General features: G+C 42.2%; 7 protein-coding genes across 13 annotated transcripts in view; 4 read left to right on the forward strand and 3 right to left on the reverse strand.

The window, feature by feature from the left end:
• The window catches only part of LOC114440072 (double C2-like domain-containing protein alpha), a 33,756-nt gene extending 13,638 nt beyond the window's left edge, over nucleotides 1-20,118 (reverse strand). Inside the window, exons 1-5 of the mRNA XM_028412347.1 lie at nucleotides 20,059-20,118; nucleotides 11,831-12,184; nucleotides 8,377-8,456; nucleotides 3,121-3,195; nucleotides 1,682-1,791 (exon numbers count right to left, since the gene is read on the reverse strand). Of these exons, the coding sequence (XP_028268148.1) occupies nucleotides 1,682-1,791; nucleotides 3,121-3,195; nucleotides 8,377-8,456; nucleotides 11,831-12,179 (614 nt within the window). The 5' untranslated portion in view covers nucleotides 12,180-12,184; nucleotides 20,059-20,118. The remainder of the gene's footprint in view (nucleotides 1-1,681; nucleotides 1,792-3,120; nucleotides 3,196-8,376; nucleotides 8,457-11,830; nucleotides 12,185-20,058) is intronic.
• A 5,767-nt stretch (nucleotides 20,119-25,885) lies between these two features.
• Nucleotides 25,886-27,106, reverse strand: nupr1b (nuclear protein 1b). Its single transcript, XM_028412425.1, has 3 exons — nucleotides 26,896-27,106; nucleotides 26,675-26,810; nucleotides 25,886-26,185 (listed from the first exon to the last, which is right to left on the reverse strand). The coding sequence occupies exons 1-2, from the start codon at nucleotides 26,990-26,992 to the stop codon at nucleotides 26,683-26,685; spliced, it is 225 nt and encodes a 74-aa protein (XP_028268226.1). The 5' UTR covers nucleotides 26,993-27,106; the 3' UTR covers nucleotides 25,886-26,185; nucleotides 26,675-26,682.
• A 2,107-nt stretch (nucleotides 27,107-29,213) lies between these two features.
• On the forward strand, nucleotides 29,214-32,814 carry sgf29 (SAGA complex associated factor 29). 2 transcript variants are annotated; one of them, XM_028412382.1, is made up of 11 exons: nucleotides 29,214-29,343; nucleotides 29,737-29,812; nucleotides 29,911-29,986; nucleotides 30,107-30,179; nucleotides 30,308-30,372; nucleotides 30,475-30,604; nucleotides 30,724-30,870; nucleotides 31,058-31,093; nucleotides 31,399-31,561; nucleotides 32,211-32,372; nucleotides 32,520-32,814. In XM_028412382.1, the coding sequence occupies exons 2-10, from the start codon at nucleotides 29,747-29,749 to the stop codon at nucleotides 32,325-32,327; spliced, it is 873 nt and encodes a 290-aa protein (XP_028268183.1). In that variant the 5' UTR covers nucleotides 29,214-29,343; nucleotides 29,737-29,746; the 3' UTR covers nucleotides 32,328-32,372; nucleotides 32,520-32,814. The 2 variants fall into 2 exon arrangements, with proteins under 2 accessions (XP_028268183.1, XP_028268184.1); XM_028412383.1 differs by having other exon boundaries at nucleotides 29,274-29,343; nucleotides 29,738-29,812; nucleotides 32,211-32,814.
• Nucleotides 32,815-33,678: 864 nt separating this feature from the next.
• On the forward strand, nucleotides 33,679-36,511 carry nfatc2ip (nuclear factor of activated T cells 2 interacting protein). Its single transcript, XM_028412374.1, has 9 exons — nucleotides 33,679-33,722; nucleotides 34,370-34,468; nucleotides 34,550-34,610; nucleotides 34,692-34,815; nucleotides 34,897-34,977; nucleotides 35,109-35,349; nucleotides 35,632-35,776; nucleotides 35,931-36,052; nucleotides 36,152-36,511. The coding sequence occupies exons 1-9, from the start codon at nucleotides 33,711-33,713 to the stop codon at nucleotides 36,311-36,313; spliced, it is 1,047 nt and encodes a 348-aa protein (XP_028268175.1). The 5' UTR covers nucleotides 33,679-33,710; the 3' UTR covers nucleotides 36,314-36,511.
• Nucleotides 36,512-39,224: 2,713 nt separating this feature from the next.
• On the forward strand, nucleotides 39,225-44,539 carry spns1 (SPNS lysolipid transporter 1, lysophospholipid). Its single transcript, XM_028412327.1, has 13 exons — nucleotides 39,225-39,479; nucleotides 40,817-41,032; nucleotides 41,128-41,193; nucleotides 41,338-41,474; nucleotides 41,653-41,804; nucleotides 41,889-41,955; nucleotides 42,051-42,193; nucleotides 42,314-42,466; nucleotides 42,560-42,749; nucleotides 43,410-43,475; nucleotides 43,576-43,674; nucleotides 43,883-44,051; nucleotides 44,160-44,539. The coding sequence occupies exons 2-13, from the start codon at nucleotides 40,825-40,827 to the stop codon at nucleotides 44,228-44,230; spliced, it is 1,521 nt and encodes a 506-aa protein (XP_028268128.1). The 5' UTR covers nucleotides 39,225-39,479; nucleotides 40,817-40,824; the 3' UTR covers nucleotides 44,231-44,539.
• Nucleotides 44,540-45,767: 1,228 nt separating this feature from the next.
• LOC114440105 (uncharacterized) lies at nucleotides 45,768-51,322 on the forward strand. 4 transcript variants are annotated; one of them, XM_028412395.1, is made up of 13 exons: nucleotides 45,768-46,355; nucleotides 48,274-48,383; nucleotides 48,501-48,534; nucleotides 48,619-48,647; nucleotides 48,803-48,860; nucleotides 48,948-49,006; nucleotides 49,106-49,138; nucleotides 49,504-49,549; nucleotides 49,630-49,694; nucleotides 49,915-50,007; nucleotides 50,219-50,251; nucleotides 50,347-50,455; nucleotides 50,527-51,322. In XM_028412395.1, the coding sequence occupies exons 2-13, from the start codon at nucleotides 48,281-48,283 to the stop codon at nucleotides 50,567-50,569; spliced, it is 705 nt and encodes a 234-aa protein (XP_028268196.1). In that variant the 5' UTR covers nucleotides 45,768-46,355; nucleotides 48,274-48,280; the 3' UTR covers nucleotides 50,570-51,322. The 4 variants fall into 4 exon arrangements, with proteins under 4 accessions (XP_028268196.1, XP_028268193.1, XP_028268197.1 ...); XM_028412392.1 differs by having other exon boundaries at nucleotides 50,347-50,451; XM_028412396.1 differs by having other exon boundaries at nucleotides 49,507-49,549; nucleotides 50,347-50,451.
• Nucleotides 51,323-51,750: 428 nt separating this feature from the next.
• On the reverse strand, nucleotides 51,751-59,573 carry atxn2l (ataxin 2-like). 3 transcript variants are annotated; one of them, XM_028412272.1, is made up of 24 exons: nucleotides 59,478-59,573; nucleotides 59,220-59,305; nucleotides 58,807-58,852; nucleotides 58,367-58,423; nucleotides 58,213-58,284; nucleotides 57,840-58,026; nucleotides 57,545-57,663; nucleotides 57,272-57,363; nucleotides 56,804-57,007; nucleotides 56,363-56,673; nucleotides 56,125-56,208; nucleotides 55,781-55,921; nucleotides 55,487-55,564; nucleotides 55,330-55,403; nucleotides 54,845-55,155; nucleotides 54,660-54,729; nucleotides 54,409-54,570; nucleotides 54,267-54,330; nucleotides 53,639-53,805; nucleotides 53,342-53,471; nucleotides 52,941-53,053; nucleotides 52,528-52,710; nucleotides 52,206-52,371; nucleotides 51,751-52,120 (listed from the first exon to the last, which is right to left on the reverse strand). In XM_028412272.1, exons 2-24 carry the CDS (start codon nucleotides 59,234-59,236, stop codon nucleotides 52,062-52,064), a joined length of 2,907 nt encoding a protein of 968 aa, XP_028268073.1. In that variant the 5' UTR covers nucleotides 59,237-59,305; nucleotides 59,478-59,573; the 3' UTR covers nucleotides 51,751-52,061. The 3 variants fall into 3 exon arrangements, with proteins under 3 accessions (XP_028268073.1, XP_028268071.1, XP_028268072.1); XM_028412270.1 differs by having other exon boundaries at nucleotides 58,795-58,852; nucleotides 59,478-59,572; XM_028412271.1 differs by having other exon boundaries at nucleotides 55,342-55,403; nucleotides 58,795-58,852; nucleotides 59,478-59,571.
• Nucleotides 59,574-60,948: the final 1,375 nt, after the last annotated feature.

Consider the following 60,948-nt stretch of genomic DNA (forward strand, 5'->3'; position numbering starts at 1 on the left):
CAATTTAACCTCCAACACTCAAAAACAAGTGTTCAAACAGCAGGGCAAGGACCAGATGAGGACACACTCAGAAAGTCTGTACATTTATAGATGCTGAGGACTTTTTTTTGACATTTTCAGGAACAGTCAGGTCCACACACACACACACACATCCTTTGGGAATATATACCAACATGTCTCATTCTGAGATGTGAGATATCAAAGCCCCAGAGGATCCTGAAACCTGTTGCCATGAAGGTCTGACAGAGCAGTGCACGACATCACAAGGTGAGTCTGTCTCCTACGTTTACAATATGCACCTCTAATTATGTTTACTGAACATGTTTTGACAGGAGTCATAGTTGCTGCCTGGATTACAATTACGCCCAGGACATGTGATCTATATTCCGTAAAACCATGACAGGCAGGTGATGTGTGCAGATTTTCCCCTTACTTCCCCCCTATTGCGTTTGTCACAAAACATTAAGAAGACTAACAGGCAGTGAATAAATGCAAATCAATTCAGGCTGCACTGTGACGCCTCTGTCTGTTCAAACTACTTTAAACCTGAGTGTTTGATCCTGAAAAGTTTCAGAGTGATGCATCCCACAAGAGGTTATTGATTCAAGAGGACACACAGCAGTTGTGTGTCTGCAGAGAAATGGTGCAACATAGACGCACAAACACTTTTTTAAAACATTCTCCAGTTCTCTTAGAGGTTCGTTTCACAGTCACACACTGGCTTTGCTGCATGTGTAGTTGAGATTAAATGTTTGCTCCTGAGCTCGGTACTTAAAGGCCTTCCACTCTGTTATTTCACACTTCTTTTGATTATGGGTATGTTTCTCTGTTTGGCCCCCTCTGCGCCTTCAATGCTAGAAACAATCATTCATCATTACAGGGTGGAACATGCACGATCCTCCAATAAATCTTCCTGTCTACATTATGCAGAAACACACACACTAGACTTTGTGGGAAAAAGGAACATGTTTCTCCACATGACTCCTCTGATTATGGTGCCTGTTTGTAGTGGATGAATACAAGTGTGAGTGAACAGCAGAGAAAATGTGAGAACCTCCCTTTGCCACATGAATCCTGCCCTTAAATTCAGCATGAGCTCGATGTTTCTCACACAGCAGGTTACTGCTCTGACAGCTAAATTAATGAAAGATGACAACTGAGCTTCATGTCTGAATGTCAAGATGTCCCTGCAGTTGATTAATGGCTGTAAGTATAATCACTCTGAAATGAGATCCAATAAAAGCGACCATGAATTATTCCCAGTGTGCCACAAGCACACACACACACACACACACTTGAGATGTGCCTAACATCGACAGTTTAAAGCTTCCGTGCACATTCGCTCAAAATCCCATTGGGTATTCTCTAGATCCTCCAGTAAAGACCCCACGCTAAAAAGCACCACCAGGGCTAAGGCCACAAACACTGAAGACCCTACAGTTATTAGAGCTCAGCTAAAGTGTGAAACAGCTGCCACAGCTCTTATTGATAACCTAACACAGGAGTAATAAGTGTAGCAGCCACAGATTTGTTCCAAACAGTCTTAGCACAAAGTAATAATGACAGAATTATTATAGAAAAGTCATAGGCCAGTGGCTGGTTGGAGGAGTGGATTTCCTCTTTCTCTCTCGCTCGCTCACAAACTCACACACTCACAGGTTAAATACAGTATGACACATACCTGAGTGTCTTCCTGTGCATATCTTCTTCTGTGATCCCGACATAAGTGAGCGTCTCATTCCACACTGGATTCAGAGAATTACGGATCGTCTTTGTTTTCAGCTTATTGGCCTGAAAGACAGACAGACAGACAGACATATTGATAATTATTAATTGTCTTCTGGTATTTTTCTGTCTCTGCAGCTTCGTTCAGAAAATGCATTATGTGTTTTAATCCTTTTGGTATTTCTCTGTTCTTTTTAAACCTGTAATAAAGCTGAGCCTGATGTGATGTGATGTGGAGACTAGCTTCAGAATCTTTAGACGTTTTTACTGAATTTTCTAAAGAAAGGGCTTCAACACTTGAACACGTGAAGACATAGACACAACGAGAAAAAGAAAAAAAAAAAAAAAGAAAAAGAGAAAAAGTGTGACAGACAGAAAACATGTCACAGACACTCATTCTCCTTACAGGAAATTGGTCTAAAGTAGACCACAATAATTAATACACTCCAGTATACAGGACAGGAGCCATGTCTGACCTTCATGTCGCAGAGCATTTACAGCTGCATGATGGTTTTAAATAAATGACTTAAAGCCCAGATTAGAATGCGGTGGCCTTGTAAGTCTATACAGTACTATATGCCAAAGATGAAAGACTTTCTGTGTATTATCTGATTTAAACATGCATTTAGAAACATTTATTCATCTCAAACCTCACTGCCATGACACCTACATCAGCTGATTATTTGCCTACTAAACGGATTTGTTTATTTATAAAACTGCTGATAGGTGCAGTCTCCTATTCAAATCATTCTAAACCGCCACTTTTCACTTTTCAGAAGCTGATGCTATCAGAACCACAATCAATCCGTTGCGAGTCTTTATTTTCTGAACAGCAGCTGTGTGAAGGTTGGATCCCATTTCATGGCTTTCAAACGGCTTCTAAAACCCCCGAAATCAGCTGAGCCCAAACTGCACCGCTACACTGACACTATATGTGTGTGTGTGTATATATGTGGACACATTTATTCATCCAGCACCTTTCAAACACAAAAAAACACAATAAAACCACTTAAGAATTAACATTTCAAACGTCCTGTTTATATTTCAACATGATAACATCAATCCCATATACATTCAAAAACATATTCTCTATATAAACAACCCCAAACTCTAAGGACAAAATGAACTTCTAGCTCTGGATAGATCAAACTTTACAAACAATTCATTGTGTCCATCAGCAGGTCAGAGGGAGACAGTGACACTCCTGCTTCAAATCAGAAAATGAATGACGGCTTTTATTACAATGGAATCAGTGACCTGACCAGTAACACTTTTTAACCAGCCTGGGCACATTATTTCTGCTGTACTGAACAGTGTTTCAACGGAATGTTACAATTCAAAGAAATTGTCAATAGCTGATAATATTGAGTTTCACAGTGTGGGGTTGCGGCTCACCTTACAGGCTCCAGGCAGCAGGTGCAGTTTGACATACGGGTCGGCTAAACCGTTGAAGTCCATCGGCTTCAGACCCTGCAGACACAACACAACAGCAGCAGGTCAGGCTACTCACAAATTATATATGCTATTATTTATGTTATTTTAAATGTTTTAAGTGTTATGACCATTAGGTCATGAGTCTAGTTCAGATGAGAGTTAGTGCAGAAGTTTGGTCTCCCCGTTACACACCAGTGTACTTATTTTACTTAACGATGGAAACCCTTTTTGTTCTGAACATGAACCTTAACATGAGTCTCCTGACCATCTAGTTCAGTGTGTTTTCCCCCCACCACAAGCTCCTTACTCTTATTCCATGTCTGTAGATCAGTGGTCCCCAACCACCGGGCCGGGGACCGGTACCGGTCCGTGGGTCATTTGGTACCGGGCCGCACAGAACGACTGAGCAAAAATATATTATTCATTATCTGAGTCTGAAAGCTGTTTCATTTATAAATCGATCAGATTCATCCGCCTGTGCCTTTAAGCACCTGCCCAGACGCTTGTCTCGGTCACAGGATACGGCACCCCAAAATCCCACAAGCTAGCAAAAATGAATAAAAAACAAACGTCTTTGGAGAGCTTTTTCGGAAAGGGGAAAAGGCCTAACGAGGAGACAGAAGAAGAGGAGCCTACCCCTTCAAAGAAAAAGAAACCTGCATTTAAAAGACTATATCAGGAGTCCTATTTAAAATACGGATTTATTGCAACAGGTGATTCTCACACACCAAGTCCGCTCTGAGTGATATGTGGCGACAGACTCGCAAATGAGGCAACGAAGCCTTCAAAACTGCTTTGGCACTTAAGACCAAGCACCCTGCATTAAAAGACAAGCCATGGAGTTTTTTGAAAGAAGAAAATGTGAACAACGGCCAAAACAAAATTACGGAGTGGACTGGACATAAGAAACACGCTTCGGGTGTCATTGTCTCCCATTATCCCCAGATGGGACCGCCTCATTGCTGAGAAAGCTCAAAGGCTCCCACTAATTAAGCATAAGAGTAAGTTGTGTTTGTATGAACTTTGTTTTTATTTTATATATTTTTTTCTGTGCCGGTCCGTAAAAATATTGTTTTACATGATACCGGTCCGTGGTGCAAAAAAGGTTGGGGACCGCTGCTGTAGATGATCCCTTCTTGCTAGCTTGTAGAATATGTCACCACAGATAAAGAATTTACAGTCCAGGACAGGGTGATAGTCAGCGCAGTATGAGCTTGTAACACATTCATTTTTATGAAATTATTTATAGGCAGCCACTGGAAATGCTACCGATTCTAATTTGTGATTCCTGGCAGTCTCACATCTTCACAGATTTGATCATTATCCATCTCTTCTGCCTTCAGGACTCTAATAGACACAGCAGGACAAATGATTTTTTTTCTACATGGGTGGACTGGGTGGAACACTTGATTTGAATTCCTTGACCTCATCAGCAGGAACAGATCATCATGAGAAATTGCTCCTAAATTTCTTTCAACAGCTTTGACATTTGCAGTGACAGCAGCCGGATAGATTTTTTTTCTGCACATAACATTCTTAATGAGACTGCAAGAGGATAGAGATGGTGACCTTCTAGACATGCCTGAAGTAAAAGTCAGCTGTTGCTTATTCCTTTGAAGTGTCAATGAGCATCAGCCCATCCTCAACAGGAAAACGTAACATGAGGTCAATATTTATGTCCCTGAAAACAAGAGATGCATATCTGCATCTACATATGCAGAGGAGCACTTTTTTTTTTTTACAACAAATCCATCCAGGAGTGAAAACAAAACAGCTTGCAACGTTAGGGGGACTCGAACCAGGGACACCTGAATTAAAGCCCACCGTGTTGTATTTACCACAACCTCCATCCTACTCCATGCAATATCATATGTCAGGGAATACATCCATATTTTCTGTTACCACAAACAGAACCATGTGTCATATCTGGAGGATGTGTGGGTCAGCTTTTCAGTGTGTGTTTGATCTCCATGCGTCGTTGAAGAAAAATCTTATTGCAGATTTGTTGGAGAAGGTAAAACTCAACCAATCAAAGGTGTGCTTACATATTGGTAACCATGGCTAACAAAATGAAGTTGGTGCTTTCTAAAAATGCTTATTTTTTCTATTATTTATCTGAGTGAAAAACAGTCACAAAAGAATTCAACTTCCTGTAAGTAAAAGACCTTCAGAATAAAGTATCAAATGCAGGCTAAAAATCTGAATAAAGAAAAGAACTGATCCACCTGCTCAGGTGTGAAATGATGCCAGGAGGGAAATCATCATTCGACATCCAAGTGCTCAAATTAAGGAAACACCAGAGGAAACGACAAATACAAAGCTCAGTGACAGCTGGTGCTCACATTATCTCCCATCCCCAGATAATGAAGCAATTTCAGTGTGCTGTTATTAGTGTGTTTTTCTCTTTTTGCTTCTCTTTGTGAGATACTGTTGCACTATTTATGTCATGTTGCAACTGCATCAAGTGCAAAAAGGAAATCCAGCTCCATGAGAGAGACACACAAGCGTCTCATTCACCTCATATATTTGTGTCAGGATGATCTTCGAATGAGTCAAGCGCAGAGAAATATTAAAGGCTTTAAAAATATCACAGGCTGTACTTCAAGTGGCACGTGCCGTTCTTTGGATCATTAATACTTTAAGAACCGAAATCCTTCACACAAACTGGGAGATGTTCTCCCATTGAAACCATAAAATTGCACATTCATTCAAAAACATACTTTCTTTTGTGTGTGCATTTTGTCTTCTTTCCTAATCCTCACTGTGCCCGGGGGCTTAAATAAACACACTCTGGGATAGCCTGTCCGTCATGACTAACAGCACGGGGAGGAGAAGAAATGTACAAAGACACAACGTTTGTGTCATAATTCTGAGCAAAGTGTCATGCAGGAGCCCAATTTAACCGTCAGAAATGATAAGTGAAGCACAAGTCGAGGCTGTAAAGAGACGACAAACTGCAGCTCTGTAAATCTACAGGACAGTCAGAGCTGAGGTTTTGTTTACCACACACTTCATCTAACTATGACTAAGTGTGTGTGTACAGTGCAGGTACCCAGTGGAAGAAAAACTTTCTAATCTGTCCATTATTGATCAATATTCTGATCAATATACTCCAGGTTTGACCTTACCAATCCCCTCCTACATCTACACACTTTCTCCAGCAGTCATGGGACACACAGATCACTCCAGTGCAATGATATCACCATCATTGCCAAAATGGCAGCCACTGAACTACTTATATTCATAGGTCAGGTTTAGGGCTGGTATTGGATGAGTTCAAATCCACATTCCTATATGGCAGCCAGTGCCACTGTGGAAACCACGCTCATGGAAGAGCACGCCTCTTGTTGTCTTTCCACACTGAACCTTCAGGACTTCCTCCTATAGTTGTCATAGAGATCAGTGCAGTAGTCCACTGTAACAGTGTGATCCTCTCCTTATCCTTTAACATCCCAGAAAACAGAGGTTGCCACCTTTACTGCAGAGCTCCTTCCTCAGACTTTGGTGCTCCAAAACTATAGAGAAATAGAGAAATTTCTCAGGATCTGCCTTGAAAATGGCAGAAAAGTCCATATCAGGGTCCAGTGAACTAACACTATGGGGTCTGATATGGACATGTTCCAGCTCTGTGGGAATGTACTACTGCGTTTCTCATCCATTTCATGTCATGGATCTTGTCAGCGGTCTCCTGTGTGAAAACATGGACACTCATGTGCACTCACACGCCTGCATGTGGCTACTTCCTGGACGCCACAGAGTAGAACCTCTGTCGTCCAAAACTCGCCACCTGCTCTTCACACCAAACATGCAGCAGCCTGAGGCTGCGTTTTATCTCACCTCCCAGCATTTAGCACCTGCTCTGAGACTCAGTGTTAACACGTCAATGAGACGGACGACTTCACAGACACACATGCACTGTTTGCTGACAGCTCCCTCCACCTGCCAATGATACAAAATCATGTGATTCATATCTGCTGTGTTCAGTGCACAGAGCGCAGCCACATCGCAGTGAAATTTACAGACCCAATCACAGGCTGTGCAGGAGAATGAAATGTCTCAGGTCAATAAATCCAAATTTGTACTGAAATACTATTAGGTATTATGAATTATTTCCTATTGCAGCCTCTATAATTCTCCTTTGAGCGGAGGGGAAGGTAAAGACTTTTCTCCTAACTGAATTTACCCATCAATCTCCAGCTACGCTTATATATATTTTTCTAGATGTAACTGACAGCAGGCAGCAAGTAAATTATTGAGCAATATAAAATTCTGATGAGGATAAACACAGTGAAAGAAAATGTGAAATTAAAAACAAAACAAATTTGTTATTGCCTTCCAAAATGATCCATCTGCAGTTTGGCTGGATTTTCTATGAGGGCCAAGGTTTACAACACATCATCTGTGTCTACATAAATTAATTAATACAATCATTTTGTTGGTTATTAGCACTGCTGGAATCCACTCTGAGCATTTAATTAGACCAAAGCTTTCAGCATGGGTCCACATTACTGACAGTTTTGCAGACATTTGTTTTACAAATTTATGTGGAAGTAGTTACTTTTCTTTGTCTTTTTGTGTTGCTCGTCTCCCTGACACCATAAATTCTGCTGTTGTGTCCATTTAGATTCAAACTTTTCAACCAATCAGCATTCGACATTCACATGGTGTCATCACTGCATGTTAAAGGACAAGTATGTGCATCTGCAGGGCCTCTATGATGTTAAATTTCAACTTTTCTTCACTGTGCATAGATGGAGAGCTTCGTAACAGACACCACCAAATAAATCAGTCTCAACACTGGTTCTGCCTTCCTTTGCTCTCGGTTCTTAATGAGATTTGGAAACCTTCCTCTGAGATTCAGCTCAATATGATTCATCACATCATTCTTCAGCAGCACAATCAGGCTGCCAGACTCCTGTCCAACCACATCACAATGCTGTTCTACAGGGCTAATGGCTTCAAACGAGAGGAGGACACTAGTACATTTATAACAGTAAACCATTTCATTTAAAGGCTTTGAAATATGATGCAAAGCTCTATAAAATCAAATTAACTCCCCAAACCTGAAGCCTGACCAAGTGTTTGCTGACTTTTCATGATGTAATTCTCTGTCAGACTGCAGGAGCTGCAGCTCTTAGGTAAAAAAAATCTCTACATTTTATTCATAAAATACAAAGCAAAGACACAGAGAGTGTTAATGGCTGCAGAATGCTCTACCTTTGCTCGCAGCAGAGTGCAGTGCAGCTCACTGGAGCTCTGCTCATATCTCAGCTCGAACTCCAGAGTTCCCAGAGCAGCTGAGGAGACACAGAAAGAAAACAATTAGCATAACTCATATAAAAACATGATTTACAAACAAAATCGCATCAGTACACAGAAAAAATGACATTGTTAAAAGTCTGTCCGGATAGATTGAAAGCATGCGAGAGAACAGAGAAATATGTCAGGCACACCAAACATTCAGAGGGTGAAAATCCAATTTAGTGGAGCAGCACCTGTCACACAGTAAAACTCCAAAACAACACAACACGCGCCAACACAGAAAATCCTCTTAAAAATCAAACATATTCACCAGAGCTGGTTACAACCATGCACACATAATGTGTGAAGAGGCGCAAACATGTTCATACAAGTAACACACAAGCACAGCCTGGTGCTCTTCCAGCATTACATAAGATGAAACATATGGTCCATATGATTCAGGGATTAGTACATTATTTTAAGCATCAGCTCAACAAACCATTGCCTACACAATATGTGGCACTCATATGCTAAACTGTTAGCTACAGTAAACTGCAGTGTGAGAGCTGGAGTCTCTGCATTGAACCTATCACACTGTTCCACAGGGACAGTTAGCATCTCTATGATACAGCAATGAATCAACACAAGAGATGCACAAAGGAACATTAAAGAGAAGAGGTGTGATAGGCCGTCTTCAAACATGATATGAGCTCAATAATTCTGTCCCTGAAAGTAACGTGTGTGTCTCCAGCTATGCTTCATGGGAGCGGGGACTTGAGGAGATTTGTCTTAATGGTAGCTGAAAAAAGTGATAAGTCACAACAGCAGTTTTCCCTGTAAGATGTGTTTAAGTCCAAGAATTCATGTGATGATTTTTTTACCTAATCTATTAACCTGTTTGTAATGTCTAACCTTAACCAGTAGCTTGCATGCCATATCCAGGCGTGATTGGAAAAAAAAAAACTGAAACAGCCTGTGGGGTCTGGGGGACTTGACCCTTGGCCTTCTCACTGAAAGTCTGCCACGATGCATGTACTAGCACAATCCCTGCCTCTTTACTTTTTACTCTGAAAAATAAATTGTACAATACATCCTCATTTAAAAAAAAACACGCCACAAACACATGGTTACGTTTATGCTAACAATACATTTAAACTGAACATATAAGATGGATTTGGAGTTGGCATTTTAAAAACTACAGGTTAAGATTAAGTTTAAAACAGGGGTAAGGGTACAGATCATCCTGCTCCCATTGTGCAGTTGTGATTTTTGGCTGCCATCGGGACGAGTCTCCTGGAGTTTTAATATCGTAAAAAAAATCCACAATTCTCCCTTTTTGAGTGCTTTGTCCCTGACAGAGACACAAAACATGACATGAAAAACAGCTACAAAGAAAAATAAGTTAACCACAAAAATACACAAAACATCAATGAAGGGACAAAAATTGACAAAAAAAAGATGCAAATTAATCACAGTCACAAAACAATCACAAGTGGTAAGATAAAAGTAACTGTGAAGTGATCGAAAATGACTACAAAGAGACGGAACATCTGGGTGCCTGTCCAATGTAGGCACTCGGTTACACGCCTGTGCTCATAATGAATGATCTGTCCATGGTTGCAGCAGCAGCAGCTTTCTTGGTGCAGTTTTACTGCAGTAAATAGATATCAGTAACACAGCTGAGGCTTTCTAAAATCTTCTACATTTTACTTGTTTCAGAGTTGGCACTAAAGAAGCCTGAGTGCTTCCTCAGAGATGTCAGTGCTGCAGTGTGCTTCATCCTCAACACGAATAAAATCTTTCAGTGCACCTTCACTTAGATGTTTGGTGCAGTTATTTTGAATATTTGTGGTTCTGCTTCCACCCACCTACACTGACTTACAGCAGCCTGAGGCAGAAACGACCAGCTGCTAAAACATCTCAGTAAAAACCACACAGCACCAACACATGCAGTCCTCCAGCCTCCTACAGACGTCACTGCACCGGAGTAACACTGATGAAATCTGAGGCTGTGGAGGAAATCTCTGCAGAGATCATGTGTGCACAAAGAAAAAAATCCTTATGAAAAACTGGCCTTTGTTACTGAGATCATCTTTATGTTTGATCAAAGCCTTGAGTTTTAGTTACAGGAGACAGACTGTCAAACTTCAGCTCACTGCTCCTCCCTCGTGGCGTTCCCTGCTCTGATGGATGTGACGCCTTCTTATTAAAAATCACAAAAACCTCATCAACCACTGACTGCAAAACAAATGCATGTACAAGTGCACAAAAATGGTAAAAGCCTCCTAATTACTTTTTGCTTTGGAGTGGATCTGAATCACAGAAGAGCTTGAAAACACGTCAGTAGCTCTGAGAGCAGCTATCAGCCCGACTCATTTATCACAATTTATTCTCACTTAAAGCGACGATGGATAGAGAGCATGAAGGAGTGATCGTCCCTCTGCTAGAAGGCAATGATTCTTCTGCTCCCGCACACTCATCACTCTTATTCAGGAGGACTATGTGGTATCCCAAAAGCCAATACAGACACATCTGAGGCGTCTGTACGACATAGATCATGTTTTGTCTGCAGCCTGAGCTTTTATCTGCTGTCTCATCATACATTTACTGTCAGTGTAGTCTGGCTGAGCCGCACAGGTGAGGTGTGGAAGTCAGATGTGTTGGTGTGTTGGCTGCAGTTCTGATGCTATTTTAACATAAAGACATGAATTATTTATCAGATGTTCCTTTGAACTGGACTCTGAGGTAAACAGGTGGAGGAATGGTCGTTCAGATGTCGGTCAGATAAATTACACTGCTGTGTTTTGGTTTTATTGATCACAGTGTAGCTGCTGTGGCACCTTTGCATCCAGTCTGACTGTCTGACCGTGAGATTTTAGCCATTAAATCCTGTCCTAATGCTATTTATCTTTTAAACTTTTGGGGTAGAACAGATCCACTTGGTACCTAAAGGCAGCTTCTAACTCAGAAGCCATGAGTAAACAACATGACTCATCAAGTAGATGAAAAATCATCCTACAACAGACTTGTTCTTGATAGAGAGATTTAAGAGATTTGGGATTCTCTGAACAAGAAATGCCAAACTGATCATATGGGCCCATTTGGGAACTAAATTAAAAATGAAAGTCTCCACCATGTGAGCTGTATTTTCTGAGCCCCAGTTTTAGTCTGGATTTGTTCACATGTGAAATCAGAGCCAAAATGTGTTATTTTGCATTTGTATCTATTGTTTATCAATTTCTTTTTCGCTGGCTAGCTAAAAGCTAAAACTATCTATCTTCCTGTGGGGTCAACAAAATAAAGGGTAAACCATCATCATGAAAACTATCATGTCGTCATGCAAACAGCTGTATAAGGAAGCCTCATGCCCTGCAGTCTTAATGCACAGTAACACAAACACACACAGACACATGCCAACATCGAGGCTCACTGCAGTCGTCACTGTCGGAGCTGTTGATCTCCACCGATGTGTCCACGCTGCTGGCCTGCGACAAAGACCCGCCCCCACCTGGCCTGCCATGGGCTAGCAGAGGGGACAGCAGGTGAGGCCCTCCCATCCCAGAGGCCACAGAGCCTGGGCTGAGGGCCTGAGGGGAGGAGGCTGGGTTTGGGGACATGGCGGGGTTTGGGGAAAGTGGGATGGGGGTGGGGGAGGTGGGGGACAGGCGGGGGAAGTAGGCAGAGATCTGGCGGATTGGTCTGATGGGGCCTGGGCAAACGTCAATGGCCATGTGTTCCTGGATGGAGATGCTGAGCTTCTTTCCTCTCCGCACCGTCATAGAGTCTGAAAAATAAAACCGACAGTGGAGACACCGCTTTTAGAAGGTTTTTAGAAGGTTCAGTAAGTCCCCAAAGAATTCTCTACTTCAGCAATTTATATATCATACTTTTTTTATATGGGCCAGGACCCACGCTTCTAAATATTTTTTAGCCATAACCCTTTCAAATACTAGGACAGCTTTCTCTCAGTTTGCAGAGACCAGAATATATTCTCATCATGTGAGAATCCTTCAGTACAAATTGAGTTTTTAAGCTGAAATGTTTAATGGTGATAATAACAGTAAAAAGATGCTAGAAGGATTCATTACAAAAGAATTAATTCCGCAGCAACACTTGAAAATATTAAAGGCTATTATCCTCCTGTTTGCCTTCATAACCCTCGACAGCCTTTTAGTCCTTTCAGCTTGATTTCTGAAGAGGTATGCTGTGATTATACCATTTGTTTTACCAACAATGTGTGTTGTTCCAAACCACCTAGGAAAACTGCAAGCTTTGTCACTAAAACCTAAGTATTTATCTACCATTAAAACACACAAAAAGAAATTGTCACTGACGTCTCCCTGCTGCAGCCAGAGGGTGATTGCATGACAAATTACCTTACAGAACAAATGTATGTTAACAGAAGCTACAGCATGTCACATTATGAATTTGTTCACGGATCCCATGAGAATGAATCCTAATGACTCTGGTCTGGTCTGGTCTGGTCTGGCACTACAAAAATATACAACATGCTTCTCCACCATCTTCCTGGCTACTAAGGTTTCAAGTCTTGCCCCAACTGCATACCTCTCCTGATCACATCCCAAAGACCAAAACAGCAGCACTGGATCCAGCCTCCATGAAAGGCTGCTTGTTATTTCCTTGAGAATACAATTTATTGTAGGGCTGTGCACATGAAATCACTGCAGTCTCAAAGCCAAGCAGGCAGACACATAACAGCCCGCATGCTGAGCGCCGGTGTAGACCTGACAATCTAACATTTCCACGTCCTCTCAACAAACTGCCACAGCAGCAGTTGGGAGTCATTACAGGAAAACTGTGCTATTACTGTTCCATTCCTGATGTTGAAGAAAACATACAACTCTGCTTATTTTCACTTTTTCAAACCGAGGTCTGACAACTGAAATCCAGCAGCAGGTGTTTAATGAAGAGTATGTGCTACATGAAAAGAGGAAAAGCCTGGTGAGCTCCAAGCTGTGATAGTATAACGCAGAAGAAAATTGGGTCATTCCATGTGAAATCATCATGGCTGCCTGGTGACCCTTCTCAGATATTTTTCAAAAAAAATTCACTGATGTACATCTATCAGTATGAAGTAATCCAGAGTTTTAGGTCTGTAGATCTGAGTGTAACTATTTTCAAAATACAGCCCATTAAATTGGATTTAATTTAATTTAGTTTTCGGGCCAGGTTTAATTTTTTACTGCATGGCCTCTGTTGCATGTAGGAATCTGGTGTTTGCTGCACAGGGCTAACTTTCCCCATATAATCAGAAAATATAGAGCAGTGATGCATAAAAGTTTGTATTTTTTTTTAGTTTATTGGTTTTTGGCCATTTTTAGGCATTTATCACACCCAAACCATTCGAAATAGGAAAAATGCAATTACAATGCAAAAATGCAATCAGTTGTTTTTTTTGAAAAATATCTGAGGGGGTCATCTGGCTGATGTGCCTGAAGCTGGATGAATTCACATGGAAATGACCCATGGACAGAAAAAAAACTGCTGTCTGCTGTGAGATGTGTAGATATACCAGAAAATATACTGTGGGGGCAGAATTCAGAATCAGATCCATCCATGTGTGCAGAGGTAGCTGCCTGACAAGGTTACTGCATGTTTCATGACAACTGAGGAGCTTGCAGTCTGAACATTTAATTCCAGAACCTCTAAAGGGAAAAACCTCACAGGTCTGATGCTGTCAACACTCCAGCGTTATCGATGGGAGTAATTACACTGTTCTGGTGTTTAAGACCATGTTTTATTTATTTGACTTTGTTGTACTTCCTTCTGTTGATTAGTTTAAGTTCAACTTAATTTATGTTGTTTACATTCTTAGATTCATTTAGATGACTTAGCTTTAGTTGAAACAACAATATGGAGGATTTGTGAAAGGTTGTCTGCTACAACGGTTGTAACATTTTTCTACGCGCACATTTGTTGACTAGTTTGGTCGCCACAAAACAAGTCCCAAATAAATGACCGAGTGGATTTAAAGTATGGACTCCTGACTCATTTTAACACATTATACGGTTTATTCACTGCTTCAGCCACGACTTTGCTGCCAACTCTGTTTGCGGATGTCACATATGCCATAAAGTAGGAAACGTTTGTAGTCGTTTGTGTTTGGTGTTTGGTGCCAGTGCAGGCGATACAGATGCTCTCGAGGACAGATAGAGGTGTCCTTCAATCTGTTGTGTGTGATCATGGAAATACTCCACAGTGTTGCTTTAGATTCAGTTAAATTTCATTTTCAGTTTAGATTTGTTAAATTGATCTAAACTTTAAGGACTATATTTTATATTTACTCTTCCAGCTATGACCAAAATAAACCCTTTGTAGATTTACATTAATATAATAGTCACTGTTGGCAGCTAACTCTGAACACAGACTGTGTCCTGGGTGCTGACCAGTCACCTGACCACTGCACTGATATATTACAGCCTCGGGTCCTGCTGGTGACCTTTCCAGAGTTAATCCACTGGTCAAATCTGACGTCAAGGACCCCCATCTTCAGACATGATGTGCCAGATGAGTGCAGCATCCAGGAGAGTTTACACGAAGAGCTGCTGCAGGGTCGAATCGGTGCATACACCATCACCAAATGACTAATGGCTGACACAAGAAAACAACGAATTTATGATACCTTCTTCAACAAAATCGATTCAAAATCTCCACCCACAGCAGCATCATGTGTAAAACTGATGCAGATATAAGCTAGAAGACTAAAAGCTACACTGCAGTGACATAATATCCAATACAGAACTGAGAGATTTCTAGGAATTGATACAAATTGGATTCTGCCTCTGCATGTTGACTCTGGGACCACTAAACCAGACTACCAGCAATAAAAACACCACAGCAGCAAAATGCTCTGCAGTCCTCAAATTGACCATAGAAAAGCACAAACACAGCTGCAAGTGAAATGAGCACAATAACTCTACAACACACCAGTATAATCACATCAAAACAAAGCAACAGGTGCACGTCCCACAACACACCACACATCATTGTTTTCCTATGTTTCTAACAGGATATGGTTGGCTTTCATTTATTTATTTTTTTGGTGTATGATCAGCTTTAGACACCATGTGGAATCCTGTTAGGTGCGTTATGTGGTGCAGCATCATAAATACACACACACACACACAAATGTTAGCTTTAGCTAAGCACATTTCTTCCCCATATATTTGTACTAATTTTATGCTAAAACATTTTTCTTGTGCCATTTGCCATCTCATTAGTCACCCCCTCAACATTTCAAACACTTCACTTATACTTCAAAGTTATTCTGTAATGTTGTCACTTTGCATGACAGAAATGTTAGCAATTATATTGCATTGTCAAACTGGCTTTGCACCGTGCACAGTTGGAGACAAACAACATAATTTTTTGTGTTGAGTTTAATGTATTCTATCTGCAGATGCATCAGCATACAGATTAGATTTATTGTATCTCTCGAGAGAAAAGTACCTGATTGTCTTTTTCGGTTAAAATTAAATTCGCTATCAGGTTCAGGGTTCACACCTCTTGTGTCTGATGATAATCCACTTCAGATCTTCACAGAGCTAAAACGGTACAGCTGTGAACAGGGATGGATCACTAACTGGTGTTTTGCTGTAGGAGGCAGAACAAGAACCTAATCCAATATTTTACTCTGTAATCAGATCACTGAAGAGCTGCTGCTGCTGCTGGCAAAGAATTCAGAGTTGTCAAAATGTTGTTGAACTGACGTGCATGGACTCCTTGTTATGTGGGACAGCTGGCTCCGGTTTCCAAAGTGTGGCCATGTTGTCCACCTGTAGGCTTTTTTATGTAATGTGATCATAAAAGAAGAGAGAAATCAGACGCTCAAAGGAATAAGACTTTAAAACGGTGGGAGAAACTGAGATATTTCACAGGTTGTGTAAGGAGAGATCATCTTTGTGTCACTGTCCCGTCCTTTAAAGCCCTGCAGGGTGTCTGTAACGAGGTTGAAGCCAGGCCCTGTGTTCAAGATTAAAAGTGAAGACACAGTGAGGGGGTTGATCAAAGTCTCAGTATTACTGGCCCTGACTCTTGTTACACCCTTATTTTATGGACCCTGACATGTAGCCTATTGTTCTTTTCCCAATGAACAATGGGACGAGTTTGAAAAGCTAATGATGTGGGCTTTCTTGTAGTTTGGAGAACTTGCTGGTTTCACACTTTGTGTAGGTTTTTGCTGAGAGATCCAAAGTGCTGTGCTGTGCTGGATTCTCCCCTCGGAGGCTTTTGATATGCTGTTGGGAGTGGAGCTGATTCATGTATATTTTAGACACCCTCATTCATAAATCCTCATAGCTTAAAGGCAGATTTAATGACCATACTGATGTGTTCTTAGTATTACTCTGACCAAAAATGGTGCAGTCGTAGCCCAACTTGAGTGGATGGAGGGCATGCCAATGTCTTTATTTTAAATTAGTTGTAATTCTAATACATGTTTGACCTCATTTGTAAATATACTCATTTTGTTGAATCGCCCATTATAATTTAGACGTACTAATCTACATTTGTGAGACTGTGTCCCCTACCTGGACTTAGTGTTTTCATTTTTTTTATCATTCTCTTGCACTGCTGTGTCCATTTGTTACAGCTCCACTGTAGGGCCGCCTTATAGTCATGTTTAATTCAGGGGGAGTCGACATTTATCTGCGGAAACATTCTCCCACATGAAAGTGAAATCTGGTGCGTGTCCAGTGACTGATATTCAGTCACAGTGGGATTTACTGGTGAGACTCAGCAGTGGAGAGTTAAGCTGAGGGAAAGCGTAGTCAAGTATGTTAATGAAGACACATGAAATGCTTCCTTTTCTGCATCCTCTTTACTATCATATCTCACCTGCCACTCACTCCTGTGCTGTTCACGCTCGTCCTAGTGCTCGTGCAGATGTTTTCCTTCCCTCCCACCTCTCTCGCCTCCTCCCCGTCACCAGCTTCATGTTGCTCTCTGCATTTACAGTCTTCCCCCTCACTGTGGAAAGGTGACTCAGTGGTCAGTGAGTCCCGTCACTTTGAATATTCACCTGATGACTGACTGACAGGTGTGAGTGGGGCAGGTGCAGGAAAGGTGATGCTCGGTTAACCGATCACAGCCTCACATATCAGTATTGATTATTGTTTGATCACTCCTTGCAGCTCTTCCTTGTGCGTTTTTTTTTTGTTTGTTTAGTACAGAGCTCTGGTTCTTTGTTATACGTGACAAATTATTACAGCGGTGCAGGAAAGGGAACAGCTCAGACATTGCCTGAGAATAAATACCATTTTTACAGGACTGCAGTAATTTAGTGATATTGTGGGGACATCCAGTGCTGCAAAACATAATGGAGATGTCATAGAGCTAGTTCAGTTTTGAATATGTAAACAAATGCAGGGTAAAATATTTAGCCTCATTTTGAATCTTACTCTGCAACACTATGCATCCGGTAGTTTTCTTGGAGATGTCTTATTCTATCTGCTGCACCTGTGTTGTCAGATTTAGGAACATTCATCAGCACGGATTTGTTTTTTATTCCAGAAGTAATTTTTTGTGTTTGATGAGTTCTGCTTTGATCAGTGTGAGACATGCTGATTAAACCTACCAGTGACAGCTAGCTCACTGTGTATCAGTTTTAAAATTGATGTTTTTTCCACCAAAAAGTAAAGAGAGGAACATCTAAAAACATGGACGGCAGCTGGTGGAGCTTTGGAAAGAAAGCAGAAAAGTTGTGATGCAGACTACAGCAACAAGACAAAGATACATTATTTAAGTAAACGTAACAGCTAGTAAGTGTAATTTCTCTCACTGCCAGAAGGGGGTGACACTGTAGTTTTAAGACGCACAGCTAATTCGATGACAGTGTCAAGGAAACTGACAAAAGCAAACACAAAGTGCATCTGTTGACTGTTAAATTCAGCCACATTTTGTAAACAACTGTTTACACAACTCCCACTGACTCTTATCTCTGATCTGAGGATTATGGGTATTGCGGTTCTGCTAATAGGAGCTGGTGTCCATTCTTGTGTGTTTATTAACATGTTTTTAAAAACTGTCTTCCTTCATTATGTACTCTGAGCCCTCAGAGCATCTATAGGACATGAACCTTCTAAATTGCTTCACCTATAGAGTGATTATGTTTTTATTAATACTCATCTTCATCTTCTTTGCCATGACTACTACTACTCACGCGGTCTCTTGTGGTGTTGAGCTTTCATCATTACCAGCAGCTCACTTAACCATCATTATATCTTCTTACTGCCTCCCTCTACACAGTGACCACCACGCAGGCATGTTTCACTCTCATCATCCTAATGCTGTACCAGCCCCATGCTACAAAAAAAGAGAGAATATCATTCACTTCTCCTGCAAAAATGCTTTTCTGCTTCTCTGCGGGATTTAAAATCCTCCACTGAACGCCACATTATAATTCATATCTACCAACAGCTGCATGCAAATCACAACACAGACTTGATGTTACTGTGAGGTAGGAGGTTAGTTTGGCAGAGAGAAGGAGAAGAAGCAGCCGTGGTGTTTACTGGGGGGGGGGTATTGCAGGTAAACTTATAATAATACACTGTAAACACACACACACCACTTAAACAATTCACTCCCACAGATGTGGAAAAAAAGACAGCAGGTTGGAAACTTTACAAAAATGTGCTTGTTTGTTTGTTTGTTTGTTTACTGTGTGTCATATTTTGGTAAATAATCAGCAGGAGTATTTTCCACATGAATTCACCATAAGGACATTTAACTTTAAAACCTTTATGCTCAACACGTTTTTTGCCGTTTGCCATCGTTTCTCTCTGCTCCTCTGCTTCTGTCACTGTTAAATTAGTTTGATGTTCTTTTTCTGGTGACGCAAGAATGGAAAAACTGTATTTAAATAAACTTGTGAATAAACACCAACATTTTTGTATTCACTCATTGAAGGTAATGCAATGCAAACAATATTGTAAATACGACGAGGAAACAACAACACAAAGACGTTCAGGAGGAGTCCAAGCAGCGGCTTAGACTGCACTATTTGGAAGTATTAAGTGAGCCACCACTTAACTTAGAGTCATATTTGAGTCAGTGGTTACTGGTGGTATCACAAAAAAAAATCTTAAACTACAAAATTTTGAACCTCAGTGTTGTTGCAGCATGTAACTGGTTACATGCTGCAGAACCATTTAGTTTGAATGACAGGAACTCCTCTCTCTGCTTGTTAAACAGTCCACACCAGTTTTAATTCCTTCTACTGTATTATTTGAATATAAAAACTTGCATTAACGTTGACTGGGTCAACAGTGAGAGTATTAGGTTGCAAAATAACTTACAACAACAACTTCCAAACTTGATTTAAAAAAAAAAAAAAAAAGATTACATTAAAGGCAACTCCTCCATTAAAAAAAAACATGCAATTGCTGTTTTGGTTAAATGCAAATATTTAATACTGTTTAAAGAAGGCCGATAGGATAAAGTGCAGTAAAATAACTGTGTCGGATTTAAGTGAATATGAAGATATAAATTTGAAAAGAGGAAACGATCAGAGCCACTGTAAAGGATGCAGAGACTAAAAAAAATGCAAAAAGCCTCTGAGAAGTGCACAATGCCAGAAAAAGACCAGTGAAATTAAAGCCAGCAGCACTATGAAGCAGGAAGAAGAGTCATTTTTCTTACCTTTGATTGTGTGAATGGAGGAGATTCCTACACAAACAAGTGGATGTCAGTGCATGAGGGGTCCGCACTAACAGGTGGTGAGAGAGGCAGCGAGAAGCCGAGTGGTCGAGAGAGGTAGGGGGGGGGAGGAGGGGAGAGAGAGAGAGCGAGAGAGAGAGAGAGAGAGAGTGATCTTCCTGTGATAGACTTTTAACTCTTTCTCCTCTGCCTCTGTTTTCAGTGTGATTTCAGTGTGTTTAATAATCTTTCGCTGAGCTTCACATTCATCTGAAATGTCAACAGTGATGAAGCTCTTCCTTTAATCACACTACACGTGTATTAGATTAACTCTCCCTCCCCTGCTCTCTCTCTCTCTCTCCCCCCATCTCCTTTTTCTTTCTTGCCCAGGGCTGCAGATTGCAGGGGGGAGACTGGAGCAAAATAATGTGCCAACAGCAGCATCTGTCTTTCTCTTTCTCTCTGTATAATTTGTGGTTAATGATGCCTAATGATACATGTGTGCATCCAGCACACATATACACTCACACATAGATGTCCATGCAAAGCTTTTTTACTCCTCCCTCCCAGGAAAGGGAGTAGATGATGTGGCCTCCTTTTTCTCCCCTCTTCATGTCAATCTTCCTCATCCCTCCTCCTTTTCCCACCACCTCCTAAACCATTTATTCCCCTCCTCCTCCTCCTCCACTTCTTCTTCTTCTTCTTCTCTCCCATGGTTAAACAGATAGGTGTCCCTGGGGTGAAAGAACCTCTAGTTAAAAAATCTCCCACCCTCCGCCCTTCCTCCTCCTCCACTTCTTCTTCTCCTCTCTGCAGCTCATCCACCCACACACACACTCTCTCTTTCTCTACCCATCTATGCATGCCAAATGGGAGAGGGAACCCTGAGATTATTTTTTCATTTTTCATCCACATCTGATCTCAAGTGTAAGATAATACAAAACCCTGCAGGCCAGTTCATGGGGGGAGAAAAATGAAAAATGCCACCATTGCTGCTGCTGGTTCTTGCCTGTAATTTAGAACAGAACAGAGCATGGAACCAAACCAAGCAAACAAAACCATTCACCCAATCCGCTCCTCCAAAAACAGACTTTTTATTACTTTATTATACAGATCAAATTAAGGTTTTGTGCATTTTTATGAGGAAAATTTGTGTGTTAAACTGCTGAGAGAACAAAAGAATGTATTGGAGTTGAGTATCTCCTGCACTGTGCATGCTAGTGAAAATCTATAAAAGCTCTGTATTTTAATGCACTAACCTACTGTAGGTAAACTGTTTGCATCTGTGTCTTTTATTATAATCCAATTGATTTCCCTAAATGGTCAGAGTGTGTGGTCTGGTTATCTGGTGACTCATCAGTGTATCAGCATGTTGGTCAGCTGCTCTGATTTCTTTTATTTTGGACACTGGACAAAATTTGCAGAGATGTCACACTGAAAGGCAAAAAACACATTCCTGTATCAGTTTTAATATTTGAACGCGTCTCGACATTGATTTGTTTTGTAAAATACTCCTCGCTGATTTAACTCTCATTCCTTCACTAAAGCTGTTTTTCATGGCCAACCGAACGCCCACTATGCTATTAATTATTGATAATGAGTCAGATAATTGAAAATGTTAACCACCCTGCGTGCCTGCTCCAGGCTTTACCTCTGAGAAATGTGGTGGCTCTGAGATCCTGTGTTACGCAGATTGAGTGTTATTAACCCCAATGGCCCTTAAGAAATGAGACAATAACCATTCAGTCTAATTTCATTTCATTCTTATTGTCACATGTCAGCTTCACACTCAGGTGTTCCTCCAGAGTCTGACTGCTCCTTCCACCTTGTGTTTTTGGGGTGTGAGCCTTCCTGTTTCCTCCGCTTCGTGGCTGTGGTGGTTCAGGGAAGCTCCTCGTCTGGACCCTCAGCAGGTCTGTTGCTGATTCAGTTCACGTCTGCACTTGCTGTACGACAGCGCAGACTCTCATCTCAGAGACTTTGAATGTTTTGGTCTCTGGGGTCCAGACTTCAAAACCCCATCCTGCTGCACTTCCCCACCGTCTCCGCAGCAGGAAATATAAACTCAAACCCCGAGTCTGTATCAGTCATCCATGACCATGGCACCATTCATTATGCAGGTTCTTTGCTAAATTCACTTCCACGCCTTTGTTTTAATCACATTTTACAGCCTGACAACATTCTGATTTTAAAATATGCTGACATTTCTGACTGAGCTAAGGTAACAGGTCTGTCACCTCCACAAAACCTCAGGAGTGCAGTAGTAAGTTCCTCAGACCTGATATAGTGCTTAAATAAAGTCAAACCCCTCTCAGCTCCACTCTACACCTCTTTGCCTCTGCAGAGTCAGCAGCAGCTTTTTGTGGTCTATTTATCTAGTCTATCTTTTTTTCTGCCTTTTGTTTTTTTAAAGAAATGTTATTGCAAACACAGGCCCAGCCCCCAACTTGTTAAATCATCACTCATATACACTTTCAGATCAGACGGAGGCAGTCTTTGGTCCCTCCCCGCTGCTGGGTGAACGGCCTGTATTTTCATTTAGCAGGTGATGATGATCTCATGGACCTCGGATTTAATGTTTGCATGAGTGTGTTTGTGCTGATGAGTAAGTGGTGTTTGAAGCAGAGCGCCATGCGATGTTGCAGAGGTGGTCATGTTGACTCTGAACACTCCCGAGCGGTTACGTCCAGCTCACTCGGTGGCAAGGTCATCATGAGACAATGAGCCTTGTCCACTTTAATGTTTGCCTGCTCCCTCTGAGCCTCATTATTTTTCTTCTCTTGTGCTGTATTTCCTGTTCTATTCTGTCACTGTTTCTTTGTGGTCTCACAATTACACATCAGAGATTTTCTCCACCAGCCCAGGGTGGAGGATGGCTTATAATTAACAGATTTCTTTTTTGTATTGCATTACAAAGCCTCCACCTTTAATGCTTGTTGTTCCTCACATGCTTTTCATCGGTCTTGTATTACCGTAGTCTAAGTTTTGTATTAACCCATTTATGCAAAGTGCCTTTTAAATCATATTTTCTGAGGAAATCATTACACAGGTGAGACATATTTTTCCTTTTCAGTGACCTCAGAGCTCTGAGTCAGTCATCTTCTCTGCTGCATGTTGGTCTCATTGATTTCCAGATAGATTGATATTTTTAATAGTCTGGTCAGAGTGAGCAACAAATCCCAGATAAACAGCATGTACAACAGCAGTAACATTAGATTTCCCTCTTATAAATCATTTGCCTTCATGTCTCAGCGCTGTATTCAGGGAAATTTATGTTGCTCCACATGTAAATGTGGTGATTCAGTCTGTATAGTAGATGTATGTAATCTATATATCTCCCAGTTATTCTTAGCCTCTGCTACATTTGGCTCTAATCAGGATTTCATGGAGAGTATGCCTCACAGATAATCCGATGATTCGTGTTTGTGTATTTTATATTTTGGCCTAATCAACATGAAGTGTGTGACGGCTCACTGCTGTAGTACAGTATACGCTTGTGTTTAATATAAAACCTGGACGTGAAGAGATATAGCATAAGTGAGGATTTTTTTTTGCTGTAATCATCATCGTCATCATCATCATTGTACACAGCAGTGAGGATTAGTGTAGACGACTCTCTGGTGTTTTCTTCTACATTCAAAATACAGCTGCAAATTAGGTTCTTGGGGGAGGACATTGTAAATACTTTACATAAACTAACAGTGAGCAGCCTGCTGAAATATTCTTACCATGTTCTTCTCATTTTTGGTCTCGACAGGTGCAGAAAAATAGCACATATCAGCCTCTGTCCTTCACACCTTCAGTCATAAAACAGGGTGCAGCACAGTTGTTATTTGATGACCTGCAGGCAGCTCTGAACGTGACAAACAATATCTGTATAGGTCACACACAAACACACACACACACACACACTTTCATATTCACTTTAATAACGGTATCAGATGCTGTCTGCTGGAGCCTCAGCAGGATGTTTGTTCGGAGCAGCCTTCATTCATGTGCTCATCACCTGTTTGAGCCTCCAGCATGTGTGAAAACATGATTATATCTGAGTCCCTCTATATGGAAGTTGTTATTGTGCATAGACCGAACCCTTGGTGGTTGTTTTTATAGCACTGTTAGAGGTGTATTGATTTTTGTTTTACGGTGCCTGTTCTGACCTTTGGAGACTGACTGTGGACCGCTGAAAACAAACAGGAAGGATAATTTAGTAAGCAGGACCAGCACAGCAGAGAAAACTTTTAAATGGCCATTCTTAATTTGTTTTGTAAAATAAACAGACATGTTTGTACTCTACCTCTGACTTTGTGATGTCTCCCATCATGCATCACTGTTAACCTGTATACACTGATGTCTGTCTGAACCTTCAAACAGTTGTCATCCCAAACTGAGAGCTGATTAAACTTTCCTAAAGAGGTCCGCCGCTACTACTGGTCCTCACAAGGTTAGACATAGAAACACATACACACACACTTACAAAATATCATATTACACACTCATAATGGACAAATGATCTCTGTCTCTTATGGCAATCCTGAGGACTAGTTGCTAGGCAACCAGGGGAGTTTCTAAAAGCACTGGTATCTCCTCTGCAGAGGGGGAGGCGGAGTCTGTGTGTGTGATAGTGGTACAGAAACAGTCAACTGGCTGCTGTACGGCGAGGCTGCTTATGTAAGAATGTCAGTTCGACTCTATAAATATTCCTGATCCCTGTTTCCACGTCGGAGCCAAATCCTGCAGGTGTGGGAGGGATTCGAACCTCCTGCTTCCTGTGTGGTGAGCAGCATCGGTGCATCAGCGGCAGAGCCAAACAGTAAGTCAGAAACCACAGAGAGAAAGACTGTTCAGCTAGCCATGTTCACATCACATCCACTGAATGCCCCTCAATCACTTCTTCAGGAGGAACCTGCACACCTCCCACATAAGACAACAGGGAACGTTTGGGCTGAGTTATCGACCGCGTGCATCCTGCTCTGGTTGCGGTGTACCATCTCTAAGAGCTGCTTACTGAAGGATAAAGCAGCTGCTTCCATGAGAATGATGATGGACTTCAGTGGCTTCAAGGTAACATCACGGAGGGTGAAGGAAAGCTAACCTAGACTTACTGTTCATACAAAGTGCACACACAGATAATTAGGTGAGGACTCACAAGGACAATTTAAGTTCAAAATGCCAAAGAAATCTCTATCAGTACCAGAGATTCAACAGAAAATCAGATGACCCCTGACCTCCAGGAGCTGTACCACAATACACTGATACATAGTGTTTATTATGGAGCTAATATAAAGTCCAGTCCAATCACTGCAGTGTATGTGTGTGTGTTATGCAACTGAGATTGTTGCATAACCTCTTTTCTAGAACTGAAGTTTTAACACAGCAAAATGTAAACCGACTGTATTGAAAGACTTTTTTCGTGGAAGCTGTGATGCTCAGACTCCTGTGGCTGCAGCATGCTGGAGGGAACAGTTCGAGGTGAAGTGAGCCAGCTGCTCATCTCTTCATGGGGCTCTGTGGAACTCACTAATCTGTTCCCCTCAAACTGCTGAGTTTCATTCCGTCTGTGGATGTTTGACAAGTGCTGCCACCTACTGGTGACTCTAAGCTTTACATCCTGAGGTCCTACATACACATTCAACATGTTAAAACACATCAGCATAGAAAGGACTCATCTTTTCAAACTGTAATAAACACAAAATGAGCACTAACTTATTGAATATAAGCTGTTCAAGACACTCAATAGGGCCCCCCATCAGAATCATGTGGCAACTTATGCTTCATAGACTAAAATCTATTTTTACTGATGAGATGAAATAAAAACAAAAACAGCCCTAAGTACATTTACAAGACTTTATTAGTATAAAAACACACAAGAAATCCCCATAACTGCCACCACCACCATCATAGGTGCACCTTCATGGTCTGAGCAGGGACCCAGGTGCACACCACCACAGGTGAGTGCTGCACAGCACCTACAGGCGGAGGAGCTGCATCAGTGAGCTGCAGCCGTAGCCGCAGCCTGGGCTCCTCGTCACGCCCTGGTTAAAACCTCGCCCTTCAGAGTTGCTGTCTGCACGTCTCGTTCTGTCGCCAAGGAGGCCATGGTCGGTTTCCGGGATGAGCCGTCCGAGTTGCCCTGATTGGATAAAGAGAAAACACTGTTCCAGCATCACATTCAGCCACAGAGACCTTTGATATGGAGATAAATGAGCCAATGTTAAAAACACATAAACACATCTTAAGTGCCAGTTTACATCATCTACTCCTATATGGAAGAAGAGCCTTTAAAAATGATTCAACATGTTTAAAATGTGGCATCATCACACAGACACCAACAAAGGGTTAACACTGGTTAACCCTGCTGGTGCAGGCAGGCAGTGGACTACTGCGGAGGAGGAGGAGGATTTAAAAAGAAGCATATTCTGAGGGTTAATGTGCAGGCGTCATATTTCAGAGCAGCCCTGCTGTGCCAGATGTTTTTTTAGAAAATCTGCCCGTTTTAAGTTGGTTCTATTGAGAACATGCTTCAACGACTTCACCGCTCAATAACACAACAGCTGCTCTTTAGTTCGGCTCTTAACTTCAGACACACAACCCACAGGTCAGAGTGCTGGTCCGGGTTTACCTCAGGGTTCACTCCTTGGCTTTCTTCTCGCTGTTCTGGAGTTTTTCCACGATCTTGCGCTCATGTCCTCCCGGATTGTGTCTGTTGGTGTTTTCACTCGCCTCCTTCTTTGTCCTGCCTTTCCGGGCCGAACCCTCTGTGGACAAAAAAAACACTTTCAATCAACCTGTCAGAAACTTTAACACATGAAAGTTGAGCTTAAAAAAAACATGAAATCTCACCGGTGTATTTGTCCGTCAAGTTATAATATTCATATTCATCGAAGTACTCGTCTTCAAAGGACGTGGGCTTCATATTTTTCACGTCGACGTGACTCATGTTTGTCTCTAAAGTTTGTCGGTGAGCTGCAGAAACTGTTTGAAAGGTCAGAACTCTTCAGCCAACTTCTCGGTCCTGTCTCCTGGTTGTTGTTGTTGTTGGTGTTGCGTTCAAGTGCTGTCGGTGTGTTTTTATACACGGCAGCTCCTCCTCCTTCCCTCTCGGACACTCCCTCCTCCTGCAGGTCTCCTCTTTCTGGGGCTCAAACGTTGCATCAGACAGAAAACGATCCTGAGAAGGAAAAGTCATTTTGTTTTTAATCCCACTGCCTCAAAACATTAATGAGTTAATAATGAGTTTAGTTTTTCTTCTGACTTCTCAAAGTGTTGTCAGTTCTCATATTGATTTATGAACTTTTTATTTTAAGCTCTCTCATACTCTTGACTTTTCTCGTGAGCTGAACTCTTTGTGTATCTTTCTGCCCGTCCACGTGTCCACCATGAGGCGTGACCTTCGTTCTGCAGCAGCTTAGGCCCGCTCTGTTCCCCTGGTTTATCAGCAGCTGCAGTCTTCACACAGCCCTGACCTCATTTACAGCCTGTTGGTCCAACTTTCTAAAAACCAGGAAGACTCTAAGCAGGACAGGTGATTCAAGTTAATGTGTTCAACACAAGTGATCCAAATAAAAGTACTAGTAAATTGTAAATTGATTGTAAAGTAGTAAATTGAACAATTATTGTGTGTATTAATATCCGATCTCAGTCACCTAACCACTGTTGTGCAGAGAGCTTGCTGCTGAAACTGTCTCTGACCTCAGTATAAAAACACTCCATCATAACTCCTTTTGTTTACATTTTTTCTGGGTAAATGTGCAGTTTGATCATGACCGTGTGAGTTCATTACGTTTATTATTTATTTAAGGGAAGGTGTGATCATATCATGCAGTGAGCAAACAGCCAGCGCTGTAAAAACATTCGCTCTCCTCGTGAGCGCGACGTGACAGCTTGCAGGCAGAAGGACGTCTGAAGAAGAGGAGAGAGAGAGAGAAACCAGGCACATTTGACTGAGTCACAGTTTGCTGTGATCAGAGCGGGGAGGAGAGCGGGAGTTTCTAACCGCTCCTGCTGCTGCCTGCTGACTGTGTGTTTGCTCTGCATGAAAACTCAGCAGCAGCTTTTGTTGCTCTCTGTTTCAGGATGTTTCCTCTGAGCTGTTACTCTGCTTCTTCTGTCTGTGCACTGAATGCTAGCAGTGCTCCACAAACACACTTTCCAAGTAACACACCCAGGATAAACACAGTGTGGCAGCCAGGTTACCATTATCTGTGTGACCCAGTAAATATCAACTCTCACTGAAACTCCATGTAAACACACTCTCACTTAGGTCACCTGATTTCAACATGTCCTTATTCTCTATTTATTTCAGAGGGACATGCTGTACTGCCAGACATTTACAAGGCTTGTCTAGGCTACATTTGATTACAATATATGCAGTGACCTTCCAAAGAAACATGTTGTGTCAAGGCCGCTTTGTTCATAAAATGTGTTTGCATTGTTATCAGGCTCCTTGTAGCTGTATGGTTGTAATTTTAATGATAAGGAGATCACGTCCTGTACTTGTTTATGATGGCATGCATCAAAATATTTTTAGTGCACTGCTGCATCTGTGACTATTTTGCTGAAGAACAAACAGATACAACCAGCAACCAAAATAAATCACTATGGAACCTCAAACTGTTGTTAGATTAGAGACGGCAATGACAGAAAAGGTAGGTAAAGATAAAGATTGTTACCTGCATTTGAACACATTGGACTCAGTTTTAGAGCCATCGCCCCACAACAAACATTAATCATTCATTTACAGGATGTTTATCTGGCCTCAAAGTGTGATGGTAGCATAGTTTGGGCACGACATCTGGAACAGGCCAAAGTACCATCAACAAACACTGTGCAGAACACATGCAATAATAGATTATAAAATGGCTCTCTCTTTTTTTTACTGTTCCTGGAGTCACTATGTTGGCTTAAATCTGCTCTACAGAAGTCAGTATGTTGTGTCAAACTAAAATAACAGATACAAAGCAACAAAAAAAGCACAAAATACACACAAGATCCTAAAAGTACAATGATATTGTCAAAAAAAATAACACAAATAGACAGGAAGTGCCCTCCATAGTGTAGTGATGTCTGTGTCTGAGCCTCCAGCACGTGTCAGAGGCAGGCTAATCATGTGATAATAACAAACAATGTGAAGTATCAGCTCCTAGCTCAGACGTACAGTACCACAGTCAGTCCAGCAGGTGGCAGTGTGCCTGTTTAAGCCGGAGCACAGCAGCCTCTCTAGACACCAAAGAAGAAGAGCCTCGCCTATAGTTAGCAAGTCGGTAGTAAATAATCACATAAAGCTGCACGGTGAGTTCTATTTTGGGCTAATTTATAAGAAGATGTGACACACATATTGCTCATCGGTCCATCGGGATGAATAATATGTGGCCAAGGTGTCTGATGATTGAGTACTACTTTAATTTCAGACTCGCAACCTGCTAATATTAGCAAAACAGACCAGTTGCTAATCCATTCGGACTGTTAGCTGTTCTTTATTGTTTACATTTTAAAAGATGTAGTTAACATGTTAAACCAGCGTTTCTAAAATACGGTGGTGCAAGATCCACAAAGTCAGAGAAAATGAGTTCCAACCCGTTTGAACACATATAAAAAGTGTTTTCTGTCATCAAAGACTTTGCCCCGTGCCTTTTTAAAAATGTGGTATGAAAATGTTTTAACAAGAATCTTGTCTGGTCTCAGAAAGTTCAACATGTCAGCTGATACAAAGATTGCTGAGCTGCTCACAGAGCTCCATCAGCTCATCAAACAGACACAGGTAAGACCATCACTTGAGTCACTTTTGATTTATCCAGATAGTAAGTGTAGTAAAATGACAAGTAGACCCAGCAATGTTTCTGTGTTTCTCATTTTTAGGAGGAGAGGTCTCGCAGTGAACATAATCTGCTCAATATCCAGAAAACACATGAGAGGATGCAGACAGAGAACAAAAGTCAGTCACCACATTTTTAACGCAGTGAGGAAGACAAATAGTCCTCACACCCTCAGATTCCTCATAGATTCATTTACAGTCTGACTACAGCTCCTTAACTTGTACCTGTGTCTCCTTCAGCTTCTCCTTACTACAGGACCAAACTAAGAGGACTGTATACTACAGCCAAAGCAGATGCTGAGGCTGAGTGTAGGTAAGAGACCACACAAACCTTGCTGTAGTGTAGTGAGTATTATCAAATTGTTTTCAGGTTATAACACAAAGCTGCACTGCATCCACACTCACATTGTTGAAACTAACTCTGTCTACTTCCCTTCACAGCATTCTGCGCCATGCTCTTGATAAAATTGCAGAGATCAAGTCTTTACTGGAGGAGCGACGAATCGGTATGTGTGCTGATGCTGAGAATTGTTTTTCGTTTTTTAACAGCTCAATTTTCACCTTATTTCATGTCAGATATCTGGTTTTGTTGTTGTTATTTTTCGCAGCTGCTAAAATGGCAGGAGTTTATAGTGACAGTGACCCTCCCAGAAAGACAATGAGGCGAGGTGTCCTGATGACTCTCCTCCAACAGTCAGCCATGACACTTCCTCTGTGGATCGGCAAGCCTGGGGAGAGGTAGCTGTTGCTTTGGTTGTTGTGGAGTGACTGTTCTAAAAAAATAGATTATATGTTATATAAGTTCTGTTTTGCAGATGAGCTGCTGTGTTTTGACTTTAAGTCTCTCTCTCTACCAGCCCTCCTCCTCTTTGTGGGGCAACTCCAGCCAGCAGCGACTATGTGGCCAAACAGGGCGACAAGGTGGCGGCAAGGGTGAAAGCCGTGGAAGGAGACGAGCAGTGGATCCTGGCTGAGGTGGTCAGCTACAACCACTCTACTAACAAGTGAGAACATCACACAGTGCAAATACAATGGCAGCCTCATAATGTCATTAACAGTATATTCAATGAAAGATGTTTGTGTGGAAAAAAAGAAACTTATATCACGATTTGACCTTAAGGGTGAGTATTTAGTCTGACTCTGAGGAAATCAGCTGAATGTTCTCAAACAGGTTTTCTTCTCTCCCTCCAGATATGAAGTGGACGACATTGATGAAGAGGGCAAAGAGTGAGTTCATCTTCAACACTCACCATAAGCATATTTTTTACTACTCCACCTGTCCTGCATTTCTAACTGCTGCAGACAGAGTTTATTCATCAGATGCTTAAATCTTATATCGTTTATAGCTCCAGTAATAGTAGAAATTGCAGCACTGTTATTAGATAGAGAAACCATGTAGATCAGGTTTTTTTTGGTAGATATGTTAGTAGTGTTATAGTATTGTTTGTCTTTGTGCAGTTATCTCCAAAATGAACAAATCTGGTTGCCCAAATGTTCTTTATCTATGTGTCTGTTTGTGTGTGTGTGATCAGGAGACACACTCTGAGCAGACGGCGGATCATTCCTCTGCCTCAGTGGAAGGCCAACCCAGAGACAGACCCAGAGGCCCTTTTCAGCAAGGACCAGCTGGTGCTGGCCCTGTACCCTCAGACCACCTGTTTCTACCGGGCCCTGATCCACACTCCACCACACAGGGTGAGACCCTCAGACTGTTGAATGCTCTGCTGTAACATCACATGTGTCTGAGCTGGGTGGCATTGGATACAGAGTGTAGACATCAGTTCATCAGATTTTGCTAAAGGATGCTCTGTGTTATCACTGAGCCCTGCAGGTTTTGTAACAGTAATCTGACACATGCAGCTGCTGAGGTGCAGGCATGTCTGCACTATTTTCCATATATGTATACTGACTAATAAGATAAGATAATCCTTTATTAGTCCCCTACAGGGGAAATTTACAAACACTCATGGCATGCAATTCCAGAACAAATTGTTGGTGATTCGACACAGATGTGTGACACATCATTGCCAGGCAGCCTCATCCAATTGCATCATTTTACAGTTTATCATTACAAGAAATGTCGCCTCAAGGTCAGCTGCCCATGAAGAACATATCAGAATATGTATATCATTCTATTTCTCCGTCAGCTGCACGTTCTCTTTGCTTGTGTTTCCTTGGAAAGGACCCACACAAACTGGGCGAGTGTCTTTTGCTTGAAGTCTAACTCTCATGTCAGGAATCTGTCTGTGCTTCAACCAAACTACCAAGCTATGACCATATAATTACAGATTTTCTTCCAGCCTGAAGCTGCTCTCCTCTAACCTCAGTGTGTGTTTGTTTGCAGCCTCAGGATGACTACTCTGTGCTGTTTGAGGACACATCATATGCTGATGGGTACTCGCCTCCACTCAATGTGGCGCAGAGATATGTGGTTGCCTGCAAGGAAAACAAAAAGAAGTGAGCGAGGACTACCAGAACAAACGGCAGCTGCGAATGAAGCCTCTCTGTGAGCATTATTTTAGTTAAGATATTTGGAAGCATGTGGAACACACTGTGTTGTGTTCATCCACGTTCAGTCTGATTGGAACTTGGATGGATGTATTTGCAGAAAGACTTTAAGGAAAAACTGAATCCTTTTCCACCACTTTCAAAGATGTTCTTGGAGCAACCCCTGCTGGCCAGTAAAGCAACTGCAGCTGAAGTCACAATTTCAACATGCATCTGCATCAGTGGTAACAGTATAATCATATTTTTTATACTTTAGATGTTAACAATTAGCAAATTGTTAACAAAAAAAATCCATGTAAATTTTGTTTTCTCCAACTAAAACTGTTACAGCTTTTAATGTCAGGTATTTTTGGCAGTGTGGAACTACATGTAATATAAAAACATATCTTTGAAAGATGTTCATTATGTGTTGACATTCATTCGCTGTATTGATTTGTTAACCTTGTGCCTCTCTTTATGTTATTCACTTCATGAGTAGTTTTGTTGATGTATGTCACTTTTTTGTATTTTACATACTTTTTTGACAAACATTTGTATAAAAACTGAATAAATATGGTGTTGCAGAATAAAGTGAAAGTAGCAATACTCTGATCCATATATACTTTTACAAGTGGGTGTCCTTCATTCAAACCCTAAGCTAATTAAAAGTACAATAATAACTAGAAAAGGCATTTCCTTAAGAAAATGCAAGTTTGATTGCTGCAGCTGAAGCATTGCTTTGAACGCTGATGTGAAGGATTGCTCTGAATTGCTGGAGAATCAGCAATCTGAATTTAATTTGCTGAAACACGGTTAAGAATTTGAAAAGATGAAGCTCTGAATACAAGTTTAATAGTCGTTGAGTTTAATAGTTGAATGGTTTCTGTAGCTGAAAGCATGTGGAACTAGTTACATGTCAAAGTTGAAGGTGGTTTTGAAGGCTCCTCCATAGACTCCCATGTTAAAAATGACACTGAAATTGCTTAATATTTGAAAAATTATAATTTTTTGGAAAAAAAACTTGACCCAGAATGTCCTCTATGAGATGAACATTTTGATAGTTGAATGGCTGAAATCAGTCAATGTATGCTGAAGATACGCTGCGCCAAAAAAGTACGGATGAATAAAAAAGAAGAAGAAGAAGAAAGAGTAGTATAGTTTGATTGCTGTTGCTAGGCCAAACTAAAAAGAAGATAAAAGAAAGAGGGTGAAGAACAAGAGTTTGATAGCCTAGCAGCAATCAAACTAAAAACTGAGTCGTCATCCTGCGGTAGGGGGCGTTGTGAACAGCGGGTGCTATAATCTGTTGAAAGAAAAGGAGAAGAAGGAGATCGGGCACGCGCGGAGAAAAACAAATATGGCGGAAACGGTAAGTGACAGATGGTTCAACATAAAAACATTTAACTGGTGCGTTGTTGTTTTGACTTTATCTGATACATACTAAAGGTGCACAGTATGGAAGTGAAGCCAGAGAATATGATCAAACGTCTTCATGTAGAGAATTACTGTTTATATCGTCTGTTGAGCTGCGGGGTCTTCAAAATAAAAGCCGTTCCTCGGCAGACTGTTACTTTTGGTTTCCTTTTCAGTTAGTTTGATTGCTGCTAGGCAATAAAACTCTTGTTCTTCACCCTCTTTCTTCTGTCTTCTTCTTCTTTCTTATTCTTCTGTATCAGCAGCAATCAAACTTGCATTTACTTCGAAAATGCCCTTTTCTAGTTTCTTCTGAAGACCATGATAAAGTCAATGATTTAAATACGTAAACAATAAAAGACCCCTAACGGAAATTATTATAAAGCCACTGGTTACTTATAACTAACTATATTAATTATAACTAACTCACTAATAAGTCGATTCCGATGTTGATCAAAATGAATCGACAGGCTGGGGCGGAAAGCGCTTTTTTATTTTAAATGAGCTGTGGTTAAAAAATGGAAAATTGATTTAGTTAAAATGTGTGTCCTATATCATCGTCTTAAGTTGCTAGATCAGCACAGCTTCTGTCTGTTCTTGCAGGTGGCTGACGGTGAGGTGCAGGGTGTGAACCCTCCACCCAAACGCAGACGCATCCTTGACCCATCTGCTATTGTTTCTGTGCCAGTCTATTCGAACAAGGTCAGCTGGGGGAAACATAAACTCAAAGTGTTTTTCTGTCTTTTATGTCTTGTGTTGATATATGACTGTGTCTGCATTCAGGTCAACAACTGTCTGCAGATGAAACCAGCACCAGCTCTGTGTATTGAAAAGGAAAACACAAGTAATTACTGAGCGTGTACTGAAAACCACACTTTGCATGTTATAGTCTCTACACTAGGTTGATTGTTTCCTCTGTGATCAGGTGATGGTCCAGATGAGAGCCTGTGGTCCATGTTTCCCTCTCGAGGAAAAATGACACCCTCCAACTCTCTCAGTGACGAAGAGGATGAGGTAGAATATGTGCCAAAAACACCAGAGAAACCACTGTAAGTCAGAAAGCTGGTTTATCACTGAGTACTGTGAAACATTTTTGTTGTGATTTTCTTAGCATTGTGATTTATTTTTAGAGAATCCACTACCTGCCCATCACCTCCACCTCCAGAGAGTCCAGTTCAGAAACAGTCCAGGAAGGTCAAAGCCAAGATCAAGTGAGTTTGGTGTTGAGTTTGTCTCTAGTGTCTCTGTGGTTGACACAGTGTGTTGTTTTAGATGCAGAGGTGCTTGGAAAGTGACAGAATAAGTTACATGAAAAGATGAAAACTACTGTTTTCTCCTTCAGTGATATCAACAGAAGGCTCCAGGCTGTGAGCTCCCTCATGTCTCCAAACTTTCAGGACAAGAGGTCCAGACTCCATCAAGGCCTCTTATCACCACCACAGGAGGGGGGACAAGATTACGATGACGATGATGTCATCATCATGAGCCCTGCATTAGAGAATTCATCATGCAGCTCGGCGGTGCGGGAGATCCCACTGAAGGTCCGCTGCCGAACAGATGTCCAAAGGATCCCGGTGCTGTCGGTGCGTGCTGAGAGACGTCACCTCGTTAACTCCTTTTCAGATCTTACACATCACTGATTTTCAGCAGGCTTGTTCATTACTTCATGAAGCATGTTTCACTTCCCTTTTTGTGGCAACTACTTTTAATAGCACCTGTTTTGTGAATGGACGCTTAAGTTTGAAGAATCACTGAACAACTGAAGTCTTAGAGAGGGCTGTTTTGAACACCTACGTCTGTCCTGCATGAATTTAGTTTTTGCGGTAAATATGATAGTGACATGTTTTTTTGTCTTCTATTTGTAGTCGACACCTTTAATGGATGTGGTGAACCAGATGTCTGTGATTACAAACGTCCCACCTGCCCGCCTCTTGCTATTGAGAGAGGATGTTGAGCTGCCAACAGATTCCACCGTCAGCGAGCTCGGCCTCTGCATCACTGACATTATAGGTGGGGCAATGTTCATTTCTTTATTTATTCATAAATAGATGAGTCTTTACATTATGAAATTATACATATAGAATTATGTAGTGAGCAAATTGAACTGTAATTCTGCTGATTTGAGAACATTTAATCGGGACAAACTGCAATTATTTTTTTACAGACTGTGTTGTAATGGCAGCCGAGGATAAAAACGAAGCAGACAACAACAGCAACAACGGCGTCATCACTGTCAGGCTGCAGAGCAAAGACAAAGACTCTTCTCAGGAGTTCTCCCTGCACAGAGTTAGTAGCCGCTCCACCTCTTCCCCCCCTCTTACATCAGCTCTGTGTTTGGTTTAGCAGCAAATCTCAAACAAATAATTCAATGTCTTTGCCATGTAGGAAGCTCCACTGGGCTCCGTCTTCTCCCAGTATCTGTCCAGGATGTCTGCCGGCGCCCAAGAAAAGGTCCGCTTCCACTTCGATGGCTCCAAAGTGAAAGCCAGCCAGACGCCAGCGCAGCTCGACATGGAGGATGGAGACATCATTGAAGTTTGGCTCTGAGCCTTTATATTACTTTTTTTTTACACATAAATGCAGTGCTGCTAGTTTGGTTGTTCGGGGTCTGAAGTTTCACTTTTTGTGCAAATGTTCAAAATGCAACAATTAAACATAATTTTAGACACTTGAATAATCAGATTAAAAAACTAGACATATGCAGCCCTTTATTACTGTACAGCTGTAAAAACGTTGAATATAATTGTGACTGCACTTAATTTTTTAATTTTATTAAAAAATCATAATAAAAAAAAGTAAGTATTATGACTAAATGCTGTAAGAGGTATTCAGTGTCTGTATTTCCAAGCAGAAGTGCTTCAGCCACCACTTCAGTCATCACCTTCGTGGTAGCCTGGAGACGGGTCTCTGTCTTCTGTTGGTTGCCGTCCTTTGTGTGTTCTGGTGTGCTCTGTGCACTCTCCGCTCCCACTGCCAGTGGTTCAGACTGCGCCCCACAGCTGATCGTAGGATCCTCATCCTGAAAAACGGTGCTGTGATAGTTCGTCTTTGCAGCACAGCAGTTTCTGTCTCTCAGGTCCACTGTGCGCTTGAACATGACGGCCAGTCTGGAAGATGTTTTCTTATCCTTTATGAAGCCATTCATCCTCTTACAGTAAGACTTCATGACTTTCTTGGATGTTACCATTTCGAGCTCCTTTCCTACGACTAAGCATAAGCATAAGGTTGGTAGCTACAGTTGTAGAATTCACTACATGCAGCAGGTGGCGCCCTAAGGCAACTATGTATGTCGCCAAGAGCCGGTGTTCCAGTTTAACTGGTGATCGTGTTGACTGGTGATATTTGTTTACATTCCAGGCAACCAGATGTGCTTGGTGTTGGCCTCCGCAGATTCGTCACAATCCGAGACCACTCCTATGCTGTGTGGCCGTCAAATGTTGCAAGATATAGATATCTGCGTTGAATAAAAACAGCCGTCCTGTCGATACCGTGCACAGAAAGTAATGAAAACGTGCTTATAAAACAAAACAGCCACATGTATAAATAAAGCCCCATGCGGGATTCGAAACTCTGCACAACGACAATATGATTACCAACCCAGCGTCGTATTCTCTGCACCACGGACAAGCTACTGTCTCCCGTCGCTTTACCTGCACATATCTCCTTCACGGTGTTGGCCGTTCAACACACGTGAGTGATGCGGTGAACACGCCCATGTTAACCAGTGACAGTCACAACTTAACATGGGCAGATGACCCTCTTTAAAAGCGAAATAAACCAACACAAAGCAGCGTTTTACACAGCGAAACTCAGCTATAGGGAAGAATACACAAGCACGGACACCGTCACGTTGAATGGATTTGATGTGAACCATGTGAAATATGTAACTCTGGCCTTTTTGATCGAACCACCGAACTACAGCCACCATTCAAAACATAAGCAGCGCTGTGTGTCACAGCGACGCTGGTATTGTGAAGAACATTCAAAGACAACCACCACGACGTGACCACAGTCCAGTTATCATCTTCCATGGTGCCCTATAAAGGAGCTAAATGCAGCTTTATCCCAATATCTGTGGTTGATTCTGTCACTCGCTCACATTTAGGCGGCGAGGTTAACCCATGTCAACTAGTGACAGTCACAACTTAACATGGCCCGACTTCTGTATCCTCAAAAACAAACGATCGTCTCACACAGCAAACTCAGGTGATGTAAAAACACACAGACATGGCCACCGAGGACACAGACCGTGGGCTGACAGCGTTTTTTGGGTTCGGTGTAAACATTTAGAGCTAGTTTAAAGCTCTGTTTGATTACACTGCTGAGCCACAGACACCGGAAGCGAAATGCACCTTTCAAAATAAGAGCAGGTGGCACCATGCACAGCCACCCCAGAAGAAACTACTTGTACTTTTGTGTGTTTGTTTGATAACTACCGTAAACAATTTAAACAATGTGTATCGTTAGTGCATACATACAAACAAACACAAGTAACGATACATATTGTATGTAGTTTCTTCTAGCTTATGTTTTGAATGGTTTTGAATGGTGGCTGTAGTTCGGTGGTCCGATCAAAAAGGCCAGAGTTACATATTTCACATGGTTCACATCAAATCCATTCAACGTGACGGTGTCCGTGCTTGTGTATTCTTCCCTATAGCTGAGTTTCGCTGTGTAAAACGCTGCTTTGTGTTGGTTTATTTCGCTTTTAAAGAGGGTCATCTGCCCATGTTAAGTTGTGACTGTCACTGGTTAACATGGGCGTGTTCACCGCATCACTCACGTGTGTTGAACGGCCAACACCGTGAAGGAGATATGTGCAGGTAAAGCGACGGGAGACAGTAGCTTGTCCGTGGTGCAGAGAATACGACGCTGGGTTGGTAATCATATTGTCGTTGTGCAGAGTTTCGAATCCCGCATGGGGCTTTATTTATACATGTGGCTGTTTTGTTTTATAAGCACGTTTTCATTACTTTCTGTGCACGGTATCGACAGGACGGCTGTTTTTATTCAACGCAGATATCTATATCTTGCAACATTTGACGGCCACACAGCATAGGAGTGGTCTCGGATTGTGACGAATCTGCGGAGGCCAACACCAAGCACATCTGGTTGCCTGGAATGTAAACAAATATCACCAGTCAACATGATCACCAGTTAAACTGGAACACCGGCTCTGTTTTAAAGTAATGGACAATACAAGAGAAAATAAGCCTTTGTCCTAAACTAAAGCCCATCATCCTTCATTTACATATCATTCACACTGATCATTACACATCAAGTCACAGCTGTGAGAAAAACACATTTCTGTCTCTCAGTATTAATCTTTGTGTGTGTGTGTGTAAAAGTGCTTCGCTGACCCTCACTTTGTCTTCAAAGATTATATCAGAGTATACTTCCACCGCTAACAGCCAGGATGTCTTTAATCACTTGCTCTTGTCATGCTGTTTACTGATAAGAAAGTCATGTGAGCTGCGGAGCGGAAATGTGCTCAGAAGTGTCATGGCGGCGGCGCAGGAGTGTTGTATCTAAAGTCTTCAGTAAACAGTTAGATTTTAACTGTGGTCTGGCAGACGGAGTCCTTGGGGAAATCTTATTCTGTAAAGCATCAACATGGGCTTTAAATAGCGTCTATCGGTGTGTGCGACGACGTGCAAATTTGGACCGGCGGCAGCGAGAAGAACGACGCGTCAGTCCTGAATCATCCTCACAGGTAAACAACAGCGAACAACAAGCTAACAGCTGAGTATTAGCGGCCACTAGCTTAAAAGCAGCCAGCAGCACTGTGCAGTTAAACATTTTGTACTCCATAATGGTTCAAATTGCATAGTTGTATGTACTCCCCCGTGCTCCAAGCTCTATATTTAACATGTTGTAGTGAACAGATTGCGGATTTGTCGATGTTTTGATCGTCGTTATACGTTTTCACGTGTGTCGCAGTTGTATACTGAGCGTACAGTCAAGAACTATTTAGCCGAATTTATCAGAGTGTCCTTTGCAGTGCCCCTTAACACTTTTGCACCTTTATAAATAACATTTATGTCTGTTGCAAAGAAAAGTACCTAAAAATGACAAAAACCTGAATGGAGTCTGGAGTACCATTGTCATGCTTGATTTTTCTGTGATTGTCTCCTGTAATAAGTCACAACAATCAGTAGTGGTTCTGTTATACAGAGACACAAACACTGGGTTATTGTGCTACATATACGTTTTCAATCAGGCAATGTGTCTTCTGAAAACAAAGGCGGCTATGTCCTATTGAAAAGAAAGACAAGTACACACAACTGTAAATTATAGTCATGTCCTCTTTTAGACTCTGGCATTTTTTGCTGCTTATTATTTACTCGTGCACACACGTGAGGGTGAGTTTGTGACAGTGGAGCAGCAGCACTGATGAGGATCTGATCATCAGCTGACCACTCTCTGATCAATGAGATCTCCAAATGGGCAAAGGTCAAGATAACTGAATGATGACCCTTTACATGCAGAGCAGTTTCACAGTGTCATTGTCTCTTGTCTGTACAGATACAGCCCAGGCTAATAACTGAAAGTGCCCTTTTTGATTCAATAAACAAAATTAAGTCAACTCCGAGGAGCTTTCAGTGTTCACTTCTGTGTCTTCCTCCTGTCCCGAGTGCCCCAAACCTCAGTCTTGCTTTGAAGAACATGGTAGAGATCATGTGGCAGTAGTTTCACTTAGTCATGTCTTCTGTGGCTTCTCCTTTCTCTTCCTCTTCCTACTTCTCAGGCTTTTCAGCAACTCCACTTTTTTTCCTGCTGCCAAAACTGAAAAAGTTCTTGAACAGAAAGACAATAATACAACAAAATTGTCAGTGGAATAGTAAACAAACTGAAGCACTGCCATCTTATGTTAATGTGTTTACTCAGGCTGTGTAAACTGGATTTTCCGGTCTAGCTGCTGCCACTGTTGATATTATTCAGCTTCTGTGTGGGACGGTATTTGACTATAATATCATGAGGTCAAACTCCTGCTCTGTCTGTCTGAGGACTGTGGTGGATTGATTATATGTCGTGGATCTCTTTCTTCAGTGTCAATCATGTCTCCGGTCGAGCCAGCGTCGGACACTGCACCCTTCTTTTCCTCTGACAGCGAGGCGGAAGGTCCTGAGGATCATGGCGGGGCGGCAGGTCAGCGGCCACAGGAGGAGTCCGCCAGCGGGTTGTCCAAAGTCCGAGCGTTACTCACCGTCCTCATCCTCTGCTACATCAACCTGCTCAATTACATGGACAGGTTCACTGTGGCAGGTACTGTTCACCTGGCCAAGCCAGCCAACACTGATTTATTGAAACGTTTAGCTGCACAGGAAAACGGATTAACAGGTTTCTCTTTGCTCCATCAGGTGTTCTCCCAGATATAGAGCATTTTTTTGGGATTGATGACGGGAAGTCAGGCTTACTTCAAACAGGTAAGAAAGAAGTTTGTGTGATATGTTTACAAGATGTCTGCATACAGGACTTCATAATAACTAATAAATATTCAGCAAAACATCACACAAAAGTTGAGAAAACCCTCTGTTAAGTGGCAATATTTGTTGTGCATTTCCTTGCAGTTTTTATTTGCAGTTACATGTTCCTGGCTCCTGTCTTTGGTTACCTGGGTGACCGGTACAACAGAAAGTTGATCATGAGTGTTGGGATTGGATTCTGGTCTTTGGTGACACTCGCCAGCTCCTACACCCCCAACGATGTGAGTGGCTATTGTCCGTCCTGCAGAACGACAGCCGGTCTAAACGTGGAATAAAAAGTTTAAATCCTGTTATATCGTCCTCTGCCTTTAAAGACAACATGTCATGCCAGCACAATCAGATGTTTTAAAGAGCCTCTTGTCAGGATATTTGAGTGTGACCCTGTTCATGTTTGTGCAGCATTTCTGGGCCCTGCTTCTGACTCGAGGTCTGGTTGGAGTTGGAGAAGCCAGTTATTCTACCATCGCTCCCACCATCATTGCCGACCTCTATGTGAAGGGGAAGAGAACAATTATGCTGTCTATCTTTTACTTTGCCATTCCTGTTGGCAGGTAGTTGAAAATTCCTGGTTGATTCATTTATAAACATTAAACAGGAAGTGTGTCCTTAGTGTCCTGATCTTTTCTTCCTGTTAGTGGTCTCGGCTACATCGTGGGGTCACAGGTCAGCAGCCTAGCGAAGGACTGGCACTGGGCTCTACGGGTGAGAATAGCAGCTCTTATTTGTCTTGAGCATGTTGTGTTTTGATCTTCTTCTAGAATCTGTGAACGTTATTTTTTTTTTTTCTCCTTCTGTAGGTGACTCCAGCGTTGGGGGCGATCGCTGTGGTGCTGCTGCTCTTTGTGGTACAGGAGCCAAAAAGAGGGGCTGTCGAAGCTCGACCGGAGCATCACCTGCACCAGACCAGCTGGCTGACTGACCTGCAGGCCCTCAGTAAGAAGTAAGTCATAAAGCCTTATAATTGAAGTGTTTTACCTGTGTGTGCCTGTGAGTATAAAATTCCCCGTCTGATGATTCATGGCGAACGTTGACAGCGTTTTGCCTGCTTGTTCCTCTGCAGCTACAGCTTCGTGCTGTCCACGTTCGGCTTCACAGCGGTGGCGTTCGTGACAGGTTCTCTTGCCCTCTGGGCTCCAACATTCCTCTTCAGAGCAGCGGTCTTCAATGGGGAGAAAGCTCCATGTCTGGAGGGACAGTGCAACTCCTCAGACAGGTAACACGCTTATGACTCTCAGATTCTATGGCTTTTTCAGAATAAGAGCAGCACCCTGACACTGTTTTCTCTTGTTTTTTTGTCCACTGACAGTCTGATTTTTGGGATCATCACCGTTGTCACAGGTGTGCTGGGTGTGGCCAGTGGCGTGCAGGTGAGTCGGCTATTGAGGAAGAGGACGCCAAGAGCCGACCCACTGGTCTGCGCTGCCGGTCTGCTGCTCTCTGCTCCTTTTCTCTACCTAGCCATCGTCTTCGCTCAGGCCAGCACCATCGCCACATATGTGAGTTCTCAGCCTTCTCTTGTCACTGTGTGAAAATGCAAATGAATCTACACACTGACAGGACTAAATAGCTGAAGTACATCTACAAGACAGTGTATGTCTTAACATGAACGGCCAAAGGTACGGCTGCAGGAGGACAAGCGTTGCTACATGTTGATATTTTATTGGAGATATTCAACAGAACATATCATGATATATAGAAACCGAAACATTGATTCTCAGTGCGTCACAAAACACATTCGCTTCTCATTTCCCTGCAATATTATCAGCAAACCACAAATCATGAGCCACCATTTCCTCCATCTCTGTGTCACAGACCTGAGATCGGCTTTCAGCACTTGGCCTGATTAACATTAAGAACCTTTATTTGTCCCACAATGGGAATTTGCATTAATAGTTCTAATGTATAAAAACAGGATATTTAATAAAGCTATCTGCACGGATATAACATTTTTTAATCAATGGTGCGGCTACTGGAAGCATATTCAGATCAAACCACCAAGAGTACAGTTAGTGGACGACCTCTTTAACTCCTCAGGCACAGCTGCACACTTTTCTGGAGGGTCGATCTGAGCAGTGATATCTCAGCACCTTGTTGATTGCAACGTGTCTCTATAGCTGCTGGATGTTGTTTGATGTGTTCTCTGTTTGTCTCCTCAGGTCTTCATTTTCCTTGGTGAGACCTTCCTGTCCATGAACTGGGCCATTGTGGCTGATATTCTTCTGGTGAGAACACGTTTTCTGAAACATTCGATGTGACCCTGGGAGGTTATAGATGACTAAAAGCTCTTTGGACTGCGTCATGATTCTGTGCCTTGTTTCTCAGTACGTGGTCGTTCCCACGCGTCGCTCCACGGCTGAAGCTCTTCAGATCGTCATCTCTCACCTGCTGGGAGATGCAGGAAGCCCATACATGATAGGAGTGGTATGTCCACACACAGTTTTACAGTTAAAAATAACACTAATTTATCAAGAAATAAGTGACTATTTAACTCTGTGAGATTTGGAACATATTTATCAAGGGAGTCTTACAAGTTACATTTACAATACACTTGTCAAACTACATCTTAAAGCTCCTGAGTAATACACAGGTAAAGATTACAGGCTCCTCGCTAAACCCACCTGTGTTGCAGGTTTCTGACTCTCTGAGGAAGACGGACTCGTTCCTTTGGCAGTTTCGATCCCTGCAGCTCTCTCTGCTGCTCTGCTCCTTCGTGGCTGTGGTGGGCGGGGCTTTCTTCCTTGCCACTGCCGTCTTCATCGAAAGAGACCGCAATCGGGCCGAAAACTACGTCCCCACAGGTCAAAGATGCCTCACTGTCATTTGGAGTTGCTGTCACCTTATCATAATTTGCATCCTTCTTCTAAACCTGTAGCAGCTTTGTAACCTAACTCTCTTTTTGTTAACAGACGATGAGCCCATTGTTGTACCAAAAAGCGGACGCTCCACCCGTGTACCGGTGTCCAGCGTCCTGATCTGATAACCCTGAACCTGTCACACACTGAGGTTGATTTATTTCATCTTTTTAAGGACGTGGACTGTCTGCCATGCAGAAACACATCAGGATGCTTTTATTTTGACAGTTTTAGTCGACATTACTTTTTATAAGGATTCTGAGCTGTGGGAACGTTTTAGACAACTTTTTGTTTTGCCTCCAGATGTTATTTTTTCTAATTGGAGGAGCCTTCTGAGTGGAAATAACGTCGAAAAAGAGCACTAAAGACTCTGAGCAGAATCGGCAGAAGCTGCTCTGTGGATGTATTTTTTTGGTATATTTAATATTGAGGAGAAAAATAACCTGCTAAATATCCTTTACAGCAGCTGATGTGGGATCAGCAGCACATTCACGCAACTTCCAGACAGATATCTACAGTATAACCAAACCAGTCATGAAGTCATTTTATATACAGGAAAAGCTTTATTAATCAGTTTTCGTATATTTGTATATATTTGAGCTAGTTTTAATAATAACACTAACCTTCATACAACACAAACAGTTCCCCTCTGTACCTTTTTATTCATTTCATTCATGTTTGACTTTTCTTTCGTTTATTTTTAGAGGAGTTTTTACAGAGCTGAGACCTTTTATTTTGTCAAATTCAGCCTGGAGAGGCGGGTACCCTGTGGAGCACAAGCTGCAGAAAACGTGTTCAAAATGTTATTTAAAAAGGAAAAAAACTAAAATTTATGTTCAACCTCAAAATATTTTAGCAAATCCTTTTTGTGAACTATTAAATGAGAACTTGTCACTTCTTTGTGTGTGTATCATTAAACTGATTTCATCTTTAGTGCTGTCATACACAGTGTGACCAAAGTGCCGTCAACCCTAAAGTCTTTGTGAAACTAAAACGTTAACAGTGGTAATTTATCACAGTGTAACCAGCAAAAACAAGCACCCAGGCATGTGTAGCTAACAGTAAGAGACCAAATGTGATCTTTCCTGAAACATGTCTCGGGTCTTGTGACCGTTCTTACCCTGATGTGCATTTTATTGGCTCAGAACAGCCTCACAGTGATGTCTCATACTCACATTAGAACAAACACTGATCATTCTGTCTACACTATTTAAAACACATAGCTGAGTGTCAGTTATAATTTGAATAGAACAAATTAAAGGTCTTAATTACACTAAATCGCTGTTCATGTGTGCAAAAAGACACCCAAATTATATCATGTTTTACACACACACACATCACTCACACATACATCAGATAAAATGTTGGTGTGAAAACCCCTCAGTGTGTTTATGTGTTTTGCAGGTGTCCTCCTTCGTTCACTGGGGGGGTTCTCCATTCTCCTCCTCTTTCCCCTCGTCTGCTCTATGTATCTTCAACAGAAGGATAAAAAAAAGGCTGAACGAGGACAAGAGGAGAGGAGAGGAGGACGCTGCTTCCTTCCCTCGGTGTGGTTTCCTGTTTGTAGGTGGGAGGATGTTGAGACGGTTGCAGCAGCGTTCACACAGTCTTGCAGCTTTTTAACACCCAGCGACGTTCTGAGGTGTCGCAGTTGCACCTCATGATTGGTTGTTGTGTGTGTGTGTGAATCACTTTGTTCTGAGTTTCTGCTGCTCTGAGCTGCAGGCCTTCTTTTCCAGTTTCCACCAGCAGTTTGCAAGTTGCACTTGAGAGCGGCTGAGAGAGGGCAGTTTGATCAGCCCACACACACACACAGTTCACCACGGTGAAGACGTGAACTTTTATGGTTAGTGAGTCACCTGTTAGGTGAGTCACTATCAGCAGAGGGTTGTCGCACGCTTGGTGATCTTGTGCTCAGAGTTTGGACAGACTCAGCTCTGACAAAGAGCTGATGCTCCGCTGTCACCTCTCTGAGGGTCTGTGAAACAAGATCGACTCATCGAGGAGGTGATTGGGTGCAGCGATGACAGAGGAGGAGAGTCGGTGACAAAGACGCTCATATCACCACATCAGCTCATCAGCGAGGAGAGACAGACGAGCCTGAGCGAAGACGTCTCCAGACATGGCTGATGTGTGTTTACTGTAATCGCCTCAGGTGGACCCGATACTGTGGAGGAGACCAGCTGCAGCTTCACCAATCCTCCACCCTCCATCCAACTGTCTCTCCATACAGTTTGTCCTCAGGTGCAGGTGAGCATTCCATCATTTTTTCTTCTGTTTTTCCCAGCATGCACAGGGAGGAGGTCAAGCCGAATGTTGAGGCCTAGTGGAGGAACCAACCCTACAGAGAGGGTCAGTAGTTCTGCTCATCTGGACTCTTCTGATCTAAATGGGCACAAATACTACAGAGCGAGGAAGTGTGACATATCTTCCGTAGAACGTATACATCATTAAAAGTTTAGTTGCTTTTTGACCTGACCTGACCTTACTGATGCACATGCACGCAGCAGTAATAATGATCCAGACCTGGATAAGAAATGGCTTTCATTTGGATGTTCGTTTTCAATTTCACTCACGATTCTCTTTTTTGAATTCGTGTTCATGGCCACAGCTGCAGCAGCAAAACCAAGAGATACTATCAGCAAAACACATCAACGAGATGTCAGCCGGACTCACAAAACCACACGCAGTCACACACCTGCAGAAGCTGTGCTCATGCGCCTGGGTTATTGCTTTTAGACAAACGCAGTGCATTATTTCTTCTGATACATGAAGTCAAGGTAGAAAGTTGCACTAAGACCCTAAAAAACATACTTAAATCTAGTTAAATTTTAACCCTGGACAAGAATTTACCCTGTGTCTTGCAGCCGGAATGGTGGTCTGGCGGTTATGGTATGATGGCGGCTAATAAACCGCAACGTCCCATTTTCACCCAGCCAGTCATCTTTGTTTTTTATGTCATAATGTTTACACACAGCAAACTACAAAAGCAAAAGTACCAGGATGAATAAGTGAAAGGTTTCCCTGTGGTGTCACATCTCCAATCTGTCTTTTATTAGAAGAAAAAATCCTCTTGGCCTTAAAGCGGCTGTTTAGCTTAGCTTAGCACAAAGACTGTAAATGGAGGGAAACTGGTAGCATGTCTCTGATGCAAGACCCCAGTGTAAAAATGGCTGCTTTTTTCAGCACTCTTTTATGACTTCCTGGAAGTTTAATATCAGCTTGATGTTGGAAGAAAAGCTGCAGATGAACCTCCAGGAAGTTACTGAGTGTTTTTCAAACCGTCACTTTTTCTTTGATGTTTCTTTGTGTGTTACTCTAACAGCACTTCTCAGTGAGTTTGGAGAATATCTGACTCTAGACCTTTTAGTTTTACTTCAGTTTAGTTGATTTTAGGCTCATTCACTCAGATTCCATCTTTGTGTCAAGAGTGAGGAAACGTCAGACGTTCAGTTGTTGACATAAAACCGCCCGATGAAATCGTTTAAATACTGTTATCTGTTTCCTTTTTACCATCTCTGACTGTTTTTTAGGCTTTTCTATTTGTTGGGTGTGTGTTGACTTGTGTTTCAGAAGATGGCCGCCCTACACGCTGCACTGCTGAGATGGATGTTGTGTTAAAATTAAAAGGAGAAATACAAAAGGTTACACAGCTGAGGAGGGGATTCTGTGTGAGAGAGACAACTTTCCATGTTGGTTCCATGTTGTGATTGGCGGCCGGTGTTTCCAGTGTTGGGACAGTTCGTGTGTGCAGGAATGAGGCGTAATTGTCAGTCACACCATGTGTCAGGTGGTTTTTTCTTCCTGTGTGACGCAGCTCTGTGATCAGGAGGCAGGAAAGTAAAAACCACCACACGTTAAAGAAATTAGAGCAGACGATGTCGCCTTAGGAACATTACCGTACAACTCAACTGGGGTTTGAGATAAAAAACAGGAGCTGGATTTTATTTTGACTGTGCTTCAGGTGGAGTCTCTGCTTCATGATCAAGTGTTAATAGGACACTTCCTGCTTCATTTTTTTATGTAAGTTAAGAAGCAGACTGACATGTTCTCTGCTGATGTCGTACCACATTTATAAATACTATAAAAACAGCTTGTGGAATGAGCCATTGATATATATATGATTGAAAATAGAACAGAACCTCTGACCCTCCTCTGCCCTCATCAGATGAACTATGGAGGCCTCCTGGCTCCCCGTCCTTGTGTCGGCCGCTGTCCTCCTCGCCATCATCCTCCTCGCCGCCGTCTGTCTGGACTGTGGGAACAAAGGCCCGATGGGTAAGGAGGAAGTTTAGCTGTGATTAACAGTTACTTTTAAAGCAGCCTCAGACCACAGATTTCACACTTCTGCTGACCGACAGATGTAACAGAAGTGATTTCTTTTTCCTCACTCAGCCTCTATTAGACAAGCATCAGGGGACTACATGCCGTAAGTATTTTATTCTGGAATGTTTTTTAACAGTTTTATAAATCAAATTAAATTTTAATAATGACTCTTGTTTTGTTTAATCAGATCCACAGATTTCAGAATCATCCATTCGTGTAAGTGGCAGCTTTTTCACTATATAAAACCATGTGGGTGCCTTGTTGCCTGGTACTGATGGTGTTGAAGGTGATGATGATGATGATGATGATGATGATGATGATGATGATGATGATGATGATGATGAAGGCGATGATTGCCTCTTTTCTCACAGCACATACAACCACAACCTTGAACTCCATCCACTCTCCATCCCACCTGCTGTCACCTTAGTGAGTCACTTTACATTCCAGTAGAAGTTTGACGTTCACTTTAGGTCAACATGTTCACTATTAGTTGTTTTTATCTTTCACAATAAGCCCAACTTCAGTCGATGCTGGAATTCAGAGACACCGATCCTTCACACCAACAGAAACAGGTGAGTGTCTTTGTCCTGTAGGTCTGGATTAATCATTCATTATTATTATCATACATTCACATTTTGACAAATTGACTTTTTTTTTCTTCTATCCCGCAGAGAGCAATCCCAGCTATGAAAACCCAGGCATTGGTAAGACCTATGCTGATAGCAAAAGATGTACAAAGTCAGTACATGATGAAAAAATGTGCACAGGAACCTACATTTCATTTCTGAGATAAATAAACACTGATCAGGTTTGTCAATCAATAAGAGGAAGATCAGATAATCACAATCAGAAGACTTATGCTGCAGCTGCCTCCACACCTTCAGACATGATAAAAGATTATGTCTGTGTCACACGTAACAGGCTGATTAATTTATCTACAACAGTTGCTCTTAAAGTTTGGTGAAGAGTGGAGAGTTTAGGACCTGAAACTACAACACCTATTGATCGATCAGAAGAAGAATTGGCCTCTGATTCTGTGAATTGTCATTGACACAGTGCTGTTTTTCAGCAGGACCTGAATCTCTTGATAGCGACTGTGAAGATCCTGGATACATGTAGGTTTCCTCTCTCGTACAGACCTCTCTTTTCTTCCTCATCAGTTTCTCATCTCTCTTCTCTTCTCTGGTTTCTGCAGAGTTGTGTTGGCTGACGGCCAGGATCCTCCACCCAATGCCAGCCGAGCATCCACGCCTAGCTCAGGTACAGTTTGGAAACAGGAGAACAAATCCGTGCAAGTTTCCTGCAGCAGCTTCTGGCACAAACTGAATGTAAAATTGCACGTGTAAAAAAAATGAGGACATGTAATGGAAATTCTTGTGCTAAATTCTCAAACACACAGAAATGTGACACAAGCGATTGAATCTGGATGAGCCATGAGTGACTCCAGGCCATGAACTAATCTGTTTATTTACGCCCACAGATGCTAACCATGAATATGTAAATGTTAAAACACCAAGTACAAGTACCATAGAGGACACAGATTATCAGAACGTGGAGCCGCTGCATGAGCTAAGTGAGTTACAGATCTATTTCTTGTCAGTCTGTTGTGTCACACAGGAAGTGGCATAAAAGTGTGTTTGTGAAGCCGTCAGAAAAAAGTTTCCAGAACCTCACCAACTTCATGTTTATGGAAGTCAATATAGACGGCATTTCTCGTCACAGTCAGACAGTGATGAAGCCCAACTTAAATGTGTTTATCTGTAATGTTCCTTTCTGTTCTTCAGACACCATCCCCCGCTATGAGAATCCAGATATCGGTAAGACCTTTAAGTTGTATGGTCATGAACATGGAATCAAAATGCAGTGAGCATACATAACCCTTTACTCACAGCTTATTAACTTGATTGTTCAGGTTCAGGTGTTCCACCAGCTGTAATACCTGCATTATTGGCTCACTGCGACAGCAATGAGGATGAGAGCAGCGACGACGATGAAGGGAACTACGTCAATCAGCCAAGTGAGTTAATGCAGTGATATTTAAGAGCTCCTGATGTGAAACACTGTGCAGCACACTTTGTCTTGTTCCTTTCAGTGGATATACAGCCAGCCCAGTGCATGATGGGACGGGTGAATGACCTCTGACTGCCTGACCACAGAGAATCTATCAACCAGTGTATGCGGATGAGGAGTTCAGCTAATGTGAGGCTAGTGTGAAAGTTAAAGCCTCTTTGAATTATAATTTGATTGTGTGATGTGAGAATGGCACTAGATACGCAGTCAGGAAAGTTCATCCTCTGGGGAACATGAGTGTCAGCAGTTGATATATTTTTAGTGGTATCATCTGCAGTCTTGCTGCTAGTGTGGCTAGCATGTGTTCTGCTGCACACTTTCATGTTTGCTTCCTGAGATTTTCCATTTTATTTCTGTAAACATTACCTTTAAATAGGATTTTAAATGTTTAGTTGAACTGACCACTAGGGTCAGGAACACTAAATGAATAATCCACCTCTGGACCTATCAGCTTTACACCAACACCATTAAGAAGGATTTCTCCTGTCGGGTATCAGATCGGTTTCTCTCCCTTTGGCTCTTCTGAATCTGTCAGAAAAGTTTCTTTAGTGTTTTTTAAATATTTGTTTGTTTCATTTAAACTGCTAGTAATCAATCAGTCATTATTTTATAGACCCACCACAGTGTTTGTGCCTGTGGAGAGTCGATATGTTTTCTGCTTTACTTTGATTTTACTGACAACTCCTGAGAATCTTAAATCACAAATTACTTTTAGTCTATTTATGTGTTGTTACCGTGGTTACTTTTGTCTAATCCAATTAGACTAGAAATGTTTTAAGCAACTACAATTCAATTAAACCTGAAAGACTTAAAATCAACCACTGTGTTCTTGTCATTTCTTGTTCTCAGAGATTACAGGGCGGGCATGTTTCAGTTTTACAACACACACCTGCAGCAAGCAGCAAGCTCCATTTCTCCTTAAAAGCTTTTTTACGACACATCTCACCTTCTGTCGCCTCACAGTTTGTTGAACATTGGTCATGGTTTAGTCAAGATCTGCAGTGACTGGAGTTATTTGCTGGTTTTTAAAGTAAATGGATTTATTTAACTACCAGCTTGGAGCTGGTGACCCAGGAGTCGGTGGGTGGATTGATGCTGTCAAGACAGACCTAACAAATGAGAACATTTCATTTACTCAACATTCAGTGATCTTTAGAGGAATGAGCTTCTAATTTAATTGTTATTGGAGCTGCAATTTGTAGCTTTGCAATACTTAAAAACATTTGTTTAGAAAAAATTCAAGTGATTTTCTTTCAGTGGTTTTATTATTAATGAACTGGTTTCATCTGTAAAAGGACAAAAGAGGATGAGGAGGAAAAACAATGTTTCCACTATTGTCAGTCCAAAAGTTTCCACCAGTTTTCAGTCCAGCTTCATGTCCATGTGTTAAAACAGTCTGAACTTACATATTAAAATCCAGAAACTCTTCATTTGAGAATTTTCTTGTCTGCTGTCTGCTTTCTAAAAGAGCTGGGTAAAAATAAGGACATGTCAAAGTTAGGTCGAGAGGTGGGAATGGTTCAACGCTGCAACTGTCCATGCCATGAGGAGGACGTTTCAGTTGGCAGACGGGTGGAAGGACAGCTGCTGGGTGGGATGGGCCTGAACCTGAACAGCTGGAAGACAAAATGACAAATGTGTAATTTCAAAGCTTGCAATTTAGGATCTCAATGTAAAAATCTGTTGAGGTCTGTGTTTTACCTTGAGGAGGTCCGATGTAAAAGTGTTGCGGTGCCCCCTGTTGGGGTGGTGGGCCGTGTTGTGGGTTAGAGCCACTGCCCTGCTGAGGGGGGGCATAATGCAGCATGACAGGTGGACCATGGCCAGCAGAGTGGTGAGGTCCAGACATACCTCCTGGTACAGAAGCCTGCAGAAGACGAGGATGCAACACTCATATTTCTATCCAAAGAAAATATTTTTGAAATATCTGTGCAGCTATTACTGGGACACTAAATGTAACTGAGCCATCATTAATATCTATATTTATTCAACCTGTGCTTTTCTGGCTGAGGCATTCTGTCACCTGTGTAAGTTGGCTGATGGATGGGAAGCCGTGGGGCAGTGCCTGGTGGGTGGGGAGGCTGTACCCCTGCATGGTGTAGGAAGCCTGTGGAGAGTTGTGGCCCGGTGCCAGGTTAGGAGGCGTGGGGGCTGACAGACCTCCAGAGTGGAACAAGGATTGAGGCTGAGGGCCACCCTGACCCGCCTGAGAAGGAAAAGCCCAGTTTAAAACTCACAGAGATCAAGACATAATATATTGTCACAAAAAGAGGATCCAATTAACTTAATGGTATTATAGTTTTTAATAGAACACAACGTTTATGTGTAGCAGCACCCCCTTGTGAAAAAGTATAAGTGGTGCTGACGAAATATTTATTTTACAACTCTTTTCTTGAAATTCAGCATGTATTAGCAATTCAGCAAGTTTATTCCCACCTGAGCATGTCCTGGACTGGGGGCTGTGTGCTGGGGTTGGGGCTGATTCCCGGTGGGGGTGCTGGAAGGCTGAGGATGTATGGCGCCCGAGTGGTGAGAGAAGGACTGAGCAGCTGGGAGAAAGCAAATGACAGGTTCAGTGTTCCTCTACTAATTTATATATCATTTCAAAAACAAACTTCATTTAGATCATTTAAATTGTACCTGCTGGAACTGTAGCTTCCTACGTAGAACTTAAGACCTCATTACATCAGAGATACATTCGGTCGTGTAGGTCGCAAGAATATTTTATATCATACTTTTTTTCATAGCTCTGACTAATAAATTACTACAAAGGCTAAACTCTGTTCTGAAAATGTGACTGTGAGAGAAAACCTTAAGGTCATCTCTTGTCTACATACCATACATGGCCTGTTGGGGCCCCGGTGGGCCCTCAGCCTGACCAGGATATTGGTGCCCAGGTGGACCCATTGGCTGAGGGGCCCCAGATGTTAGCATCCTTGCACCCCCCTGCAGCATTGAGTAAACCGGCTGAAAAGAACAGGAGACGTAGAAGAAAATTTAAAAAAACAAAGTCAAAGTCAAACAATGTTGCAGTCACAGTCTCATCTTGTGGTCTGTTTGTTATGGGGAAAATGTGATGATGATTTAACAAGACTACATTTTCATCACAAAAGGCCAACATTGTGATGCTGTACCTGTCCATGGTAGTGCGGAGGCATGGCCTGGATCACCTGTCCATACTGTAGGTAGGACTGTGTGTAAGGTGAAGCCACCAGTGGGGGTCCTGCTGCAGAGACAGCAGCTGAAATCATGGGGGAAGCTGTGGAGGCGTGGTGGTCCGGACGTTGACCTACAACTGGGCCTGAAACAGTAGAGCAGATAGTTACACCAGAAGTAAACAAAGTTCATATTTTTGAGTCTGCTTTCTTTTTATATTTTCATCACTTTAAAGAAACTTTTTATTGTACTTTTCACACAGGTTCAGTTTTACCTGCGCACCTCTGGTATTTATTACACACCTCAAGTGTTTTGAGTGTTTCACTTTTATTTACACAATTTACCGACATGAAAACCTAACAGACTGACATATGACAAGGAGGAACAATAAAGAAATGAAAAACAGTACAACTATGTTCCCAATAAAAACTAACCCGAACTGTTTTATTTGCTACAACAGTAGTATAGTGTCATGGGGAGGAGAAAACTGTCAAGCTAAAGCCTAGATTTGAGGCCAATGCAGGGCTCTATTCTGTGGTTTCTCATGGTTTGCACAGGTGTTCAGTTAGACCCCAAATAAAACATTTTCGAACTGTGTGCAGTCACCTTTAGGTCTGGGGTATTTGCCCTGACTGACAGTCGACATGGTGTACTGATACATCTGAGGAGCCTGAGGAGAAGACATGGAGACATTAAAAATCACATCAGCCTCTTTGCTCAGCTGAGGCAATGACACGGAAATGCAAACCTGAATGGAGTGCCCTTGTATGGGGATCGGAGAGATGTAGGACAGGTAGTGTGAGGGGGGGTTGCTGTAGATGGCCCCTCCCCCTGGCTGTCCGGGAGGTTGGAGGACCACAGAGGGGCTGGGCGGGGTTGGTCGAGGAGGTGTGGGGGCCGATGCAGGCTTCTGTGAAAACAGAGAGGATGTCACACTGCTGCTGTTTAGGGGTTTTATAATCTTCTATAAGTGTGTGTGGACAGTCTCAACACACTAACCAGAGCTGCATTTGATTTAATGGGAAGGAATTCCTTTGCATTTGGATTCAGAGTTGAGTTTTTTACTTGCCTAAAAACCAGAAGAGAAACCATAATTCACCAAAACATATGTAATAAAAAAAGAGACCACACAGCCTACACTATGTCTGGGTGGATGGACTGCTGAAGGAGCAATCGCTACTCACGCAGCAGCCACAGTTGCTGCCTCTGTTCTTTCACTGCTCTCTGGACATGACTCCTCTCCGCTGTTAGGTGTGGCTGGCGGGGTCGTCCCTGACTGTGGCCCTTCTAACCCTGAGGACTGGGGGCCAGGTGGAGCAGAGGGGGTCAAGGTTGATGTGGGAGGAGCAGTCTCTGCAGTCTGTTGAAGATCTTGTGCAGAGGTGGCAGACTTAGTTGGGCCAGGAGAGGAGGAGGACTCCACTGGTGGGGCAGAGTTTTCCACAGGAGCCTCTGAAGAGGCTGAGCTCGCTGTAGGAGAGGAGCTGGGTTGCAGCTGACGAAGGAAGGAAAACAGAGGTCAGCAGTGTGACTTTACTCTCTGCAGGTTCACAGAGGAACACTTCTTAAGACTTTAAGACCTAATATCACTCTCATACATTAAATTACATAGGGTACATATTTAGAAATATGATGTGTATTGTATGTATGTAAATACATGAGCCCTGACCCTGACTTTTACCCTGAACTCCTTGCCAAACTTGCGGAGCTCTTCAAGCTGGGATCTCTGCTGAACTGATGGAACTGGGAAAGAGAAAGAGAGACAAAGGTCATCAGATTTACCACAGTAGTAAGATGTAAATGTTGTAAACATGTAAATTTTCTACCTTTGCTGCTTTTGCTTTCTTGTGGACTGGACAGACTTTCAGTTCGCTCTTTAGCAGCTGTGCTGAGGATTTCATTCACTGTGAAACATAGAAGTAACATATATATATATATATTTAATTATTTTTCAATTGTTTGACTGAGCTTATTAGGTCAAATAAGAGATCATCCTTCTTAGTGGTATCTTCATGGTCTAAACTGAAGTCTTATTTTTATCCAGTGAAAAAACCCTATAATATTGACGTTAAAATGTCCAAAAAGAAAAAAAAATCTGCAGACCACTAAGTATGTCTCACCATCAACTGGGAACAGTGGGGTGGGGCCAGAGGGTTTGGTGGAGGTTGCTGTGCTGACAGTGGAAGGGGAGGATTCCAGGTAGACAGGACCAGCCAACTGGGGGTCCTGGGGAGTCGCATCTGGTTTCAGAGCACGGGTGACTAGAGAATAAACAGATGAAGGAAGGAGGTTTTTTAAAAGGTAGAAGTCTGAGGAGGAACTGATGAATCTTATGATGCAGTGTTTTACATGAACTACAGCTTTTTTTATGGGACTAGGGGTCCATACATATCTGACAACAGTGTATACATTTGGAAGACTGCTCTTGTTGATATGTGTGTTGCATAGTGGAACAGGCCTTCACCTGCAGGAGAGGACTGTGAGTTCGGGGTCCGCAGAGCTCTGTTGCTCTGAAGTCTCTGAGATTTTGGAGATGTTCTGGATGCAACTAATAGAGAAAATGTATATATTCAACAAAATAACTCCCTCTGAAACATTCACTTCCATGAGAAACAAGAAGAGACACATTTAAGGTATAGTGATGTTATGACTATAAAAAAAATGGAAATTTGTCTTTAAGACCAAAAATAAAAGTTCCATACCTCCATTAAGGGATGAACGTGTGGTTTCAGCCAGTGCCTGTGGATGTGAGAGGGAGTGTGGGAGAACTTGATTGGTGCATGGTGGGCTGCTGGCTGCAGGTGGGCTGCTTTGTGACTGGTGGGGAGAGTAGGCAGTTCTGACAGAAAGTGGGCTACTTCTGTCAGAGGACGGTTTGGGTGAAGAAGAGCTGGGCGGTGGGTGTCTGGAAGAACTCAGTGCTGCAGTTCGACCAGAGGCACCGGTTCTGGCACTACCAGCAGACAAGCCGATCTCTCGAGCCCTTTGAGGGAGAGGAATGTATTTACCTTCCCTGAAAAATTAGGTGGAGGAAAAAAGAATGTAAGTTTATAATTATCTTCATTTGTTTGATCTAACAAGACACAATTGTCAACTTTTAATTTACAGACATAAAACAACAGAAGTTTACAGGTAAGTCATACCTATTGGAAGAAAATCCAGGACTCGCTCTGTCCTCCCTTTCTCGAACCACCGCGCTGTATCTATCCTCCTCACTTTTGCCTTCATCATTCTCCAAGGAAACTCGGCGGCGGTACTGCAGGCTGCCCTCAATCTCATTGGCTAACCTAGCTGCTCGCGCCTCACGCTGCCTGTAAGCCTCAGAGTTCCCCCGCTCCAATGGCATGCTGGGAGACACATCACACAACAGAAAACCATATGATTAGAACCGTGCTGTGAATATCATCTATGGTATGAATTTAATTATTTAATGGTAATGTAGAAACAATGTTGGACCCTTTGACCAATCTGCCAAAAGATGTTTTTTTTACAGCCAAGTTTCCATCCAGATGTAATGCAAAGTCAAATGAATTTTGTGAATGTAAATACTATTTTTTCCAAGTGCAAAGTAACAAACCAATGCAGTTTTAAATGATGATTGGTTTGCTTACGTGTACATGGAGAGGCTGGCGTCGTACGTGGACTTGACACCATATGTCTCCTCGTTAAACTTGAACATTTCATTGGCATCCCAGCCGTTTGACTGACAGAGAAAAACATGATTAAGAAACAAGAAAGATGATGCAGTAGCATGAAGGTGGCAACAGTGGTACTCATTAGGACAAGAAGCATGAACAAAACCACTGAGAAACTATAAACCAGATGTAATAAAAGATAAGTTACATCAATTCAGGACTGTTGGTTAAAAAAAGGTGTTTCCTCACTGTGTCTGACTCCAGCTCGAAGTTGGCTCCGTTTCCATCTCCATCCCACCTCTGCAGCACCTTTTCCCGGTGTTCCCCGTTCAGCCGTGAAGAACTGATGGCTGTGTCAGTGAATGTGTCTGCACAAACACATAAGCATAGAAAAAAAATCAGCCTTTTACCAACTTTATGGTTATTCATCAATGCCAGAAATATAAGATCATTACTATGTTATGTGTGTCTGTGACAGGTGATTGATTTTGTGCAATGATATAGCCATTAAAAATTCCAGTTTCCGAGAGTGGATTGTGGTTACCTCTGACGGCGAAATTTAAGTCAACATCTTTGCAGGTCATTGTGACAAGGTCAGCAGGGCTGAAGATCATGGTGTCAGTAATATCCTCAATTTTGGGAAGAGAGGACTGGCTACCTCCTCCTTCTTCACCTCCTCCACCTTCATCTCCATCACTCCGTTTATGAACAGCATCCACAGCCAGCTCACACTAACAGTATAGATGTAGACAAAGTCAGCATCCATGTAGCTTCAGCGACTGCAATGACCTTGGTTTTCAAATACAGTTCAGGCTTTTTGCTACAAGACATAGAGCTTTGCAGCGGACGTTTTGTACAGCAAATGAAGCAACCGTAACACTTATTATGACATTAGTTGGTAAAACAGGCTTATTCACCTGTGAGCTCAGCGTCTTGAAGATTCCTTCATACACGGTGCCGTTTTTCACTCTCACATCACAAGTGGAGCCCTGGAAGCAAGGACAGCCAATAAGAAAGACATAAATCATGCTTTTACAGGACTGGAGGCAGATATAAAAGTTCATTACTCACAACGACTGCTGTAAGGAAATGAAGCATCCGGGCATTGTTATAGATGCCTTCAAATACCTGCAAAAAACAGAGCGCAATGATAAAGATGATGACATAGGCCGAACGATTTAGACCAAACTGCTGAATTAAAAAAGGACTTTACAGAAAGGTTGAATAAAATGATTGACTGAAAACTCTGATAAACACACATTTAAATGTCGCTCATATGTCAAGCCCCTCGGCCTAATTATGGACCAACATTTGACCAGATATACAACACTTCAGAGGCACAACACATTTATCAATTTCTTATTTTATCTCTGTTGTGGTTAGCGCCAATCCTGACCACACATTACACCCACATTCTTTAGGAACCCATACCTAAACAAACAATTACTCAAAACCACCACAGCCTGGTTTATATCACCCATCAAGATGACAGTACTTACTAAGCTGCTTACAGGAGGTGACTGAGCCTGGGAAGGTGGTTTCATTGTGTTCCTGGTCCTGGAAAAGAAGCAATATTGACATCAGCCTACTGTTCTCACCCAGGGAGAACAATAAACGACCCTCAAACAGGTACCGAACAATCTTCCTAGCTTGAGAGCGGTGACAAAAGTCTGACATTCTATGATTTTGTAAACATTAAAATAACAATCGCTATCTGAACTGTTACTCTTAAAGGATATGTCTGGTCGCTTTGTGTTGTTATTGTTGGATAGAGCAGTAAAATCGGCTAGCTAACTAAGCTAACACAGCTAGCTTAGCGTAGACGACGAATTTTAGCAACAGAGACACAGACGAACCGCTGTAAATGACGCTTGCAGCACATTGGAAATTGACAGGTGAATAAGTCTAGACATGTAAATTGTACTTTTTAGTCATGTGCATCCCTGTTATTCCAGTCTCGTCGTCCCGGTGAAAAGTCACACGATTTGACAGGCCAAACACGATTCACCCCTGAAAAACAACAAAACACAACACCGGGTACGCTCGATTTGACAATACCTGGCAACTGCTACCCACGTGACATGGGTTGACTTATGCAAGCGGGCAAGCGTTCCCGATATTTTAATATCAAATGTGTAATTTTATATGTGCGGCAAACAGTGTTTAATGTTTGTCGACTCACCGATTCTTTCAGTGTCACCAGTCAAGACGTGTTAACATTGCCACACATATGCGACCCATAAACAACCACCGGGCTCAGCGAAGCGCGTAAATCGAACGCACCAATTTTAAACCCCGCCCATATATACAACAGTAAAGTCTGATTGGACAATGTCTCTCTCTCTCTCTCCATGATTTCAATCTGCTTTGTCATTGGTTTGACGGTCTGTCAATCATTAAACTTCCCGACTGGTCCGTGTTTTCTTTAGTTCAGATGGGACTGTTATGATTCAGGTTTAACCTCACACCATGGACGGAACCACGAAACTTCACATTTTAGTGGTATAAGTTAAATGATAACTGGTAATAACGCGGTATTGCAAATACTACTTGCAATTGGGTGTTAACTGAAACACATTTGCTCTCTATGAAAGGTATTTTTGTTTGCTTCTACACATGCTATCGGAAATTGTAACAGTTGTATCAATTATTGATCATTTTTAGGGCCCGAGCACCGAATGGTGCAAGAGCCCTATTGAAACCCTTAGGATTATTATTTTTTTTTTTTTTCCCCCTCCGAGATCGCATTTTTGGAGGCCTTAACATGCCCAAAAACTCACCAAACTTGGTAGAAAAATTCATTCGCCCGAAAAATTTTGAAATTTGCTGACTTTTGAAATGCACATATAAAAATGGCTCTATAGCGCCCCCAACGCGTAGCCCCTCTGGCCGGTTTGACACAGGATTATGAAAATTGGCACACATATGTATCACCTCAAGACGCACAAAAAAGTCTCTTGGACCCCCCCTCCAAACCCAACAGGAAGTCCGCCATTTGAAGGTTTGTGGCCATTTTTGGCGATGTGTGACCCTGCTGCCAAACTTTTCACGCCTCGCATACTTCAACGGATTGAGCTGAAATTCGCCGTGTCCACTCAGGACACCATAGGGAATAGACGCATTCCAAAACTCTTACAAAAGTCTGACGGTGTGGCCGGGGCGTGGCCTCAAAGTTTGACCATTTCTGAGGACACAGAAAGTCTCTATAACTTCTTCGTTTTCTGTCCGATCTGTACGAAATGTCACATGTATGATCAGAGTCTGACCCTAAACACATCTATACAACAATATTGAGGCTTTGACAGAGCGCCACCTACTGGCTACACAAAATGTTGTGTTTTCATAGGTTTTTCTGCCTGCCCCCCTGGCCTGTTTTGAGTAGGGTCATGAAAATTGGTACACATGTGTATCACCCCAAGATGCACAAAAAAGTCTCTTGGACCCCCCCTCCAAACCCAACAGGAAGTCCGCAATTTTGAAATTTCTCTTAATTTTTGGCGATTTGTGACCCTGCTGCAAAACTTTTCACGCCTCGCATACTTCATCCAAATGAGCTAAAACTCACTGTGTCCACTCAGGACACCATAGGGAATAGACGCATTCAAAAACTCTTACAAAAGTCTGAAGGTGTGGCGGGGGCGTGGCCTCAAAGT

This window comes from Parambassis ranga, chromosome 8 (genome assembly GCF_900634625.1).
Source record: "Parambassis ranga chromosome 8, fParRan2.1, whole genome shotgun sequence".
Lineage (NCBI taxonomy): Eukaryota > Metazoa > Chordata > Actinopteri > Ambassidae > Parambassis > Parambassis ranga.

Bases quoted from the DNA above. Each gene is read 5' to 3' on its own strand.
- nupr1b (XM_028412425.1), bottom strand. From the start codon at position 26,992: ATGAGTCACGTCGACGTGAAAAATATGAAGCCCACGTCCTTTGAAGAC. The intron at 26,811-26,895 runs GTGAGATTTCAT...TTTTGTCCACAG, and splicing joins CTTGACGGACAAATACACCG to AGGGTTCGGCCCGGAAAGGC.
- sgf29 (XM_028412382.1), top strand. From the start codon at position 29,747: ATGTCAGCTGATACAAAGATTGCTGAGCTGCTCACAGAGCTCCATCAG. The intron at 30,871-31,057 runs GTGAGAACATCA...CTCTCCCTCCAG, and splicing joins TACAACCACTCTACTAACAA to ATATGAAGTGGACGACATTG. The intron at 31,562-32,210 runs GTGAGACCCTCA...GTTTGTTTGCAG, and splicing joins TCCACACTCCACCACACAGG to CCTCAGGATGACTACTCTGT.
- nfatc2ip (XM_028412374.1), top strand. The intron at 34,611-34,691 runs GTAATTACTGAG...CTCTGTGATCAG, and splicing joins TATTGAAAAGGAAAACACAA to GTGATGGTCCAGATGAGAGC. The intron at 34,816-34,896 runs GTAAGTCAGAAA...ATTTATTTTTAG, and splicing joins AAAACACCAGAGAAACCACT to AGAATCCACTACCTGCCCAT.
- spns1 (XM_028412327.1), top strand. From the start codon at position 40,825: ATGTCTCCGGTCGAGCCAGCGTCGGACACTGCACCCTTCTTTTCCTCT. The intron at 41,956-42,050 runs GTGAGAATAGCA...CTCCTTCTGTAG, and splicing joins ACTGGCACTGGGCTCTACGG to GTGACTCCAGCGTTGGGGGC. The intron at 43,476-43,575 runs GTGAGAACACGT...CTTGTTTCTCAG, and splicing joins TTGTGGCTGATATTCTTCTG to TACGTGGTCGTTCCCACGCG.
- LOC114440105 (XM_028412392.1), top strand. From the start codon at position 48,281: ATGGAGGCCTCCTGGCTCCCCGTCCTTGTGTCGGCCGCTGTCCTCCTC. The intron at 49,007-49,105 runs GTGAGTGTCTTT...TCTATCCCGCAG, and splicing joins CTTCACACCAACAGAAACAG to AGAGCAATCCCAGCTATGAA. The intron at 49,139-49,503 runs GTAAGACCTATG...GCTGTTTTTCAG, and splicing joins CTATGAAAACCCAGGCATTG to CAGGACCTGAATCTCTTGAT.
- atxn2l (XM_028412270.1), bottom strand. The intron at 56,674-56,803 runs GTATGACTTACC...CTAATTTTTCAG, and splicing joins CCTGGATTTTCTTCCAATAG to GGAAGGTAAATACATTCCTC. The intron at 52,372-52,527 runs GTGACAGAATGC...CGTCTTCTGCAG, and splicing joins CCATCAGCCAACTTACACAG to GCTTCTGTACCAGGAGGTAT.